We start from the raw sequence: 71,359 nt of genomic DNA, 5'->3' as shown, positions 1-71,359 counted from the left end.
CTTCTCCCTCTGCCTATGTCTCTGCATCTCTCTCTGTATCTTTTTCATGAATAAATAAAATCTTTAAAAAAAAGTAATAAGGGGAAATTCTTCATGAATGAAATTAATACCCTTATAAGGGTCATGAAAGAACTTGCACTGTCTGCTCTGTTCTGTTTTCTGTTGTGTGCGGATACAATAAAAGGCAGCAGTAAACAACCCTTAAAAGAACTTTCACTAAAATTCAACCATGCTGCCACCCTGATCCTGGATATCCAGCCTCCAGAACTGTGAAAAATAAAATTTCTGTTGTTTGTAAGCCACCCAGTTTATGGTATTTTTGTTATAGCAGCGTAATCTGACTAAAATAGAAATTAGGGCCAAGAATTGAGTTGCTGTTGTAACAAATACCTAAGCATGTGGAAGCAGCTTCGGAACTAGGTAATGGGTAGGAGCTAGAAGAGTTTTGAGGTGCATGCTAGAAAAAAAAAAAAAAACAACCATACATTGTTTAAATAGATCTTAAATGATAATTCTAAGTAGTTCAGAAAGAACTACTACTGAAGAAGATAGTTCAGAAAGAAAAGAGGAGAGCTACAGAAAGTCTCAATCGTCTTAGAGACTATCTAAGTAATCCTGAAGAGAATTTTGGTAGAAATAAAGACGGTAAATGATTATTTTCTGAGGAGGTTGTTTTCTGAGACAAAAATGAAGAACATATTGGAACCTGGAGGAAAGGTTATCCTTGTTGTAAAGTGGTAAAGAACTTGGCTGAATTGTACAGGTTAGTGTTTTGTAGAAAATGAAACTGAATATGTGGCTGGAGCTATTTTCAAGCCAAGTGTTGAAGGTGTGCCTTGGCTCCTTCTGACTGCTCATTATAAAATGCAACAGGAAGATGAAAATGACATAAAAATAAGATCTTCAATCAAAAAGAAATAGGGATTTGGAAAAATCTGAGCCTATGCATGTTGCAGGAAATGAGAACACTAAAAATATGACCAAGCAATCAGTTCCATAAGGAGACTGGCATGGATATGAACCATGGATTTAATCAGCCATTCCTACAGGAAAACTGATAGCTTAAACTAAAGAGGAAGGAGACAGGGAGATATGAAAGAAGGCTGTTGGACTTTTTGAATTTTACAAAATAGAACCATGGAGCTATTCAGCCACATTTGTGTGCTATTCTTTAAGACCAGGGAAGAAGGTCACCATGGTTATTTGGAGATCATCAAAGCTGCCTCCTCAATTTCAAAAGGCAAGACCACTGTCTTGCATTCAGTAGGCTAGATAGTCTCCACCCAAAGTCATAGGGTTGGACTGATGCCCCAGTGCATCTGGAAAACAGGACTACCATGCCAGTGGGTCCAGAAGGCAGAGCATCAAACCAAGGAGGATTATTTTCCAATCTTCATTGTCTAATGTGGTTTGCCCTGCTAAATTTTGGACTTGCTTGGGACCAATCGTGCCTCCTTTTTTTCTTATTTCTCCCTTCTGATTTGGAAATGTCCACTTTACACCTGTCCTACTATTGTATTGTGGGATCACATAACTTGTTTGGCTTCACAGATTTACAGTGGGAAAAGAATTTTCCCTCAGGATGAATCTTATCTTGAGTCTCACTCATACCTGATTCATGTAGTATTTAGATGGGACTTTGGACTTTAGACTTTAGAGAAATTGTTGGAACAAATTAAGACATTTGTGGCTGTTGTGATAGAATGAATGAATTTTGCATGTAAGAAGGACATGAACTTTGTGGGCCAGGGGTGAAATGTTATGGACAGAATGTTTTTGTCTCTCCCTAAATTTATTTGTTGAAACTCTACTTTCTAAGGTGATGGTATCTATTGTTTGTAAGCTGCCCTAGTTTACGGTATTTGTTATAGCAGTCCACGCTGACCAAGACAAAATTTATGCTTACAAATCTGATAACCTAAATCAAATGGACCAATCTTTTGAAAAACAAAACTTGTCTAAACTTACTGAAGAAGAAAAAAACAATTTGTGTAAATCTATAGTTATTAAAGAAATTTGATCAATAATGAATAACCCTGCAGAAGGAAAGCACTAGGCCCAAATGGTTGAGTGGTGAATTCTACCAAACATTTAGGGAAGAAATTATATCTACTTTCTATAATCTCTTTCAAAAGATAAATGCAGAAAAACAATTTCTAACTTATTCTATGAAGCCAGCATTACCCAGATACCAAAAGCAAAGACTTCACAGGAAAATAAAACTACAAATATCTCTCATGAATATAGATACAAAACCCTCAACAAAATATTAGCAAATCAAATCTGACAATATATTAAAAAAATTATACACCATAACTAAGTGAGATTTATCCCAGATATGCAATGCTGGTTGAACATTTGAAAATCAGTTTAAGTCATCAATCACATCCATCAACAGGCTGAAGAAGAAAAATCACATGATCAATTAACAGATGCAGAACACATTTAACAAAATTGACCAATTTAAGATAAAAATTCTCAGTAAACTAGGAATAGAGAGGAACTACTTTCTCTTGATAAAGAATATCTAAGTATAACCTACAGATAATATCAGATTTAAATGGTGAGAAGCTTGGAGTTTTTTCACTAAGAACAAGACAATTATGTACCCTCTCACCACTGGTAGTCCTAGATAATGCACTAAGAAAAAGAAATAAAATTATACAAATTGGGGAGAAAAAATAAAACTGTTTCTGTTCACAGGTGACATGTAATCTACACAAAGAAGCCAAAAGCATTAACAAAAAACTACTAAAACTAGTAAGTGACTATATAGCAAAGTTTCAGGATACAAGATTAATATATAATTATTCCTATATAATTAACCAAGTGTAATTAACCAGTGTAACTTAGAATTAAAAACATAATACCACCTATATTAGCTCCCCTCAAATATGAAATACTTTTGTATTAATCTTCAAATATCTGTACAAGGTCAATATGAGAAAAAAAAAACTATAAGACTCTAATGAATAAAATCAAAGAACTCTAAATAAATGGAGAGGGGCAGCCTGGGTGGCTCAGTGGTTTAGCACTGCCTTCAGCCCAGGGCATGATCCTGGAGACCCGGGATCAAGTCCCACATCAGACTCCCTGCAGGGAACCTGCTTCTCCCTCTGCCTGTGTCTCTGCCATTCTCTCTGTGAGTCTCTCATGAAAAATGGATAAATAAAATCTAAAAAATTTTTTAAATAAATAAATAAATGGAGAGGTATTCCATGTTCATTGACAGGAAGACACAATATTGTCAACGTGTCAGTACTTTTCAACTTGAGTTTGTAGACTCAATGTAATCCCAATCAACATCTCAGCAAGTATTTTGTGGATACTGAGAAGCTAATTCTAAAGTCTATATAAAAAAATAATAATAATAAAAATAAAAAAAATAAAGTCTATATAGAGAGACAGAAGACCCAGAAATAGGCTACATACATAAAGTCAACTGAATTTTGACAAAGAAGACAAGACAATATAAAGGAGAACAGACAGTCTGTTCAATAAATGCTGCTGGAACAACTGTAAATCCACATGAAAAGAAAAATCCACACACAAATCTTATATCTTTTAGAAAAAATAAGCTCAAAAAAAAGGTCTAAACCTAAGTGGAAAAAGTGAAATTATAAAATTCCTAGAAGATAACATAGAAAAAAACCAAGACAAATCTGGGTGTGGTGATAACTTTTTAGATATAACGTCAAAGGCATGATCCATGAAAGAAAGAATTGAAAAGCAGAATTCATTAAAGTGTAAAATATATGCTTTTTAAAATACACTGCTAGAGCATCAGTGGACAAACCACAGACTGGAAGAAAATATGATCGAAAGATATAATGGATTAAAAATTGCTATATAGAATATACTGGATCTTAAAACTCAACAATAAGAAAACAAACAATGGGAGATGGGCACTGAGGAGGGCACTTGATGGGATGAGCACTGGGTGTTATACTATATGTTGACAAATTGAATTTATTTATTTATTTTTTGTCAAATTGAATTTAAATAAACAAACGACCCAATTAAAAAATGGATAAAAAACCTGAACAGATATCTCACCAAAGAAGATATATAGATGGCAAATAAGCATATGAAAAGATGCTTCACATGGGATATTGTCAGGGAAATGCAAATTAAAGCAATGAGATACCAGCACATACCTATTAGGATGTCCAAAATCCAAAACTCTAACATTACTGACTGCTGAGCAGATGTGGAGCAACAGAACTTTCATTCATTGCTGGTGAGAGTGCAAAATGGCACAGCTACTTTGGAGGACAGCTGGCCAGTTTCTAATAAAACTAAACATATTCTTACCATATGATCCAACCATTACCCTCTTTGGTATTTGCTCAAATAGTTGGAAACTTATGTCCACACACAAAAAAGAAACTGCACATACATATTTATAGCAGTTTTATTCGTAATTGCCGAAACTTGGGAAATCATGAAGATATAATTCAGTAGGTGAACAGATAAACTGGTACATCTAGACAATGCAACATTACTTAGCACTAAAAGAGAAATCAAATAGTGAGCCATGAAAAGTCATGGAGGAAACTTAAATGCATGTTATTAAAAGAAAGAAGCCAATCTATAAAAGACTACATATTTTATGATTCCAACTAATGACATCCTAGAAACAATGAAACTATGAAGACAGTAAAAAGATTAATGGTTGCCAGGAGTTAAAGGGAAGGAAGGGATGAACAGGTGAAGGACACAGAATTTTTTAGGGTAGTGAAAAATACTCTTTATGACACTATACTGGTGGGTATATGCCATTATACTGTTGTCAAAACCCAAAGAATGTGCTTCACCCAGACTGAACCCTACTGCGAACTGTGAACTTTCAGTGACAATGGTGTGTCAATGTAGATTCATCAACTGTAACAATTATCACTCTGGTACGAAATTTGACAGTTGGGAAGCTATGCATATATGGGAGACAAGCACATATGGGAAATCTCTGTACTTTCTACTTCATTTTGCTGAAAATCTAAAATTGCTGTAAAACATAATCTATTAAAGAACTATTAAAGGATGCAGAATTTTATTTTTAGCCATGACAGTGTCATTGGTACCACACTAGCTATTCTTCCACAGTCAAAACAACTGGTACTCATACTTTCCCTCCTCTCTGACCTTCATGGAAAAAACACACCTCTCTATTTTCTTCCTGCATGAGGTTAGTGCTAGCTCTTGCTGTAATAGGAAGGAAGATAATTTTGAAAGCTCAAAAGGTTCAAAAAAGTCAGAGAAGTAAAATTGCAGGAGGAGGGAGTACCTTCAGGTGACATTATCCCTGCAGCAATTTAGGGCCCTGATTTACATCACAGAACTATGTAGTTTGGGCATTGAACTGTCTTGGAAATTCAATTGTTCTATTAAGTAAGGGTTTGGTCTTCAATTTCTTATAATATATTTCTTATGACTGGCAATGAGAGCTTCTTTGTAAGCTGCCCAAGTTACTCTGGTTCTCATACTTAGTTTTCAATTACTTGTTTTCTCCATTCAGTTCTTCATTATCAAGCCCCGTTCCTCACAACAGCTCTGGTTGTCGGATTCTCCAGCAAGCAGATACTAAGGTGAGGTCAAATTTATAAGTTTTTTGTTTCTGTTTTGTTTTGTTTTGTTTTACTTTTTGGTAGGGGTGAGGAGGTAACACCTGACAAAGACAAGGAGAAAGGCTTACAAAGAAGGAAAGCATCAGGCCATGATGTAAGGATCAAGTGTTGGCCAACCCAATGTGAAGCCCTGGAACAAAGACCCTTAGAAGAGTTTTGTGTCAGATACATATGCCTAGCTCCTTGTACAACTGTCTCACTCAGATACTGGCAAGAAGAAAATCACCTCTACTCAAAAACTAAGATGATCCCACAAGGTGCTCATAGCTAGAAGTTCACAGCTAATCATTTGTTACCTGGCAGCATCTTCTCTGAAAAAACAATCTAAACTGTGCTTTTTCATGTCTGTTGCAGACACTACTAAATAAGTAGACCAAATGGCCATTTGTAGAATAAACAGCAACCAACTATATATGGAATATTAATTAGGATAATCTGTATACTGAGTCATAAAGTCTCAATAAATTCAAAAAGATTGATATCATATAAAATAAGATTCCTGGAAAAATGGAATTCAATCATATAGGAATAACAACAAAAATCTGTAAATTTTTGAAATTAAATTTCAAAAATTCCTGGAAAAATGGAATTCAATCATATAGGAATAACAACAAAAATCTGTAAATTTTTGAAATTAAATTTCAAATTTAATTCCCCCAAATTAGAAATTTGATAACACACATCTAAATAATGTGTGAATCAACTAAGAAATCACAAGGAAATTTTGAAAATATTTTGAAAATGAAAACATATAAAAAATGGGCAGTATAGTTAGAATAGTTCCTAGAGAGATTTTGTTTATGTGCTAATATTAGAAGAGAACAAATGTCTAACAGCAATGATCCAAGTTTCTATCTTAAGAAAATAAAAGTAAAAAGAGCAATTTAAGAAGAAAAGAGTAAAGATGAGAGCAGAAATCAATGAAATAGAAAATAGACAAAAAAACCAGGGTAAAATCCATGAAACAAAAATCTGATATTTTGAAATGAAATAAACCTCTGGCCAGATTGATAAAGGAAAATAAAGGAGAGAGATAAAGGTGACACAGATTTCTAATGTCAAGTGAAAGAAGGATTATCACTTTAGATCTTATAAACATCAAAAACATAATAAAAGTACATAATGAAAAATTTAATGCCAATCAATTCACAATCCTAGATGAATTGAAAAATTGTCAAAACTGAAAAAAGGAAAAATAGGTCATCTGAAGAGTCATATTATTAAAGAAATACAATTTGCAATTTCAAAACTTCCAAAAAAAAGAAAACTCAGGAGCAATGATTTTTTTCACAAATGCATTTATCAAGTACTTTTTTAAAAAGATTTTTTATTTCTTCATGAGAGACACAGAGAGACAGAGACATAGGCAGAGGGAGAAGCAGGTTCCCTGAGGAGAGCCCCATAAAGGACTTGATCCCAGGACCCCAGGATCACAACCTGAGCCAAAGGCAGCTGTTCCACCACTGAGCCACCCAGGTAACCCTATCAAGTATTTTTTAAAAATTAATCCTACACAAATTCTTTCAAGAAAAATAAGTAGGGCCACTTCTCAACTCCTTTCATGAGGCCACTTTAATCGAAGGGAAGAAGAAACATGTGCATAAAGAGGCACTGTGGTTGATTTGTTCTTGGGACCAGTGAATCTCTTCTCCTGGTTGCTTCCAGGAGAAGCTTTTTAATTGTGAAATAAACACAATTTAACCAGCTAAGAGTGAGGAGGATTGGAAAGAGTCATGGAGGACTGCAATTTCCATATTGCAGGATTGCCTAGCAGAAATTTAGATGCATTTTTGAACTAGAGACATCAGTTTTAACACAAACCGTCAGCAAAATGATGGGCTTTTCTATATTTTGCAGCTGCTTAGGTAGTGGCATCAAGTATGTGAAGAGTTGACCTACAACAGAAAAAGAGTTTTTATGGCAAATATAGTGAACTGAGAGACACACTAGGGAATAGAGAGCATATGGAAGGGAATAATTACAATGACAGAACAGGAAAATAAACTGGATAATAAGTTAAATAGGAATTTGAGAAATGTGGAAGAAAATGAGAAGTTGGTAGGATTAATCCATAGGAGGAGGTACAGGTAGGATCCTAAAAATATTGGAGTTAAATGGATGAGGGAATGAAGTCAAAGACAGATAATTTCTAGAGAAAGAAAAGCTTGAAATTAATTCAATGCATGGAGTAGTAAAAATGGTAAGGAAATGACCAATGGTGTGCTAGTTTATATTTAACAAAGGGCTCTCCATAATATATGTGTATATATACACATGTATATGCCAATGTAATTTTGTCACAAATTTTGCTCATATAAAAGATGTGTAATACATGGTTATCAAATAATAACACAATGTATAATACTCTTCATTATGAATTCATTATATATAAGTGATTCTCATGGAACACTTTTGTTGATTTTTGCCAAACTCTTGTATACAAAGCCAAATTGTGATTACAATTGACAAATAAATGTCCTTTTTCTTCACATGAATTTCAGTTGTTATTTTTGTTTGTTAATGTGCAAGATGGAAGCGAAGTAACAGAAATGTGTGTTGGCACTTTACTTGTTAATAAGTGATGCAAGCAACCTCACAGCTGAATCAGATAAGAGTTTTTGTTTTTGTTTTTTATTATTTTTATTTATTTTTATTTATTTTTTTATTTATGATAGTCACACAGAGAGAGAGAGAGAGGCAGAGACACAGGCAGAGGGAGAAGCAGGCTCCATGCACCGGGAGCCTGATGTGGGATTCGATCCCGGGTCTCCAAGATCACGCCCTGGGCCAAAGGCAGACGCCAAACCGCTGCGCCACCCAGGGATCCCAGATAAGAGTTTTTGATTTTTTTTTTATTTATTTATGATAGTCACACAGAGAGAGAGAGAGAGAGAGGCAGAGACACAGGCAGAAGGAGAAGCAGGCTCCGCGCACCGGGAGCCCGACATGGGACTCGATCGTGGGCCCCCATGATTGCGCCCTGGGCCAAAGGCAGGCGCCAAACCGCTGCGCCACCCAGGGATCCCAGATAAGAGTTTTTGAATTATGAAAGTATTTCCTCATTTTTAGTACTATTCACAATGCAACACCTGCAGACACCTGCAGACACAACACACTTTATTTTTTTTTAATTTTTATTTATTTATGATAGGCACAGAGAAAGAGAGAGAGAGAGAGAGAGAGGCAGAGACACAGGCAGAGGGAGATGCAGGCTCCATGCACCGGGAGCCCGACGTGGGACTCGATCCCGGGTCTCCAGGATCGCGCCCTGGGCCAAAGGCAGGCGCCAAACCCGCTGCGCCACCCAGGGATCCCCACAACACACTTTAAAGTTTAAGCTACATCATTAACATTTGCTCTATTACTTTTTTATATCTAAGCAATCAGCAAAACCACAATTCAAGCCCTGATTTGTAGAGTTTTCCAATTTCCAATTTCCAATTATGTGAATACTCTATGGTCAGTGACAAGCTGACAATATGTCCTCACCAAATGCAATGCTAGGAAGAAATACTAATAAGAAATGCCTACCAATATTATGTAGTATTTTCAACATATAGGCACAATAACACAAATAACATCAAAAGCATAGTTATAGTAAAAATGATAAGACATAATGAGTTTTTATTACTTTCAACTATCTATTTCACTTGTTTTTAATGTAACCTAATTGTAAGCTTATATAATTAAAATTTTAATAATGGCTCTTTTAGTAATCAGTTTGTAAAATTCCTGAAAAGGTAACAATGAACTCTTGCAGGCTAGTTCAACCTAGCTCTACCACACAACCAACATGGCTAAAATATGACCTGGAGTGGATGCTAATTGGAGATGAGATGGTCAAGAAACCAGTAATTTGAGAAATATTGTTCCAATAGTTTGGAAACTACTGAAGCAAAGAAGAATCAAGTTCTATGCAGTTTCATAACATGAATTTCAAAGGGGCTAGAGAGATGGAGTGATGAGGAAAGAAGAGAAGCATGAGGTCAGAAGTAGCAGTGAGGAGTGAGCTTAACACCTATACTGCCTCCATCTTCCATTGTACTCAAGATATAAAGAAATGAACCATCACTTTCAGGAATTTAGGGTAAATGGTAGAATCAGAATACTATTGAGTTGCAATTAGAGCAAGAAGTTATGAGGAACTTTGGAGAGGAGGTTTAAGTTACATGGCATGGGCTAATTATTAATCATGGGTTCCAGAAAGCGTAGGAAAGAATTGGAGAGATTAGAGCACAGGGAGATTGTATCAGAGCCAAAGAGGCATGAACTTCTGGGTGATGTGGGACTGGGGGACAGGAGGAGTCAAGCCTCCTTTAAGATTTATTTTACATAAGCATGAAAGGCAGGCCAGAGTTAGTCTGGGTAGTCTCTTTAGTAGACTAATGATAGTCTCTTCTTGAGACTGGTCAGGCCCTGAAACAGGCCAAGTAGTCGTATGACTCTGAGCCTAAGTACATGGCATCCTGTCCACTAAGAAGCATCTTACCACATCTTGTACTTTCATTATCCTAGAAAGTCTATTCCTCATTGCTCTATCTAGAGTTGCCTTTTCACTAGTATGTGATAGCTGAGTGTGATTTCTTTTAGAATAATTACGAAAGCTGTAATTTATGATTTTCATGTTTACCTATTTTTATCTCTCCCAACAGAATATAAGTTCCGAGATGGCAGAAAAACTATATCTCTTTGGCTCATTAACATACTGCCAACACTGACCACAGTAGATACATAGCACATAATAGATACTCAGAGATCCATGTTTGATGAATTAGTAAACTTAAAAATGAAGATTGCCAGCAATTTTTTTGGCTTTGTGACTCTGTAAATAGCCAAGATCAGCATTACAGAAGGACAAATATGGGGGGGGACCCCAAAGCATTAGCAGGGATCTAATTAAGTTTTTTCAGTTTGTCTGATATCTAGTTTTGAAATAAGGATCTAGAATTTATGAGACAGATCTAAAAAGTAAAGTCAGATGTCAGGTTCATCAGCTTATTCAACATAGTTAAAGCTATGGGAAGAGATGAGGAAATAACAGGATATAATAATAAAGAAACAAAAAACTAGAAGACACAAAATTAGGAAATAAGTTTGTAAGGAATTATGAAAAGTAATCAAAGAAGTAAAAGTAGAACAAGAGCCAAGGAATTACATAGTTTCAAAAAGAAAGAAGAAACTGATACAGTCAGATGGGAGTAGGAGAGATCTGAAAAATGGCCATTGGATTTTACAATTTAGCCATTGTTAGTGACTTTAGAGAGTGAGTAGTTTAACGGCATTGTGGGAGTAGAAGCCTGATTTTTAGAGTCTTGCAATAAAGGGAAGGTCAGGAAATAAAGAGGGTAAATAAAACCACTCTTTCAAGATGATTGATTGTGCAATGAATAAGAAAATCAAGGCAGCAAGCAGAAAGGTACTCAAGGACAAAAAGGTGTGTTCTTTTTTTTTTTTTTTTGCTTGTTTTTAGATGCAATAGATTTGTGCATGTTTATCAGTGAAGGGAAAGAGCCACTGGCAAAGAAAACATTGAAAATATAGAGGAAATACTGGATAATTGAAAGATTACTTATCTGAGCCCTGAGAAAAGAGTTGAATAAAATATTCATGAATATATACAAACATGTAGGGGGCATGCGATATTAGGTAAGAGGCAAAGGCATCTCCTGTTTGTAGGGGACTTTCATTGGTACACAGAATTTTAAAAGAATGACAGGGGTATAAAGGAATTTATATCAGAAAGAGAGGACTTAGAATCTATAAGTAAACTCATTCCTCAAAAGCACTGAAGCCCCTCTGTGAAGTTGGAGATGATTTAGTTGTCATAGCACAAAATGGCACAGAAGTGCATACCTAAATATGTTTTTTCTCACTATTCAGTCTCCTAGGTAGAAGGTAGTACAAGAGATAAAATGATTAATCTTGGGTTGAAAGTCTATAAAGCAGATGTAGAAGAGGGATCTGAGAAGGAGGAGAGGTAAAGCATCCTGCTTTTATAAAGATGGAAAGAGGGCTAGTAATGTAATTTGATGGGATTTATTAAAAATGAAGAGTTATAGAGAAAGCCATAAAACAAGCAGATTTGAAAAGGAGAAAAAAGGCCAGTTTGGGATTTGTTAATATACTGATATGTCTATTACACATCCAAGTCCAATATATAGTTGGATACATGAATTTGACTTAAAGGAAGAAATGAGGGCTGGGGTATAAATTTGGATTCATCAGCATTAAACAGATCAGAATGATATAATTATCTAGGGTGTGAGCAAAGTTAAAGAGAGAATACCAAAGGCTGAACCCTGGAGCACCAAGGATTTGGAGAGATAAGAAAGGGTCAGAAAGCCTGACTTAGAAGGAACATGATAGATGGATTTCTAAGAAAGGCTCCAAGATTTCTACTCTGTGGTAGAAGAGAGATTATGCACCAGGCTTGCATAATCCATTCCCCTTGACTGCGATACAGTTTCACTCCCATTATTGGCTTACATTGAATGGCAAAGGTAAAGGAAGTTTGCAGATATAATTACAGTCTCTGGGCAGTCCGGGCCGCTCAGCAGTTCAGTGCTGCTTTCAGCCTAGGGTGTGATCCTGGAGACCCAGGATCGAGTCCCATGTCGGGCTCCCTGCATGGAAGCCTGCTTCTCCCTCTGCCTATGTCTGTTCCTCTCTCTCTCTCTCTCTCTCTCTCTCTCTCTCTCATGAATAAAAAAATAAAATATTAAAAGAAAATAATTATGGTCTCTGATCAGTAGACTAAAAGTTAATCAAAGGAAGATAACCCTGTGTAGGCCCGACCTCACCAAGCAAACACTTTAATATGGGGAGCTATTAAGAAAGATACTCAAAGTGTAAGAAAGTCCCCTGTGAATCTCAGGAATCCCACAGCCATGTTTTGAGACAGGTTTGTGAGAGGGCTACATACCAAGGACCAGAGAAAAACCCTAGGAATGGCAATAAACCCCAACTGGACAGCCAGAAGAGAATAGGGACCTCAATCATACATAACCACCTAAAATGAGCGGTTTGACATAAAAGAGTAAACAAGTGGGTTCTTCCCCCAGACAAACCTCCAGATGATAATGCATCCTCACCAACACTTTAGTTTTAGCCTTATGAGACTATGAGCTACATTTCTGACCTATAGAAACCATGAGATAATAAATAGATGTTATTTTAAGCCACTAATTTTCTGATAATTTGTTATGTAGCAAAGGGAAAATAATACAGGAAGCAATCAGTGAAGAGGGAAAAATTAGGAGCAGGAGTTCTTCTGGAAGCCAAATAATTAAAGATGGAAGAATAATTAATGGTGCCAAATGCTACTGAAAATGCAAGACAATGAGACCTGAATGTTTTTTTTTTAATTTTTATTTGTTTATGATAGTCACATAGAGAGAGAGAGGCAGAGACACAGGCAGAGGGAGAAGCAGGCTCCATGCACCGGGAGCCCTACGTGGGATTTGATCCGGGGTCTCCAGGATCACGCCCTGGGCCAAAGGCAGGCACCAAACCGCTGCGCCACCCAGGGATCCCGAGACCTGAATGTTGATTATTGGATTTACTAAAGAAGAAATTCTGGAATTATAGTATAATTCAAGAAAAAGGTTTGTGGACAAATCTAGAAGTGAAGCTCATGGGAAATAAAAACAAGAAGGGTTACAAAAATTAACAAATGAATAAATTAAATTTTCTAATCTGGACGAAATAGTATGGTATATGTGTATACACACATAAACATTTTTCTGGAGTGTGAGCATTTTAGGCCAAATGTAAACTCGGTACTTTGGGCTGCCTATTTATCTTTCAGAAGTTATCTCATTTTGCATTCCTATCTAAAATAAAAGAACACTTTTATCCTTGCAGCATTTCCAAAATGACATAAAAATTGTGAAGCATATGATCAATAAAATAGCCACAAATAACACTTTCAATATAGTTAATGCTTTGTGTGTTTCACAAATTTCCCACCAAACACATAACACACACACACACACACACACACCATACATACACATATATCTTTAAGTTCTTTTATCTTTATCAGCTCTAATTAACCTATATAGGAATTATAGAGTGAATAGATTTATAGTTCAGAAAATAACTTGCAGAGGGAAGAACCCTCTCTTCAAATTAAGGAGTAATGCACAATTTTTATATTCTATATCCAATTAACAGGACATTTAGCATACAGAAAGTTTTACACACACACACACACAAGAAATGTGAGCATAAGGTAAAACAGATTCATTACAAAAACAAACAATAAAACACATAAATGTAGTAAAAGAAATGTGTCATTCTGTACTCAGTAACTGGGCTGATGCTAATGCCTTTTTTCTGAAGCAAGAATAGTTTATTGTCAAGCTTGAAAAAAATTCAGAGTAAAGATAATAACTCTGTTACTATTCATTAGTTGATTTCTTTTGAAGATTGGTAAAAGTGTGGAGATATTGATTTTATCCTCCAATAATCATCCCTTAAGCAGTATTTCAGAATGTCATTACAACTGCAGGAAAAGAGAGCAAGAACAAGTTTAATGCTCTGTATACCCATTTGTGTAGCACTAGTGGTAACTATTTCTGATAATGTGCCTACATTTACAGAGCAGTCATTTGGGTTTTCAGCATTGCTGGAATCGTTTTTTAGTTACAGGAGGCCATACCAATGAGTTTCAGAATGGATATGCGTTAATGTGAATCTATACTGGAAGAGAAAACACAGCGTATCCACAGGAGTCTGGTGTTTAATCTAAAAAGAGACGCAAATGGTATCTCAATTCGCAGAATTGTTTCTCACATAAAATTGTATCCCCTAGAAAATAATGAAACTCATTTTTGGGAATCTATTCCTGTGAATCAGTAAAACACATGCTTTATCTTCTTATCATAAAAGATGTAAACAACACTTTTCTATGAGTTTCCAGGCTATTGAGAGAAGACACTGGTGGAGAGAAATTTATTCTAAAGTGAATATACTCATTCTCTTATTCAGCAATCCACTACCATAATAAGGAATTTGTGCTAGTGGCACAATAAAATACATTTCAATAGAAGTTAAATAAAATAGACTCTTTACTTTCATTTACTTATGAATGATTGTCATCTCACCTTGGAAGGTCATAATATGCTTTTCATCATGGTGTTGGCTGGTATAGACAGAAGGTGTTGGCATATGTTAACTTAGTGTCATAGTGAGTGGGAAAAATACCTTTTTTTTCCCCTTGCTTAAATCCTAAGGCCAGTACTATAAATTTTCACAATTTGTAAGATGAGAGAATAGTATCTGGGTTTTTATGCAGTAGATTACATCAGTGAAGTTTAAAAGATTTAGAGATAAAATACTCTTTGTCACTGAAGAAACATTTATAGGCCTGTTTCAGTTAGGGAACCTCCAGAGAGAAAGAAATAAAGAAAAAAAGTGGGAGATAATGAGAGGGAGATGGGGAGGACAGGAGGAAAGAAAGAAGAAAGGGAAAGAAGGAGAGAGGGATGGAGAAAGGAAGAAATCAAGGAATTGGCTTATTCAATCATGGGACTGGCAAGTCAGAATCCATAGGGCTGACTGGACACTCTGTGGCAGGAACTAACACTGCAGTCCACACCACTGGAATTTCTTCTTCCTCAGGGAAACATCAGTTTTGCTCTTAAGGCCTTTCAATTGATTGGATGAAGTGAACCCAGCTTGTCGAGGATAATTTCCTTTTCTAAAAGTCAGCTGCTGGTAGATGTTAACCACATCTATAAAATACCTTCACAGCAACAAGTGTTTGCTGGAATAGTTGAGTACTATATTCTAGCCAAAATGACACCTAAACTGACCATGATGTGCTTATGATTTGAAAGACGCTGTGCTAGCATAGGGGAATCTAGATTAAATTAACCCTCCAAAGACTTAAAATCTAATGGAGAGAACCATGTTTAGAACAGGACAGAATAAAATGTATTATAAAAATGCAGATGAGTCTGTCTTTTAAAATTAGGTTGAATGTAATTCATATTATAAAACTATCACATGCTTTGTCCAAAAATAATGCAAATAGAAGATTCTGAATGGAACCTAAATTAGGACATGAGGGAAGAAGCATCACCACCCAATCCAAAATGGATAAGATTACAGAGGAAACTGTACTGGGAAAATTGGATAGTTAGGAAAAAATTGAGTTTAGGGCACCTGGGAGGCACAGTCAGTTAGGCATTTGGCTCTTGGTTTCACCTTGGGTTGTGATCTCAGGATCATAAGATTGAGCTCTGTGGGGCTCTGCACTCCCCATGGAATCGGCTTAAGACTCTCCTTCCCTCTCCCCCTGTCCCTCTCTCTGCATGCTTAAGTAAATCGTTAAAAAAAATTGAGCTTGACTCTGTACTCCAAAATTGATTTGAGTTGTTTTAAAAAATTAAATGTGGAAATCCTGATAAAAAGGCTAGGTAAGAAAAGCATTTGATACTCTTCACCAAACCCCTGCTACAATACTAACTCACCACCACCACCACCATAGATGTTTAATAAAAGCAACAAGTAAATATAAAAATAAGTAAAGCCTTATTCAGCACTGAAAATTAGCAGGGTTCTTATGCACTCTTACAATTTTTGAAAAATTATTCCTTCAGAGAGCACATATGGGATCAGAATGAAAGAGGCAATAAGTCCAAGACAGCTACAAGCAGGAACTCCTACTCAATCCCACATAATAGGAAATCCTAACAGAAGAGTCCAGGACCTTCTGATTCAGAAAATTGGGAAAGGAATTTATAATCAGCAAATTAAAAATAACCATGGTGTTATTTGGGGCTTCCTGCTTTCCTGGGTACTTGCAGCAAAGTATGTCATACAGAGAATCTTTCATCAAGTAAAGCAAGAGGAAAAACAAACGAGTAAGAAAAGTGATAAACTGAATACAGAGATGGTATAAGGTTTAAAGCAATATTTTATGAAACTCTAAAAAATTAAGAAGTATATATAACTGAATTTTATAAGCAAAATGATTCAACAATAAACCAGTAAGTGTGAAACAAAATTTATATAGACAAAAAATATTAATTCCAGGAAATGCACCAGGTCTAGATAGTTTTAGGTACAAATATTCTTCCCAGATCTTAGAAATATAAAAAAATCAATTTTTGCATAAAAAATATTCTAAAAATAAAAACCCAAAAACATGGGCACAAAATGGAAAAATTACTTGTCGATTTCTCTTAAGAGAGCATATACAAAAAGGTTAGCAAAATATAACCAAATCTAATCCTCCAATACATTGAAATAATAATTCCCAGATAAATTCTAGTATTGTAAAAATCATCCAAAAATACAAATATTATTAATGTATTGATATACCAATTGCTTTAAAAAAAGGCATAGAATCATCTTAATAGATGCTGGAGACATTTATTATAATTCAACAAATATTCCTAATTATTAAGTGATGTACACCAAAATTGAAATACAATACAAAGACACAACCATGCCATGACACAAAATGTTTTCTTAAGAAATCATGAGCAGAGAGGAGGGGCACGATGGCGGAAGAGCAGGGTCCCCAAATCACCTGTCCCCACCAAATTACCTACATAACCTTCAAATCATCCTGAAAATCTACGAATTCGGCCTGAGGTTTAAAGAGAGACCAGCTGGAATGCTACAGTGAGAAGAGTCCGCGCTTCTATCAAGGTAGGAAGACGGGGAAAAAGAAATAAAGGAACAAAAGGCCTCCAGGGGGAGGGGCCCCGCGAGGAGCCTGGCTGAGGCCGGGGCGAGTGTCCCCAGGACAGGAGAGCCCCGTCCCGGAGGAGCAGGAGCTGCACCAACCTTCCCGGGCGGAAAGGGGCTCGCAGGGAGTTGGAGCAGGACCCAGGAGGGCGGGGATGCCCTCGGGCTCCCGGGGACACTAACAGACACCTGCGCCCCGGGAGAGTGCGCCGAGCTCCCTAAGGGCTGCAGCGCGCACGGCGGGGCCGGAGCAGCTCGGAGGGGCTCGGGAGCGGCTCCGCGGAGGGGGCTGCGGGGCGGGAGCGCAAATCCCACAGCGCAGGCCCCGGAGCACAGGGCGCCGGGACACAGCCCAGGATCCGGCCTCCCCCGGGACAGGCAGAGGCCGGGAGGGCCCAGGACAGCGAGGACGCTCCTGCCCCGAGCTGAGCAGATCAGCGGCCCCGCCCCGGAGCCTCCAGGCCCTGCGGACGGAGAGCCGAGAGCCCCGAGCCCCGTAGTTCCTGCGGAGGCTGAATCCAGGCTTCCAGAGCTGCCATAGCAACTGCGGCTGTTCCTCCTGGGGCCCACGGGGTAAACAACCCCCGCTGAGCCCTGCAGCAGGCAGGGGCAGAGCAGCTCCCCCAAGTGCTAACACCTGAAAATCAGCACAGCAGGCCCCTCCCCCAGAAGACCAGCTGGACGGACCAGTTCCAGGGGAAGTCAAGGGACTTACAGTCTACAGAAGATACTCCCCCGTGGTTTTTTTTTTTTTTCTTTTTGATTTCTGATTGCTTCCCCCACCCCCACCCCCTTTTTTTCACCCTTCTTTTTCTTTCTCTTTTTCTTTTTTCTTTTTTTTTCTTTTTTCTTTTTCTCTTTTGTTTCCTTCTCTCTCTTTTTCTCCTTTTCCCAATACAACTTGTTTTTGGCCACTCTGCACTGAGCAAAATGACTAGAAGGAAAACCTCACCTCAAAAAAAGAATCAGAAACAGCCCTCTCTCCCACAGAGTTACAAAATCTGGATTACACTTCAATGTCAGAAAGCCAATTCAGAAGCACTATTCTACAGCTACTGGTGGCTCTAGAAAAAAGCATTAAGGACTCACGAGACTTCATGACTGCAGAATTTAGATCCAATCAGGCAGAAATTAAAAATCAATTGAATGAGATGCAATCCAAACTAGAAGTCCTAACGACGAGGGTTAACGAGGTGGAAGAACGAGTGAGTGACATAGAAGACAAGTTAATGGCAAAGAGGGAAACTGAGGAAAAAAGAGACAGACAATTAAAAGACCATGAAGACAGATTAAGGGAAATAAATGACAGCCTGAGGAAGAAAAACCTACGTTTAATTGGGGTTCCCGAGGGCGCCGAAAGGGACAGAGGGCCAGAATATGTATTTGAACAAATCCTAGCTGAAAACTTTCCCAATCTGGGAAGGGAAACAGGCATTCAGATCCAGGAAATAGAGAGATCCCCCCCTAAAATCAATAAAAACCGTTCAACACCTCGACATCTAATAGTGAAGCTTGCAAATTCCAAAGATAAAGAGAAGATCCTTAAAGCAGCAAGAGACAAGAAGTCCCTGACTTTCATGGGGAGAGGAATATTAGGGTAACAGCAGACCTCTCCACAGAGACCTGGCAGGCCAGAATGGGCTGGCAGGATATATTCAGGGTCCTAAATGAGAAGAACATGCAACCAAGAATACTTTATCCAGCAAGGCTCTCATTCAAAATGGAAGGAGAGATAAAGAGCTTCCAAGACAGGCAGGAACTGAAAGAATATGTGACCTCCAAACCAGCTCTGCAAGAAATTTTAAGGGGGACTCTTAAAATTCCCCTTTAAGAAGAAGTTCAGTGGAACAATCCACAAAAACAAGGACTAAATAGATATCATGATGACACTAAACTTATATCTGTCAATAGTAACTCTGAACGTGAACGGGCTTAATGACCCCATCAAAAGGCGCAGGGTTTCAGACTGGATAAAAAAGCAGGACCCATCTATTTGCTGTCTACAAGAGACTCATTTTAGACAGAAGGACACCTACAACCTGAAAATAAAAGGTTGGAGAACCATTTACCATTCAAATGGTTCTCAAAATATACCCTAAAAACTATAGAACACTTCTGAAAGAAATTGAGGAAGACACAAAGAGATGGAAAAATATTCCATGCTCATGGATTGGCAGAATTAATATTGTGAAAATGTCAATGTTACCCAGGGCAATTTACACGTATAATGCAATCCCTATCAAAATACCATGGACTTTCTTCAGAGACTTAGAACAAATTATTTTAAGATTTGTGTGGAATCAGAAAAGACCCCAAACAGCCAGGGGAATTTTAAAAAAAGAAAACCATATCTGGGGGCATCACAATGCCAGATTTCAGGTTGTACTACAAAGCTGTGGTCATCAAGACAGTGTGGTACTGGCACAAAAACAGACACATAGATCAATGGAACAGAATAGAGAACCCAGAAGTGGACCCTGAACTTTATGGTCAACTAATATACGATAAAGGAGGAAAGACGATCCACTGGAAGAAAGACAGTCTCTTCAATAAATGGTGCTGGGAAAATTGGACATCCACATGCAGAAGAATGAAACTGGACCACTCTCTTGCACCATACACAAAGATAAACTCAAAATGGATGAAAGATCTAAATGTGAGACAAGATTCCATCAAAATCCTAGAGGAGAACTCAGGCAACACCCTTTTTGAACTCGGCCACAGTAACTTCTTGCAAGATACATCCACGAAAGCAAAAGAAACAAAAGCAAAAATGAACTATTGGGACTTCATCAAGATAAGAAGCTTTTGCACAGCAAAGGATACAGTCAACAAAACTCAAAGACAACCTACAGAATGGGAGAAGATATTTGCAAATAACATATCAGATAAAGGGCTAGTTTCCAAAATCTATAAAGAACTTATTAAACTCAACACCAAAGAAACAAACAATCCAATCATGAAATGGGCAAAAGACATAAAGAGAAATCTCACAGAGGAAGACATAGACATGGCCAACATGCACATGAGAAAATGCTCTGCATCACTTGCCATCAGGGAAATACAGATCAAAACCACAATGAGATGCCACCTCACACCAGTGAGAATGGGGAAAATTAACAAGGCAGGAAACAACAAATGTTGGAGAGGATGTGGAGAAAAGGGAACCCTCTTACACTGTTGGTGGGAATGTGAACTGGTGCAGCCACTCTGGAAAACTGTGTGGAGGTTCCTCAAAGAGTTAAAAATAGACCTGCCCTACGACCCAGCAATTGCACTGTTAGGGATTTACCCCAAAGATTCAGATGCAATGAAACGCTGGGACACCTGCACCCCGATGTTTCTAGCAGCCATGTCCACAATAGCCAAACTGTGGAGGGAGCCTCGGTGTCCATCGAAGGATGAATGGATAAAGAAGATGTGGTTTATGTATACAATGGAATATTCCTCAGCCATTAGAAACGACAAATACCCACCATTTGCTTCAACGTGGATGGAACTGGAGGGTATTATGCTGAGTGAAGTAAGTCAATCGGAGAAGGACAAACAGTGTATGTTCTCATTCATTTGGGGAATATGAATAATAGTGAAAGGGAATATAAGGGATGGGAGAAGAAATGTGTGAGAAATATCAGAAAGGGAGACAGAACATAAAGACTCCTAACTCTGGGAAACGAACTAGGGGTGGTGGAGGGGGAGGAAGGCGGGGGGTGGGGGTGAATGGGTGACGGGCACTGAAGGGGACACTTGACGGGATGAGCACTGGGTGTTATTCTGTATGTTGGTAAATTGAACACCAATAAAAATTAATTAAATAAAAAAGAAATCATGAGCAAAGCCTTACTGAAGAGGCATATTTTCAGGGACAATTTTTCTATTATTCTATTATTAAAATATCTATTTAACACTGCCTGGATTTTCTAGATTAGTCAATAAGATAGATAGACAATTTTTTTTGTTCTTTCATATCAACCACTTTATTTGAAAATCCAATTAGTGATTTAACATTAACAAATAAAAACATTATTTTTTTCTCTCATTGCAGGCCTTGAGTTGCCACTATGCTCACTAAGGCAATCCAGAAACCATTGTTTTAAATTCCATTAATTTCAGAAGCAAAAGTGAATATTGTTCTTATCTATAAATGTATTTTTTTAACTAAAAAGCAAGAGAATCAAATGAAAATAAAAGTCATATGAATAAGAGTTTCCACTCTGGGAAAGGAAGAAAAGGCCATGTTACTCTCCTTTAAAGCATAGCCTGAAGCTTCATAGCATAATTTCATCCAGATCTCATCGGTTATAGTTTAGTTTCATGGACATATCTAACTACATAGAGGCTAAGAGATATGCTTTAGTTGCAGTGGGTCCAAAAGCCTATTATTGGAGAATAGGGTTCAGTGGATATTGAGAGAAAACTTGTAATTTACAAGTATCTTAGACTGGGTGTCTTATCATCAACAGAAATATATTTCTCACAGTTCAGGAGGCTGAAAATCTGAGATTAGGGTGCCAGCATGTGTAGGTCTTGGTGAGAACCTTCATCAGGATTGTGGCCAACTTCCCATCTTTACATAGGGGAAAGAGAACAAACTAGCTCTCTGGCTTCCTTTCATGAGGGCACTAATCCGATAAAGCCCTCATGACCTAATAACTCCCCAAAGATCCTACCTCCAAATACTATCATGTGAGGATTAGTTTCAACATATAAGTTTTAGGGGGACAAAACATTCAAAAATAAAAATATACATATTTCTATCAAATTAAAAATATTCTAAAAAATTATCAGACCTGCTATCATCATGATTTCAGTGAGATGTGCATTCCTATAAACTGTGGGGAAGAGTATAAACTGAAATCAACCTTAGAAAAACAAGTTAGTCCTGTATCTCTAGAATATTAGCATATACTGTTTTTGTTGCAGTACTTCCATTTCTAGAAATTTACCTTAAGGTAACAATAATAAATGAGGTAAAAGGTTTGCATAAGAGAATGCTCTCTGCAATTTTATTTACAATAGCAAAAATTTTAAAATCCAAATGTCCAACAAGAGAAACAATATAAATAATTATGAAAGAGACAGATATTGGAACAGTAATCATTTAATTGATTGTAACTCCATTATGAAGAAGTTGGATTCAAGATGACAGCATAGGAAGATGCTGAACTCACTCCTTCCTATGGATACAACAATTATACAACTACTTTAAGAAATACTTTCTTCATAAAGAAACAAAAATATTGGATGAAAGGGCCTCCACAAAAAGGTCAGAAAGGACAGCACTGAGACATGTAGGAGAGATAGAAAGACCATCTCACCAAAAAACAAAACAAAGTGAAACCCATCCCAGACACAGCAATTTACAAACAGGAGGGATAACATAAATATGAAACATTTCCTTGAGAAGTAAGGGATCTGTGTCACATTAGGCACTCCAGCAGTTAGATCCTGCATGAGAAAGAGAAGCCCCTTAAATACTTGGCTTTGAGAACTAATGGAGATTATGTACAGGAACATTACAGAACTGTAGGGAACAAAGAACCCACTTTTATAGGTCTTGCATGCACACTCATTCTGCCTGAGACCCAGCAAAAAAAACACCAATTTGAAAAGTACCCAGACAAGATGTAAAGGAAATCCATTTACTAATTTCAAAATGGCTGCTGGATGTATAGGAAACTATTGGGACTTTTTTCCACAGATGAAGACACTGGTGGGTGCCATTTCTATGACCTTGTCAAATCTTGCTAATGTCAGCCCCAGCACCATTTTGGAACTATCCCTCTACATGCTAGAGGTAGTCAGCATACTCAGGTGAGAACTCAGCCACCACCACAGTATAACTATGTGACACAGCTAGTTCAGGGACTAGCCCTGTCAACCTCCATACTACATATATGGCCCTGTCATGTTAGACAAGAACGCAGCTCACATAGGGTATGCCCCTTGAGCTCCTACCTCTGGTGGTCAGAGGTGACTCTACTTCTGGGCTCGATATGACATCTCCTATACAAAACCACTCCTTAAAGACTAGGAGAGGTTGTTCCTTGCTTAATAAATAGAAATAAACACAGAGAGTCAGACAAAGTGGGGAGACAAAGGAATATATTCCAAAGAATAGAACAAGACAAAATACAGAAAAAAGACATTAATGACATGGAGATAAGCACTCTGTTTGAAAAAGTGTTCAAAGTGATGAGGTTGTAAAGATGCTCACTAAACTTGGGAGAAGACTAGATGAATACATTGAGATTCTCAACAAAGAGAAAAAATTAAAGTTGAAAACAGAAGTTACAGAGCTGAAAAATACAACTGAACTGTAAAAATACACTAGGGGGTTTCAAAGGCAGACTGGATGGAGCCAAAGACTGGATCGGTGAGCTGGAAGATAAAGCAATATAACTCTTCCAGACAGAGCAAGGGAAAAAAAAACAGATTTTTTAAAAATGAAGATAAATTAAGGGACCTTTGAGACAACATCAACCAGAATAAAATTCACATTATACGGATCCTAGAAAGAGAAGAAATAGAGAAAAGGCCAGAAAACTTAGGTGAAGAGGTAATGGGTGAAAACTTACCTAATCTGGAGAAGAAAACAGACATAGAGGTCCAGGAACCCCAGAGAATTCCAAATAAGATGAACCCAAATAGATGCAAACCATGACACATAATTAAAATAATAAAAGTTAAAGAGAAATTCTTAAAAGCAGCAAGAGAAAAACAACTTATTCCATACTAGGGAAACCTCATAAGGCTGTCAGCGGATTTCTCAGTAGAAACTTTGAATACCAGGAGAGTGTCATGACATTTTCAAAGTGCTGAAAGAAAAATACTTTCATCCAAGAATTCTCTATCCAGCTAGGTTATCATTCACAACTGAAAAAAAGATAAAGAGTGTGCCAAACAAGCAAGTGCTAATGGATTTCATCACCACAAAATTGGCCCTATAAGAAATGTTAAAGGGATATTTCCAAACTAAAAAGAAATGACACTAATTAACAACAAGAAAACATAAGGAAGTAAAAATTTCCCTGGAAAGGGTAAATATAAAGTAGTAGACTAATCACTTATAAAGCAAGTATGAGGGATCCCTGGGTGACGCAGCAGTTTGGCGCCTGCCTTTGGCCCAGGGCACGATCCTGGAGACCCAGGATCGAATCCCACGTCGGGCTCCCGGTGCATGGAGCCTGCTTCTCCCTCTGCCTGTGTCTCTGCCTCTCTCTCTCATTCTGTGTGACTATCATAAATAAATAAAAAAAATTTAATAAAGCAAGTATGAAGGTTAAAAGACAAAAATAGCAAAAATTTTTTTTATAAATTAATTTTTATTGGTGTTCAATTTACCAACATACAGAATAAAACCCAGTGCTCATCCCGTCAAGTGTACCCCTCAGTGCCCGTCACCCATTCACCCCCACCCCCACCCTCCTCCCCCTCCACCACCCCTAGTTCATTTCCCAGAGTTAGAAGTCTTTAGTTCTGTCTCCCTTTCTGATATTTCTCACACATTTCTTCTCCCTTCCCTTATATTCCCTTTCACTATTATTCATATTCCCCAAATGAATGAGAACATACACTGTTTGTCCTTCTCCGGTTACTGTGGCCAATTTCAAAAAGGGTGTTGCCTGAGTTCTCCTCTGGGATTTTGATGGAATCTTGTCTCACATTTAGATCTTTCATCTATTTTGAGTTTATCTTTGTGTTGGTGCAAGAGAGTGGTCCAGTTTCATTCTTCTGCATGTGGATGTCCAATTTTCCCAGCACCATTTATTGAAGAGACTGTCTTTCTTCCAGTGGATCGTCTTTCCTCCTTTATCGTATATTAGTTGACCATAAAGTTCAGGGTCCACTTCTGGGTTCTCTGTTCTGTTCCATTGATCTATATGTCTGTTTTTGTGCCAGTACCACACTGTCTTGATGACCACAGCTTTGTAGTACAACCTGAAATCTGGCATTGTGATGCCCCCAGATATGGTTTTCTTTTTTTAAAATTCCCCTGGCTGTTTGGGGTCTTTTCTGATTCCACACAAATCTTAAAATAATTTGTTTTAAGTCTCTGAAGAAAGTCCATGGTATTTTGATAGGGATTGCATTATACGTGTAAATTGTCCTGGGTAACATTGACATTTTCACAATATTAATTCTGCCAATCCATGAGCATGAAATATTTTTCCATCTCTTTGTGTCTTCCTCAATTTCTTTCAGAAGTGTTCTGTAGTTTTTAGGGTATATTTTGAGAACCATTTGAATGGTAAATGGTTCTCCAACCTTTTATTTTCAGGTTGTAGGTGTCCTTCTGTCTAAAATGAGTCTCTTGTAGACAGCAAATAGATGGGTCCTGTTTTTTTATCCAGTCTGAAACCCTGCGCCTTTTGATGGGGTCATTAAGCCCATTCACGTTCAGAGTTACTATTGACAGATATGGGTTTAGTGTCATCATGATATCTATTTAGTCCTTGTTTTTGTGGATTGTTCCACTGAACTTCTTCTTAAAGGGGAGTTTTAAGAGTCCCCCTTAAAATTTCTTGCAGAGCTGGTTTGGAGGTCACATATTCTTTCAGTTCCTGCCTGTCTTGGAAGCTCTTTATCTCTCCTTCCATTTTGAATGAGAGCCTTGCTGGATAAAGTATTCTTGGTTGCATGTTCTTCTCATTTAGGACCCTGAATATATCCTGTCAGCCCTTTCTGGCTTGCCAGGTCTCTGTGGAGAGGTCTGCTGTTACCCTAATATTCCTCCCCATGAAAGTCAGGGACTTCTTGTCTCTTGCTGCTTTAAGGATCTTCTCTTTATCTTTGGAATTTGCAAGCTTCACTATTAAATGTCGAGGTGTTGAACGGTTTTTATTGATTTTAGGGGGGGATCTCTCTATTTCCTGGATCTGAATGCCTGTTTCCCTTCCCAGATTGGGAAAGTTTTCAGCTAGGATTTGTTCAAATACATATTCTGGCCCTCTGTCCCTTTCCGCGCCCTCGGGAACCCCAATTAAACGTAGGTTTTTCTTCCTCAGACTGTCATTTATTTCCCTTAATCTGTCTTCATGGTCCCTTAATTGATTGTCTCTTTTTTCCTCAGTTTCCCTCTTTGCCATCAACTTGTCTTCTATGTCACTCACTCGTTCTTCCACCTCGTTAACCCTCGTGGTTAGGACTTCTAGTTTGGATTGCATCTCATTCAATTGATTTTTAATTTCTGCCTGATTGGATCTAAATTCTGCAGTCATGAAGTCTCGTGAGTCCTTAATGCTTTTTTCTAGAGCCACCAGTAGCTGTAGAATAGTGCTTCTGAATTGGCTTTCTGACATTGAAGTGTAATCCAGATTTTGTAACTCTGTGGGAGAGAGGGCTGTTTCTGATTCTTTCTTTTGAGGTGAGGTTTTCCTTCTAGTCATTTTGCTCAGTGCAGAGTGGCCAAAAACAAGTTGTATTGGAACACGGGGGAGTATCACTGGTCCGTCCGGCTGGTCTTCTGGGGGGGGGGCCTGCTGTGCTGATTTTCAGGTGTTAGCACTTGGGGGAGCTGCTCTGCCCCTGCCTGCTGCAGGGCTCAGTGGGGGTTGTTTAACCCGGGGGGCCCCAGGAGGAACAGCAGCAGTTGCTATGGCAACTCTGGAAGCCTGGATTCAGCCTCCGCAGGAACTACGGGGCTCGGGGCTCTCGGTTCTCCGTCCGCAGGGCCTGGAGGCTCCGGGGCGGGGCCGCTGATCTGCTCAGCTCGGGGCAGGAGCGTCCTCGCTGTCCTGGGCCCTCCCGGCCTCTGCCTGTCCCGGGGGAGGCCGGATCCTGGGCTGTGTCCTGGCGCCCTGTGCTCCGGGGCCTGCGCTGTTGTATTCGCGCTCCCGCCCTGCAGCTCCCTCCCTGGAGCCGCTCCCGAGCCCCTCCGAGCTGCTCCGGTCGGTCCCTCCGTGCGCGCTGCAGCCCTTAGGGAGCTCGGAGCACTCTCCTGCGCTCGCAGGTGTCTGTTAGTGTCCCAGGGAGCCCGAGGGCATCCCCGCCCTCCTGGGTCCTGCTCTAACTCCCTGCGAGCCCCCTTTCCGCCCGCCCGGGAAGGTTGGTGCAGCTCCTGCTTCTCCGGGACGGGGCTCTCCTGTCCTGGGGACACTCGCCCCAGTCCTAGCCCGGCTCCTCGCGGGGCCCCTCCCCCTCGGAGGCCTTTTGTTTCTTTATTTCTTTTTCCCCGTCTTCCTACCTTGATAGAAGCGCGGACTCTTCTCACTGTAGCATTCCAGCTGGTCTCTCTTTACATCTCAGGCCGAATTCGTAAATTTTCAGGATGGTTTGAAGGTTATCTAGGTAATTTGGTGGGGACAGGTGATTTGGGGACCCTGCTCTTCCGCCATCTTGCCCCTCTATCCAAAAATAGCAAAATTAACTAAAACTCCAATAATTAGCTAAAGGATATATGAAATAGAAGGGATATAAAATGTGACATCAAAAATACAAAACCTAAGTCAGGGGAGAAAATGTAAAGGTTTGGAATATGTTCAAAATCAGGTTGATATCAATTCAGACTATTATATGCACAGAAATTTATATGCAAACCTCACAGTAACCACAATGTAATGCACAAATTTGCACTATATATACAAAAGAAAATGAGAAAAGAATTTAAACATAACACTGAAGAAAGTCATCAAACCAAAAGGGAAAAGAGAGAGGAAAAAAATCAGAGAACTATAAAAATAGCCAGAAAACAATCAACAAAATGGCAATAAGTACATACCTAATCTTGGTTTAAATGTAAATGGACTATGTCCTCCAATCAAAAGACACAGAGTGGCTTAAAGTCTAAAACAACAAGACACATCTATATGCTGTTTACAAGAGACTCACTTCAGAGGTAAGGACATTCACAGACAGAGAATGAAGGGATGGAAAAACATATCCCATGCAAATGGAAACAAAAAGAAAACTGGTATGGCTAAAATCATAGCAGACAACATAAACACTAAAACAAAGACTATAATAATAGACATAGAAGGGAATTATGTAATGATAAAGGGGTCGTTCCAAACACAGAGACAGAAAATTTATAAATTCATATGCACTAAAATAACATAGAAGCATCAAAATATATAAAACAAGTATTAATGGATTTAAGGGAAGAAACTGACTTTAGCACCTTATTCCATCAATGGATAAATCATCCAAACAAAATTAATAAGAAAACACCCTTAAATGACAAATTAGACCAGATGGACTTACTAGATATATACCAAACATTCCATCCCAAAACAACAGAAAACACATTCCTCTCCAGTGCACATGGCACAAATCCAGGATAGATCACGTTAGATCACAAAACAAGTCTCAATAAATCAAAGACTGAAATTATATAAAGCATCTTCTCAACCCACAGTATAAAACTAGAAATCAATTACAAGAATAAAACTGGAAAAAAAACCCACAAAAATGGGGAGAATAGATGACATGCTACTGAAAAAACAATGAGTACCAAGATTATCAAAGGAGAAAAAAATACCTAGAGACAAATGAAAACAGAAATATGACACAGCAAAATTATTGGGATGTAGCAAAAGCTATTCTAAGAAGGAATATCATAGCAAAACAGGCTTACCTATGAAACAAGAAAAATCTAAAACAATCTAATTTTACATCTAAGGATCTAGAAAAAAAGAACAAACAAAGCTGAAAGCTAGTAGAAGGAAGGAAATAAATATCAGAATGGAAATAAATGAGAATATTAAAAAGACAATAGAACAGATCAATGAAACTAAGAGCTAGTTCTTTGAAAGAAAAAGAAATTTAACAAAATTTTAGCTAAACTAAGAAAAAAAGAGAAAGGGTTCTAGTAAAATCAGAAATGAAAGTGTGTTACAACTAACATCACCGAAATACAAAGGATTATAAATAACAACTATGAAGAATTATATACCAACATATTGGACAATCTAGCAGAAATGGAGAGATTCCTAGAAACAATTTTCCAAGGCATACATGAAGAAATGGAAAATACAAATAGATTACTAGTAAGGAGGTTGAATCTGTAATCAAAAACCTTCTAACAAACAAAAGTCTAGGACCAGAAGTTTTCACTGGTAAAGTCTACCAAACATTGGAACCTCGCCTTCTGAAACCCTTCCAAAAAATTGAAGAGGAGAAAGTGTTTCCAAATTCACTTTATGAGTCCAGAATTACCCTGACATCAAAACCACACAGACACCACTATCTGGTGGTGGTAAAAAAGTTAATTACAGGCCATTATCATTGATAAACATTGATGCAAAAATCCTCAACAAAATATTGGTAAACCATATTACATTCAAAGGATTATATAACCATGATTAAGTGGGAATTAGTCCAGAATATAAGGGTGCTTCAACATCTGCAAATTAATCAATGTGAAATACCACACTAACAAATAAAGGATAAAAATCATATGATCCTCTTAATAGATCTAGAAAAGCATTTGACAAAATTCAACATCCATTTACGATAAAAAAAAAATCTTAATAAAATAGAGAGGGAATGTACCTAAAACATATTAAAGGCCATATTATAAAACCTATAGCTAAAATCATACCCAGGGGGGAGGGCAAGCTGGTGGAGGAGCAGGGTCCTCACCTCCCCCGACCCCACCAACTGACCCGGATAACTTTCAAACCATCCTGAACACCTGCGAAGTCAACCTGAGATTTAAAGGTTCTAGAACAGACAGAACATGAGAGACTCCTAACTCTGGGAAACGAACTAGGGGTGGTGGAAGGGGAGGAGGGCTGGGGGTGGGGGTGAATGGGTGACGGGCACGGAGGGGGGCACCTGACGGGATGAGCACTGGGTGTTATTCTATATGTTGGCAAATTGAACACCAATAAAAATTAATTTATTTAAAAAAAAAAAGGGGAGAACGGCCAGAAAGCTGCAGAGAGAAGGGTTTGCCCTTCTCACAAGGTAGGAAGGCCGAAAATAACTAAATAACTAAATAACTAAATAACTAAATAACAAAGAACCCGGGGGGAGGGGCCCACGAGGAGCCAGGCTAAGGGGGCAGCGAGGGCCTCCCACGGGAAAGCCCTACCCCCCGCCCCCCCCCCCGGCCCCAGAAGCGGGGACTCTAGGAATCCGCCCCGGACCCTTCCCGGGGGAAGTGCTCGCAGGGACCCGTGCAGGACCGCGGGGGCGGGGGCCTCCAGCCCCGGGGTCACTCACAGAGGAGGGGCGCCCGGGGAGAGGAGAGCGCCGCACCCCGCGGCCCAGCAGGTAAAGGGCTGGAGCGCCCTGGGGGGCCTCGGGAGGAGCCGGGGGTCGGGGGGCTCCGCGGAGGGGGCTGCACCTGCTGCCTTCGGGGCCGCGGCCGGGAGCGCGATGCCAGCCCAGCCGGGCGGGTGGAGCCTGGGGCGTTGGGGGACACGGCCCCATCCTGCGCTCCCCCGGGACAGGCGGGGCGGGGAGGGCCCGGGACAGCGAGGACGCTCCTGCTTGGGGCGCCCCCAGCTGTGCAGGTCAGCGCCCCGCCCCGGAGCATCCAGGCCCCCGGACTGGGAGCTGCGGTAGTTACTGGGGAGCTGACTTCAGGGCTGGGGAGCTGGCCGCTGCCAGTGGGGTTGTCCCTCCTGGTGTCACCCTGTGACTGAGATGGAGCGGGGCCACCAGGGGACAGAGGCCTCACGGGGTCAACAGCTCCCACTGAGCCCGGCACCGGGCAGGGGGCGGGGCATCCCCCCAGGTGCACAGGTGCACACACCTGAGGATCAGCACAGCAGGCCCCTCCCCCAGAAGACCAGCTGGAAGGACAGGGGGAGACCAAGTTCTTGACCCAGCAGCGCTGGAAAGCTCCAAAGGAAGTCGAGGGATTTACAGTATACAGAACCGGAGGGTACCCCTCCTTTTTTTTCTTCCTTTTCCCAGTACAACTCATTTTTACATCACACTATAAATTTCCAATTTTTTTTTCGCTTTTCCCACCTTAATTAACTACAATATTTTACCACCTCTTCACTGTTAAGATTCTTCCTTTTTGACTTTCATACTTCTACAATTCAGGTCCTAGATATATTTTCCACTTATAGCTTCCCTTCAACATACTCAATTTTGGGAGATATACAATATACGGTTTTTTGTTTTGTTTTGCGTTTTTTCTTTTCTCTGCCTCATTTTGTTCTACAATGGCAGAAGTTAATACCTTCTAAAACATGACCCACATCACCCAGAACCAAGTGGTATATCATGCTGGTTCATTCTGTGAGATTCCTCATTCCCATTCTCCCCCCCTCTTTTATCTCATTTATGGTTGGTGGTTAATGTTGGGGCTTTCTATAAGTATTTCTGGTTTATATAAATTTGGGACTGAGCATCTCCTAACATACAGAACTGAATATACTCAGCAACAAGAGGTTCACTCTCTAGAACCCCTCAGGTAGACTACATTCTCCCTCCACTACAACTTTGTCACCACCACCATCTCCCATTCCCTTCCTTTTTTTTTTCTTTTTTTCTGTTTCTTTTCTTTTTTTCTCTCTCTTATACTTTAGTAATCCTAGCATTTATTTTTTACTACCTTATTTTAAAATTTCTTTTTCACTTTAGTGGTTTTATTTTGTTCTGATCTTTGTTTTCAAATTCTGGTCTCTGACCTCTGCAGAATCATCTAAGGTGAAATTTGCTTAGGTAAGTGGTTGATATTCTTGATGCAGCCTGCTCATAGAGCAACTCTGCACTGAGAAAAATGACTAGAAGGACCGTATACATAAGGCTTTATTTCTGGTTCTGTTATACTTTACTGGTCTGTGTAGATCTACCTTTATACCAGGGCCATGCTATTTTGACTTCTTGAGCTTGGCAATGTATCGAAATGAGGACATGTGAATTCTCCAAGGAAACAATCCACAAAAACAGGGACGGAATAGGTATCATGATGACACTAAATTCCTATTGTTCAATAGTAACTCTGAACATGAATGGGCTTAATGACCCCATCAAAGGGCGCAGGGTTTCAGACTGGACAAAAAAGCAAGACCCATCTATTTGCTGTCTCCAAGAGACTCATTTTAGATATAAGGACACCTACAGCCTGAAAATAAAAGGTTGGAGAACCATGTACCATTCAAATGGTCCTCAAAAGAAAACAGGGGTAGCCATCCTTATATCAGATAAACTAAAGTTTATCCCGAAGACAGCAGTGAGAGATGAAGAGGGACACTATATCATACTTAAAGGATCCATCCAGCAAGAAGACCTAATAATCATGAATATTTATGCCCCAAATGTGGGAGCCACCAAGTATATCAATCAATTAATAACCAAAGTTAAGACACACTTAGATAATAATACACTTATACTTGGTGACTTCGTGTAGCGCTTTCTGCAATCGACAGGTCTTTTAAGCACAACATCTCCAAAGAAACAGGAGCTTTAAATGATACACTGGACCAGATGGATTTCACAGATATTTACAGAACTTTACATCCAAACGCAACTGAATACACATTCTTCTCAAGTGCACATGGAACTTTCTCCAGAAGAGACCACATACTGGTTCACAAATCAGGTCTTAACTGATACCAAAAGATTGGGATCATCCCCTGTGTATTTTCAGACCATAATGCTTTGAAACTAAACTAAATCACAAGAAGAAGTTTGGAAGGATTTCAAACACATGGGGGTTAAGGAACATCCTGCAAAAAGATGAAAGTGTCAACCACAAAATTAGAGAAGAATTAAAAAGATTCATGGAAACTAATGAGAATGAAGACACAACCAACCGTTCAAACTCTTTGGGATACAGCAAAAGCAGTCCTGAGGCGTAAATACATCACAATACAAGCATCCATCCAAAAACTGGAAAGAACTCAAATACAAAAGCTAACCTTGCACCTAAAGGAGCTGGAGACAAAACAGCAAATAGATCCTACACCCAGCAGAAGAAGAGAGTTAAAAAAGACTTGAGCAGAACTCACTGAAATAGAGACCAGAAGAATGGTGGAACAGATCAACAAAACCAGGAGTTGGTTCTTTGAAAGAATTAATAAGATAGATAAACCATTAGCCAGCCTTATTAAAAAGAAGACAGAAAAGACTCAAATTAATAAAAACATGAATGAGAAAGGGGAGATCACTACCAACACCAAGGAAATACAAACGATTTTAAAAACATATTATGAGCAGCGATACACCAATAAATTAGACAATCTAGAAGAAATGGACACATTTCTGGAAAACCACAAACTACCACAACTGGAACAGGAAGAAATAGAAAACCTGAACAGGCCGATAACCAGGGAGGAAATTGAAGCAGTCATCAAAAACCTCCCAAGACACAGAAGTCCAGAGCCAAATGGCTTCCCTGGGGAATTCTAGCAAACGTTTGAAAGAAGAAACCATACCTATTCTACCAAAGTGGTTCAGAAAGATAGACAGAGATGGAATACTTCCAAACTCGTTCTATGAGGCCAGCATCACTTTAATTCCAAAACCAGACAAAGACCCCACCAAAAAGGAGAATTATAGACCAATATCCCTGATGAACACAGATGCAAAAAATCACAACAAGATATTAGCCAATAGGATCTAACAGTCCTTTAAGAGGATTATTCACCATGACCAAGTGGGATTTATCCCCAGGATACAAGGCTGCTTCTTGTAAAGCAATCAATGTGATTGATCAGATCAGCAGACAAAAAACAAGAACCATATGATCCTCTCAATAGATGCAGAGAAAGCATTTGACAAAATACAGCATCCATTCCTGATCAAAACTCTTGAGAGTGTAGAGACAGAGGAAACATTCCTCAGCATCTTAAAAGCCATCTATGAAAAGCCCACAGCAAATATCATTCTCAATGGGGAAGCACTGGGAGCCTTTCCCCTAAGGTCAGAAAGAAGACAGGGATGTCCACTCTCACCACTGCTATTTAACATAGTACTAGAAGTCCTAGCCTGAGCAATCAGGCAACAAAAAGAAATAAAAGGCATTCAAATTGGCAAAGAAGAAGTCAAACTCTCCCTCTTTGCCGATGACATGATACTCTTCATAGAAAACCCAAAAGCCTCCACCCCAAGATTGCTAGAACTCATACAGCAATTTGGCAGTGTGGCAGGATACAAAATCAATGCCCAGAAATCAGTGGCATTTCTGTACACTAACAATGAGACTGAAGAAAGAGAAATTAAGGAGTCAATCCCATTTACAATTGCACCCAAAAGCATGAGATACCTAGGAATCAACCTAACCAAAGAGGTAAAGGATCTATACCCGAAAAACTACAGAACACTTCTGAAAGAAATTGAGCAAGACACAAAGAGATGGAAAAATATTCCATGCTCACGGATTGGAAGAATTAATATTGTGAAAATGTCCATATTCCCCAGGTCAATTTACACGTTCAATGCAATCCCTATCAAAATACCATGGACTATCTTCAGAGAGTTGGAACAAGTCATCTTAAGATTTGTGTGGAATCAGAAAAGACCCCGAATAGCTAGGGGAATATTGAAAAAGAAAACCTTAGAGCTGGGGGCATCACAATGCCAGATTTCAGGTTGTACTACAAAGCTGTGGTCATCAAGACAGTGTGGTACTGGCACAAACCAGACACGTAGATCAATGGAACAGAATAGAGAATCCAGAAGTGGACCCTCAACTCTATGGTCAACTAATATTTGACAAAGGAGGAAAGACTATCCACTGGAAGAAAGACAGTCTCTTCAATAAATGGTGCTGGGAAAATTGGACATCCACATGCAGAAGAAGGAAACTGGACCATTCTCTTACACCATACACAAAGATAAACTCAAAGTGGATGAAAGATCTAAATGTGAGACCACAGTCCATCAAAATCCTAGAGGAGAACACAGGCACCACCCTTTTTGAACTTGGCCACAGTAACTTCTTGAAAGATACATGTATGAAGGCAAGGGAAACAAACGCAAAAATGAAATACCGGGACTTCATCAAGATGAAATGCTTCTGCACAGCAAAGGAAACCATCAACAAAACTAGAAGGCAACCTAGGGAATGGGAGAAGATGTTTGCAAATGACCTATCAGATAAAGGGCTCTTATCCAAAATCTACAAAGAACTTATCAAACTCAACACCCAAAAACCAAATAATCCATTTAAGAAATGGGCCGCATCGAAAGATGAATGGATAAAGAAGATGTGGTTTATGTATACAATGGAATATTCCTCAGCCATTAGAAACAACAAATACCCACCATTTGCTTCAACGTGGATGGAACTGGAGGATATTATGCTGAGTGAAGTAAGTCAATCGGAGAAGGACAAACAGTGTATGTTCTCACTCATTTGGGGAATATGAATAATAGTGAAGGGGAATATAAGGGAAGGGAGAAGAAATGTGTGGGAGATATCAGAAAGGGACACAGAACATAAAGACTTCTAACTCTGGGAAATGAACTAGGGGTGGTGGAAGGGGAGGAGGGCGGGGGGTGGGGGTGAATGGGTGACGGGCACGGAGGGGGGACACTTGACGGGATGAGCACTGGGTGTTATTCTGTATGTCGGTAAATTGAACACCAATAAAAATTAATTTATAATAAAAAAAAAAAAAGAAATGGGCCGATGACAGAATAGACATTCTTCCCAAGAAGACCTACAAATGGCCAACAGGCACATGGGATTACTCAACATCACACATCATCAGGGAAATACAAACCAAAATCATGATGCAATCCATTCTCACACCTGTCAGAATGTCTAAAATTAACTCAGAAAACAACAGATGTTGGCAAGGTTACAGACAAAGGGGAAACCTCTCATATTCTGGGGGGAATGCAAACCTGTGAAACACTCTGGAAAACACTATGGAGGTTCCTCAAGAAGTCAAAAATAAAACTACCCTATGTGTGATCCAGCAACAGCACTAGTAAGTATTTACCCAGAGGAAACAAGAATATTCTCTGAAGGGGCACAGACACCCTAATATTTACAGCAGCATTATCAACATTAGAAAAACTATGAAAAGAGCCCAAATGTCCATGGACTGATGAACAGGCAAAGAAAATGTCATGCATAGACAGATAGACAGACAGACAGACAATGGAATACTAGTCATCAAAGGATGATATTCTCTTTTGCAATAATATGGAAGGACTTAGAGTGTATTCTATATTTTTAGCAAAGTCAGTCATTCAGAGAAAGTACCAGATGATTTCACTCATATGTGGAATCAAAAAAAAAAAAAAAAAACAAACGAACATAGAGGAAGGAAGGAAAAGAGTGGGACGATTACAATAAGAGATTATTTAGTACAAAGAACAAACAGGTTGCAGGAGGGAACGTGGGCATGGGATTGGTGTGGTGATTGGCATTGAGGAGGGCACTTGTGATGAGCACTGGGTGTTATAGGTAAGTGATGAATCACTAAATACTAGTCTTGAACCAATATTACAGTATATGTTAACTAACTAGAATTTAAGTAAAAACTTGAAAAAAAATAAGGAAAGAACACTCATGGAATGGTAAAGCTTGCAGGGACCACGGTAGTCCAGTAGCAAGCACCTTGTGCATTAAAAGATGAGGAAGGGGTGCCTGGATGGCACAGTCAGTTATGTGACCAACTGTTGGTTTCAGCTTGGATCCTGATCTCAGGGTCATGAGGTCGAGTCCCACATCGGGCTCCGTGCTCCATCTGGAGTGTGTTCTCCCTCTCTCTCTAATTCCCACTTGTGCTCTCTCTCCTCTCTCTGATTTATACATATATATCTTAAAAAAAATAAGATGAGAAAAATAAATCACATTTTCAGACACAGTGCAGACCCTGGAGCTACAAAGCCTCACCTATACCACACACTACCCTGCTTGCCTCATCTTTCCTCAATCTCCCTTTTCTGCTCTCCCCTCCTCCCTTTCCTTTTCTAGACACCATATGCTTAGTGAGGCCAGCAGGACCAAGAGCTAAAAATGTCCTGGGTGTGGCCCTTCCTAAAGGCTTTCATCAAAGGCACTTACCTTGAAGTTGAAGCCATGATGAGCCAGGAACAGAGACTTGTCTATATGTGCATAGTCAAAGAACCTGTAAGACAGCAAAAGTCGATTTTTAAAAATTGCATGCTAGGCAGCCTGGTTGGCTCAGTGGTTTGGTGACTGCCTTCGGCCCAGGGTGTGATCCTGGAGACCCAGGATCGAGTCCCACGTCAGGCTTCTGCGTGGAGCCTGCTTCTCGTCTGCCTGTGTCTGTGCCTCTCTCTCCCTTCTGTGTCGCTCTCATGAATAAATAAAGAAAATCTTAAAAAAATAAAAAAATAAAATAAAATATATATTCTTTCATTGTAAAGGGCCTTAGCTATCTATTTCACTTTAAAAAAATTGTATGTTAATTAGCAAGGAATAGGACCTTCTCACCATTTAAGTGAAACAAAACAAAACAAAACACATATTTAGCTCAAAGTTCACCAGCAGTAAGCAGAGGATGGATTGAAAACACACACAGCAGAGTGGGTCTAGTCAACTGGCCAATCAGAGGGAAAAACAACAAGCCCTCCACCTCCTGCTGAAACATGTTATAGGTCAAAGGTTTTCACCGTCAAAACTACTGGCATGTGGGCCTGGGCCGGATGAACCTTTGTTGGGGGGCTGTCCTGTGAATTACGGGACTTTAACAGCAACAGCTTTCCGGAACTCTACCCAGTAGATGCCAATAAAACACGGATCCCCTACCTGTGAAATCAAACATGTTTTCAGACATTGCCATCCATCCCATGGGGGACAAAATTGCAGCTGGTTGACAACTATTATTCTATATCAAGCCTACCAATAGATCCTACTGTAAAAAGGAAATACTGTCTACTAGTGCTGCCCAATATGGTATGTGGTCATTAGATATCTGATATATATGGCGAGTGTGATTGAGAAAGTGAGTTTTTAATTTTATATAATTTTAATTAATTTCAATGTCAATTTCACATGTGCCTGGCCAGTGACCACCGTATTAGTGAAGTCCCAGATGTATAAAGAACCAATTATGAAACAACGTTCTCTTAACAACCAATAGGTTAAAGAAGAAAAATTTCTTTCATAGAATAACTTAAGGGGGAAATTAAAAAGCATCTTGAGGCCATCTGGGTGGCTCAGTTGGTTAAGCCTTCGACTCCTGATTTGGCTCAGATCATGATCTCAGGATCTTGAGATCGAGCCCTGTGCCGGGATCTGCAGTGAGTGTGGAGCCTGCTTAAGATTCTCCCTCTCCTTTCCCCCTGCCCCAACCCGCTCCCGGGTCCTCTTTCTTACATAAATACATAGTATCTCGAAACAAATGAAACAAGGAAACCCAATATACCAAAATATTTAGGCTGCAGCAAAAGATATCTAGGAGAGCTTAATGCTATAAACACATACAGAAAAATATATATATATATATAAATATCTGAAGGCACTCTAGAAAGAAAAGATGAGTGGATAAAGAAGACGTGGTACGAATGCGATGGAGTACTATTCAGTTATAAAAAGAATGAAATCTCGTCATTTGGAATGACGTACATGGAGCTAAAGAGTAATACTAAGTGAAATAAGTGAGTCAGAGAAACACAAATACCATATGATTTCATTCCTAAGTGTAATTTAAGAAACAAAAAAAGAATGTGCAAAGGGGGGCACCTAGGTGGTTCAGACGGTAAAAGCATCTGCCTTTGTGTGTTGTTTATTTTTTTCACTTCACGAGACTTAATACTCTTTCATGAAAAGAACTCTTACTAAACTAGGAGTAAAAGTAAACCAACTAAACATAATAAAGACCAAATATGAAAAAAAAAACATCCCAACTAATGTACAAAATAGCAAAAGACTCAACCTTTTCCTCTAAAAGTAGGATCAAAATAAAGTTCTTTACTCTGGCTTTTCCATCAAATACAGTACTAGAAAACTTAGCCAGAGCAATTAGGCAAGTAAAAGAAACAAAAAACATCCAAACTGGAAAGGAAGAAGAACAATCATATTTGAATATAACATAATCTTATACGTAGAAATCATAAGGATTAAAAAATTAGAAGCAGTAAACAAATTCAACAAGGTTGTAGAAATGAAAACCAACACACCAAGAAGCAGTTGCATCTCTATCTGTCATCAATGAACAGTTTGAAGTGGAACTCAAGAAAACAACTCCATTTACCACAACACCGAAAAAAGTAAGATATTCCGGAGTAAGACTAATGAAAGAAGTGAAAGAATCATACACTGAACATGAGAAAACATATTTAAGAGTAAGGTTAAAAAAAAAACCCAAAATAGATATCTTGCGTACATAAGTTGATAGACTTAATATTTTTTAAAAGGTTTTATTTATTTATTTATTTATTTATTTATTTATGAGAGATACACGGAGAGAGAGCCAGAGACTCAGGCAGAGAGAGAAGCAGGCCCCGTGCAGGGAGCCTGATGCGGGACTCGATCCGGGGACTCCAGGATCATGCCCTGAACCAAAGGCAGACGCTTAACCACAGAGCCACCCGGGCTTCCCGATGATAGACTTAATATTGCTAAAATGTCAATGCTGCCCAAAGTACTTCACAGGTTCAGGGCAATCTCTATCAAAATCCCGATACCATTTTTTTTTCCAGAAATCGAAAAATCCGTCCTAAAATTATTTGGAATCAAGGGAAGCCAAAAGGCCGGATAACTTTGGGAAAAAAGAACAAAGTTGGAGAATTCACATGTCCTCATTTCGATACATTGCCCAGCTAAAGAAGTCAAAATAGCATGGCCCTGGTAGAAAGGTAGATCTACACAGACCAGTGAAGTGTAACAGAACCAGAAAGAAAGCCTCATGTATATGGTCAGGTAATCTTCAAAAAGGACGTCAAAACTACCCAATAGGGAAAGGAGAGTCTCTCTAACAAATGCTGTTGAAAACACTGAGTATCTACATGCAAAACAATAAAGTGGGCTCTTGCCTGACATCATGCACAAAGACTTAACTCAAAATGTATCAAAGAACTAAACGTAAAAGTTAAAATTATAAAACGGTTGCAAGGAAACATAGGGAAAAGAGTCCCAATATCAGATCTGCCAATGATTTCTCTCTTTTTTTAAACAGGCTCCATACCCAGGGTGGAGCCCCATATTAGGCTCCAACTCACAACCCTGAGATCAAGACCTGAGCTGACATGGAGTCCTATGCTTACTGACTGAGCCACCCAGGATCCCCGGACCTGGCAATGATTTCCTGACTACGAAACCAAAGCACCAGCAAACAAGTAAACATACACAAATGGGGTCTATAAAACGTCAAATGCATCAAAGGATACAATCTAGAGAGTGAAGAGACAACGAATAGAATGGGAAAAATATGTGCAAATCATGTATTTGACAATAAGTGAATATACAAAAAACTCCTACGAACTTCGTCACAAGGCAACAAGTAGCCCAATGGAAGAAAGGACGAAGAGCTTGTACAGACATTCCTTGAAAGATGTATAAATGGCCAATGAACCTATGAAATGCTGCTCCACATCACTAACCATTAAAAAAGGCAAATCACAACCACGATGAGGGTCACCTCACACCCATTAGGATGACCACTATTAAAAAATAAAATGATGGCAAGGATATGGAGAAATCGGGACACTTGTGCGTTGCGGATAGGAATGTAAAATGGTGCAACCACTATGTAAACAGTATGAGAGTTCCTCAAAAAAAATTAAAAATACAACTACCATATAACCCAGCAATCCTACTTCTGGGCTACGTGCAGTCAAAAGGATTGAAAGCGGGGTCTCCAAGAGACCTCCATCTTCAGAGAAGCATTCTGTGTCATAGCCACGGGGTGGGAGCAACTCACATGTCCATCAAAGGTAAATGGATAAAGAAAACGTGGTATATACTGATGTTTATTTATTTATGAGAGACACACGGAGAGAGAGGCAGAGACACAGGCAGAGGGAGAAGCAGGCTCCATGCAGGGAGCCCGAGGGGGGACTCGATCTCAGGTCCCCAGGATCAGGCCCTGGGCCAAGGCGGCGCTAAACCGCTGAGCCACCCGGGCTGCCCTCTCTTTCTTAGTAAAGAGAAATTTTACCACATTACAAGCACAGTAGGACACAATCACTTGTACATTTTCAATAGCTTAGTCTACACCCCCAGGTGACTCGGGCTGAGCGTCCACCTTCGGCCCAAGGCCTGATCCTGGGATCCGGGATCGAGTCCCCCATCAGGCTTCCTGCATGGAGCCGGCTTCTCCCTCGGCCTATGTCTCTGCCTCTCTCACTCTCTGTCACTCTCATGAATAAAGAAATAAAAATCTTTAAATAAAAAAAAAAAATAAAACAAAATAATTCGCTTAGGCCTTTGCTGGAAGGTGCTGCTTGTTGCTCAACTTAGGTTCCGTGGAATCCGTGAGGCACGATCATCCTTACATTCAAGGCTTGCCGTTTCTTGTGTCACCAATGTGCTCCTTCCTCTTTAACCCTTCCTCCAGAGGTGGGTCAGGGAGGGGGTCCCAGGAAGTGAGGTCACTCCCGTGACACAGAGCCCAACAGAACTTGGAGCCCCCGTAACCAGGCAACCTCATCCAGTGCAGCCCCAACTCAGGCTCACTTGGCTGGAGACATCCGCTCCTGGAAGATGTTTTCTTGCTGCCGGCCCACCTCTGGGGGCTCTGGCTCCCAGGTACCCCAGGGGTGCCGCTTGTTCCAATGCTGTAGGCTTTGGCTCCAGCATAAAAACCAACGCCTCAGGGAGTTTATCAGGAGGCGCCGTCAGGTAACACAGAGCAGGCCAGGCCAGGCCCCCTGTGCCAGCCATCCTGGGTGGCCCCATCCCCTCCTCTCCAGCTTCAGGGACACAGGGATGTGTGGGCAGGTCGCTTCCAGGCTGGGGGACGTTGCAGGGCGGCAGGTTCCCCGGTGATCCCTTCAGGGTCACCGTGAGGTCAAGGTGGACAGGGTGGAAACAGGGTTCCTGAGGTCCTCTTACCCGCCCCAGAGTCACCCCGAGGCCCAGCCGGACGGAGCTGCTGGAGCAGGAATTCCAACAACTGCTGCCCGCCTTGCTGCGCAGGGATGTCATCTCGGTATTCATCTTTTTAGATGAATGTCATGGATTTGCCACCACCGAGGAGGTGCAGGATCTGCTGTTTACGAAGTGAGCACCTGCCCCTCCGCGGCCCAGGGGTGGGCCACCTGCTGGTGGGGAGGCTGGGGAAGGGTTCTGAGCTTCCGGGGCCTCGGGCTGCTCCCCCGACTGGAGCAGAGTCACCCAGGGCACAGTGGGGTCCTGGAGGGCAGCCCCGGGGCCTGGCCTGTGGCAGGTCGGCCAGAGGGGCTGTGCCTGTGCCCAGCAGCCGTCCTCACCCCATGACGGGGCCTGTGCCTCCTCCCCACCATCACCAGGGTCTTGAGCTGGCCTCTTTTCCCGTTGAAAGGGATGTTTGAGAGTCCACCGGGGGTCTGTGTCCTGGGGCAACCAGACAGGGGGACCACGGGGACCCCGGGGCGCCCAGGCCCACTCGGATATCGGCCATGGGCCTGGCCGGAGCCCTTATCATGCTCAAGCACTCAGGAGGCCCCAGCAGGTGCGGGCGCTTCTCCGGGAGCTGCCCGTGGCCCCACGCAAGGAGCTGACGGCCCCCAGGGCTCCGGCGTCGTCGGGGGTCAGAGGGTGACAGCCCCCATGGTGAGAGGTCGCGGCCACAGGACGATTCATGGGATGCCCCCCGCCCTCCTCTAGATATGGGTGCATCGCAGGTGCGTGTGGTGGCAACGACGCGGTCCTGCAGCCCTGGAAACTGTGAGTGACTCCGGCTGCTGCAGGCGGGCCTTCCCTCTCCAGGAGGGCAGCGAGGGGGCTGTGGGTCGGGGGGTGCTGGACACTCACCCCACACACCTGCAATTCCTGTGACAGGGTAAAGGTCTAAGGGCCCTTAAGGAAAAGAGGAAAGGAGAGCTGTGAATAGGGTGTGGGCTTGGTGGGAGAGCACTGGGACCCCGAAGGGAGACTTTCTCCATGCCCGCCCCTCCACCCCTCTGTCTGCCCCAGACCTGGGACCCAGAGCAGAGGGGGTGGGGAGCATTGCACTCCCCAATATGGTGGCACCTGGACCGAGGTGCACAGCAGGTTGCCAGGAGGGCCATTGAGGGATCACGGACAAGGTGGCCATCGCCCTGTGGGAGACGGGAGATTGGAGTCAGTGGAAGGACATCCCCTGGGGCCCCTCATGAGGGAGGCAGCGCAGAGCCACAGGAGGGAAAGTGGAGGTCCCGGGTGGCTCCTGGCAAGGCCTGGCAGGACACAGAGCCCGAACCCTCCTGGCTTGGACCTTCCCAGAGTGACAGTGTGTGCAGTGAGGGCAATGACAAGCCAGACGCCCCCCCCACCTCGTCCCCGGACGCCTGCCGGTGGATTCAAGGGGCAAGTGGGCAGGGACCCAGGCTGAGGAGGGAGCCCCGCTTCCCCAGCAAAGACAGCGATGGTCACACTGCTGGGCGTGGGCTCCCCCGCACAGAGGCTTCGTGCCAGCCCCTCCTCGGTGAGCAGGCCTGTGGCAGGCAGGACCGCCAGGTGGCAGGTGGACAAGGAGCAGGACTGGCCTCCGACAGGCCCGCGTGGGAGGCCGAGACCCCGGGTCCTGCAGGGCTTCCCCGGGACACCTCGGCGTGAGGGAGCCATGTCTTCTGACGCCTGTGCCCACCTGTCCCTCCCCAGGGCCATGTGCTGCATCCTGGAAATATGGATGGATTATTATCGGCAGGACTTGTGTCAGCTCCGAGAATTTGCCTCCCTGAAGAAGATTCTGGAATTCCTAAGGCAGCGCATGCTAGGCACAGATGTGGAGCTCCGTGCCCGACGTCACCTCCAACAACTCAGACGCCTTCATGCAGTGGAGCCAGAGGCTGGGGGTGAGGAGTCCTAGGGGTGGCCGAGCTGGGCACAGGGTGGGCCCCACGGATCCAGCTACCTGTGCAGCTGGGCAGGGAGCAGGGTTTAGGCTCACACCCCATCCGCACGAGCTGCTAGGCTGGGGACACCTACCAGGGCTCTGCCCCCCCACCCCACACAAACACTGAGCGGTGGGAGAGTGTCCTTGATTTGGGAGGGACGTGGAAAGTCCGTCCTGGTGGTGATACTTTGTCTTCTTGGAGCTACAGCTTTGGCCCGAGCAAAAGACCCTGAGCCACTTCAGCAGCCCGCCCCAGCTCCAACTCCGGGGCCTGCTGCCTCGGTAGGGCCTGAAGTGATCGAGGCCATCCTGACAGCTGGGGCTGAGGGCTCGGCCCCAGCTGAGGTGCCAGCTGGGGAGGCGAAGCCCCTGCAGATAGTCGTCACTGCTCTAGTTCCCGCTGCACCCTGGACGAGCCACCTGCACCCGCGGCCACCCGGGAGGAGGAGCAGGCCCCGGCACCTTCAAGCGGGGTCCCCAGAATGCCAGAGCCGCCACTTGCCTCTGGAACAACTGGCTTCCATCCCTGAGCAGCCCCCTGACCACCTGGGGAGCCCACCCCAGCTCCCACCGCGGGCTCGTGATGGCTGCAGCCCAACGGAGGCTTGCCCTCCCCTGTCACTTGATTCTTTCTATATTTTGAGTTTTTCTTTAACCTGTATAATGCCTTATGAGTTTTATCGTAATAAATTATAAGTTAACTTCAAACAAAATTCACTCTGATGCTTTTAAACTATACATCGTGGACCTACACTTTAGGTCCATTCACAGTGTCACAGGCCCCAGAGCCCAGGGCACCGGGGGACACAGCCCAGGATCGGGTGCACCCCCGGGTCAGGCAGAGGCCGGGAGGACACAGGACAGCCAGGGGGCTCCTGCCCCCGGGCGGCCCGAGCTGTACAGATCGGCGGGCCCGCCCCTGGAGCATCCAGGGCCCTGTGCACTGGGAGCTGCGGTAGTCACTGCGGGAGCTGACTCCAGGGCTGCACAGCTGGCCGCCCCCACTGTTGTTGTCCCTCCTGGTGTCACCCTGTACCTGGGACTGAGCAGGGGCCTCACAGATAAACAACTCCCACTGAGCCATACACGTGGCAGGGGCCTGGGTAGCTCCCCAGGTGCACACACCTGAGAATCAGCACAGCAGGCCCCTCCCCCAGAAGACCAGCTAGAAGGTCAGGGGAAAAGCAAGGTATTGACCAGGCAGCACTGGAAAGTTCCAGGGGAAGTCGAGGGATTTACAGTATATAGAATCAGAGGATACTCCCCCTTGTTTTTTTCTTTTCTGTTTGTTTCTGCTGTTTCCCCACCCCCTTTTTTATTCTTTTTATTTCTTCTTTTATCTCTCTCTCTCTCTCTCTCTCTCTCTCTCTCTCTCTCTCTCTCTCTTTCTCATTATTCCAGTACAACTTGTCTTTGGCCACTCCGCACTGAGTAAAATGGCTAGAAGGAAAAACTCACCTCAAAAGAAAGAAATCAGAAACCGTCCTCTCTCCCACAGAGTTACAACATTTGGATTACAATTCAATGTCAGAGAGCCAATTCAGAAGCACAGTTATAAAGCTACTGGTGGCTCTAGAAAAAAGCATAAAGGACTCAAGAGACTTCATGACTGCAGAATTTAGATGTAATCAGGCCAAAATTAAAAATCAGTTAAATGAGATGCAATCTAAACTGGAGGTCCTAACAACCAGGATTAACGAGGTAGAAGAACGAGTGAGTGACACAGAACACAAGTTGATGGCAAGGGCAGAAACTGAGGGAAGAAAAGAAAGACAATCAAGAGACCATGAGGATAGGTTAAGGGAAATAAATGACAGCCTCAGAAGGAAAAATCTACGTTTAATTGGGGTTCCCGAGGGCGCCAAAAGGGACAGAGGTCCAGATTATGTATTTGAACAAGTCATAGCTGAGAAATTCCCTAACTTGGGAAGGGAAACAGGCATTTAGATCCAGGAGACAGAGAGATCCCCCCCCCCCCGCCAAAAATCCATAAAGACCGCTCAACATTTAACATTGAATTTAATACTGAAACTTGCAAATTCCAAAGATAAAGAGAAGATCCTTAAAGCAGCAAGAGACAAGAAATCACTAACTTTTTGGGGAGAAGCATTAGGACAACAGCAGACCTCTCTCAACAGAGACCTGGGAGGCAAGAAAGGGCCGGCAGGATATAGTCAGGGTCCTAAATGAGAGGAACCTGCAGCCAAGAATACTTTATCCAGCAAGGCTCTCATTCAGAATAGAAGGAGACATAAAGAGCTTCCAAGATAGGCAGAAACTGAAAGGATATGTGACCACCAAGCCGGCTCTGCCAGAAATATTAAGGGGGACCCTGTAAAAGAAAGAGGAAGTCCAAGGAAACAATCCACAAACACAGGGACTGAATAGGTATCATATTCAGGTATCATAAATCCATATCTTTCAATAGTAACTCTGAACGTGAACGGGCTTAATGACCCCATCCAAAGGCGCAGGGTTTCAGACTGGATAAAAAAAGCAAGGCCCATCTATTTGCTGTCTCCAAGAGACTCATTTTAGACATCAGGACACCTACAGTCTGAAAACAAAAGGTTGGAGAACTGTGTACCATTCAAATGGTCCTCAAAAAAAGCAGGGGTAGCCATCCTTATATCAGATAAATTAAAGTTTATCCCAAAGACTGTAGTGAGAGGTGAAGAGGGACACTATATCATACTTAAAGGATCTATCCAACAAGAGGACCTAACAATCATGAATATTTATGGCCCGGATGCGTGAGCCGCCAAGCAGATCAATCAATTAATAACCAAAGTTAAGACATACTTAGATAATAATACACTTCTACTTGGGGACTTCAATGTAGCGCTTTCTGCAATCGACAGGTCTTTCAAGCACAACATCTCCAAAGAAACAGGAGCTTTAAATGATACCCTGGACCAGATGGATTTCACAGATATTTACAGAACTTTACATCCAAACGCAACTGAATACACATTCTTCTCAAGTGCACATGGGGCTTTCTCCAGAAGAGACCACAAACTGGGTCACACATCAGGTCCTAACTGATACCAAAAGATTGGGATCGTCCCCTGTGTATTTTCAGACCATAATGCTTTGAAACTAGAACTAAATCACAAGAAGAAGTTTGGAAGGATTTCAAACACGTGGAGGTTAAGGACCATCCTGCTAAAAGGTGAAAGGGTCAACCACGAAATTAGAGAAGAATTAAAAAGATTCATGGAAACTAATGAGACTGAAGACACCACCATTCAAAATCTTTGGGATACAGCAAAAGCAGGCCTGAGGGGGAAATGCATCACAATACAAGCATCCATCCAAAAACTGGAAAGAACTCAAATACAAAAGCTAACCTTGCACCTAAGGGAGCTGGAGAAAAGACAGCAAATAGATCCTACACCCAGCAGAAGAAAAGGGTTAAAAAAGACTCGAGCAGAACTCAATGAAATAGAGACCAGAAGAACTGTGGAACAGATCAACAAAACCAGGGTTTGGTTCTTTGAAAGAATTAATAAGATAGATAAACCACTAGCCAGCCTTATTTAAAAGAAGACAGAAAACACTCAAATTAAAAAAATCATGAAAGAGAAAGGAGAGATCACTACTAACACCAAAGAAAGGACCTAGAGTGTATTCTATACGTTGAGCAAAGTCAGTCATTCAGACAAAGTACCGGATGATTTCACTCATATGTGGAATTAAAACAACAACAACAACAACACACGAATATAGGGGAAGGAAGGAAAAGAGTGGGAGGTATACTATAAGAGATTCTTTAGTACAGAGAACAAGAGGCTTGCTGGAGGGAAGCAGGGCATGGGATTGGCGTGGTGATTGGCATTGAGGAGGGCACTTGTTATGTGTTATACATAAGTGATGAATCACTAAATACTAGTCTTGAACCAATATTACAGTGTATGTTAACTAACTAGAATTTAAGTAAAAACTTGAAAAAAAATAAGGAAAGAACACTCATGGAATGGTAAAGCTTGCAGGGACCACGGTAGTCCAGTAGCAAGCACCTTGTGCATTAAAAGATGAGGAAGGGGCGCCTGGATGGCACAGTCAGTTATGTGACCAACTGTTGGTTTCAGCTTGGATCCTGATCTCAGGGTCATGAGGTCGAGTCCCACATCGGGCTCCGTGCTCCATCTGGAGCGTGTTTCCCGCTCTCTCTAACTCCCACTTGTGCTCTCTCTCCCTCTCTCTGATATATATATCTTAAAAAAATTAAGATGAGAAAAATAAATCACATTTTCAGACACAGTGCAGACCCTGGAGCTACAAAGCCTCACCTATACCACACACTACCCTGCTTGCCTCATCTTTCCTCAAGCTCCCTTTTCTGCTCTCTCTTCCTCCTTTTTCTTTCCTAGACACCATATGCTTAGTGAGGCCAGCAGGACCAAGAGCTAAAAATGTCCTGGGTGTGGCCCTTCATAAAGGCTTTCATCAAAGGCACTTACCTTGAAGTTGAAGCCATGATGAGCCAGGAACAGAGACTTGTCTATATGTGCAGAGTCAAAGAACCTGTAAGACAGCAAAAGTCGACTTTTAAAAATTGTATGCCGGGCAGCCCGGGTGGCTCAGTGGTTCGGCGAGTGCCTTCGGCCCAGGGTGTGATCCTGGACACCCAGGATCGAGTCCCACGTCAGGCTTCTGCGTGGAGCCTGCTTCTCCCTCTGCCTGTGTCTGTGCCTCTCTCTCCCTTCTGTGTCGCTCTCATGAATAAATAAAGAAAATCTTTAAAAAATAAAAAAATAAAATAAAATATGTATTCTTTCATTGTAAAGGTCCTTAACTATCAATTTCACTTGAAAAAAAATGTATGTTAATTAGCAAGGAATAGGACCTTCTCACCATTTAAGTGAAAACAAAACAAAACAAAACACATGTTTAGCTTAAAGTTCACCAGCAGTAAGCAGAGGATGGATTGAAAACACACACAGCAGAGGGGGTCTAGTCAACTGGCCAATCAGAGGGAAAAACAACGAGCTCTCCACCTCCTGCTGAAACATATTATAGGTCAAAGGTTTTCACCGTCAAAACTACTGGCATGTGAGCCGGATGAACCTTTGTTGGGGGGCTGTCCTGTGAATTACGGGATTTTAACAGCTTTCCGGAACTCTACCCACTAGATGCCAGTAAAACACGGATCCCCTACCTGTGAAATCAAACATGTTTCCAGACATTGCCATACGTCCCATGGGGGACAAAATTGCAGCTGGTTGACAACTATTATTCTATATCAAGACTACCAATAGATCCTACTGTAAAGAGGAAATACTGTCTACTAGTGCTGCCCAATATGGTATGTGGTTATTAGATATCTGATATATATGGCGAGTGTGATTGAGAAAGTGAATTTTTAATTTTATATAATTTTAATTAATTTTAATGTCAATTATCACATGTGCCTGGCCAGTGACCACCGTATTAGTGAAGTCCCAGATGGATAAAGAACCAATTATGAAACAACGTTCTCTTAACAACCAACAGGTCAAAGAAGAAAAAATTCTTTCATAGAATCACTTAAGGGGGAAATTAAAAAGCATCTTGAGGCCATCTGGGTGGCTCAGTTGGTTAAGCCTTCGACTCCTGCTTTGGCTCAGATCATGATCTCAGGATCTTGAGATGGAGCCCTGTGCCGGGATCTGCAGTGAGTGTGGAGCCTGCTTAAGATTCTCCCTCTCCGGATGCGGAGAAAAGGGAACACTCTTACACTGTTGGTGGGAATGTGAACTGGTGCAGCCACTCTGGAAAACTGTGTGGAGGTTCCTCAAAGAGTTAAAAATAGACCTGCCCTATGACCCAGCAATTGCACTGTTAGGGATTTACCCCAAAGATTCAGATGCAATGAAACGCCGGGACACCTGCACCCCGATGTTTCTAGCAGCCATGTCCACAATAGCCAAACTGTGGAAGGAGCCTCGGTGCCCATCGAAAGATGAATGGATAAAGAAGATTCGGTTTATGCATACAATGGAATATTACTCAGCCATTAGAAACGCCAAATACCCACCATTTGCTTCAACGTGGATGGAACTGGAGGGTATTATGCGGAGTGAAGTAAGTCAGTCGGAGAAGGACAAACAGTGTATGTTCTCATTCATTTGGGGAATATGAATAATAGTGAAAGGGAATATAAGGGAAGGGAGAAGAAATGTGTGGGAAATATCAGAAAGGGACACAGAACATAAAGACTCCTAACTCTGGGAAACGAACTAGGGGTGGTGTAGGGGGAGGAGGGCGGGGGGTGGGGGTGAATGGGTGACGGGCACTGCGGGGGACACTTGACGGGATGAGCACTGGGTGTTATTCTGTATGTTGGTAAATTGAACACCAATAAAAATTAATTAAAAAAAAAAGATTCTCCCTCTGCTTTCCCCCTGCCCCAACCCACTCCTGGGTTCTCTCTCTTACATAAATACATAGTATCTTGAAACAAATGAAACAAGGAAAGCCAATATACCAAAACATTTAGGCTGCAGCAAAAGATTTCTAGGAGAGCTTAATGCTATAAACACATACAGAGAAAAATATATACATAAATATCTCAAGGAACTCTAGAAAGAATAGATGAATGGATAAAGAAGACGTGGTACATATGCGATGGAGTATTATTCAGTTATAAAAAGAATGAAATCTCGTCATTTGGAATGACGTACATGGAGCTAAAGAGTAATACTAAGCGAAATAAGTGAGTCAGAGAAACACAAATATCATATGATTTCATTCCTAAGTGTAATTTAAGAAAAAAAAAAAAAAGAATGTGCAAAGGGGGCCACCTAGGTGGTTCAGACGGTAAAAGCATCTGCCTTTGTGTGTTGTTTATTTTTTTCACTTCACGAGACTTAATACTCTTTCATGAAAAGAACTCTTACTAAACTAGGAGTAAAAGTAAACCAACTAAACATAATAAAGACCAAATATGAAAAAAAAAAAAACATCCCAACTAATGTACAAAATAGCAAAAGACTCAAACTTTTCCTCTAAAAATAGGATCAAAATAAAGTTCTTTACTCTGGCCTTTCCATCAAATCTAGTACTAGAAAACTTAGCCAGAGCAATTAGGCAAGTAAAAGAAAGAAAAAACATCAAAACTGGAAAGGAAGAAGAATAATCTTATTTGCATATAACATAATCTTATACGTAGAAATCGTAAGGGTTAAAAAAATTAGAAGCAGTAAACAAATTCAACAAGGTTGCAGAAATGAAATCCAACACACCAAGAAGCAGTTGCGTCTCTATCTGTTAACAATGAACAGTTTGAAGTGGAACTCAAGAACACAACTCCATTTACCACAACACCGAAAAAAAGTAAGATATTCAGGAGTAAGACTAATGAAAGAAGTGAAAGAATCATACACTGAACATGAGAAAACATATGTAAGAGTAATGTTTAAAAAAAAAAAACCCAAAATAGATATCTTGCATTCATAAGTTGATAGACTTGATATTTTTTTAAAAGATTTTACTTATTTATTCATGAGAGACACACGGAGAGAGAGGCAGAGACACAGGCAGAGAGGGAAGCAGGCCCCGTGCAGGGAGCCTGATGCGGGACTCGATCCGGGGACTCCAGGATCATGCCCTGAACCAAAGGCAGACGCTTAACCACAGAGCCACCCGGGCTTCCCGATGATAGACTTAATATTGCTAAAATGTCAATGCTGCCCAAAGTACTTCACAGGTTCAGGGCAATCTCTATCAAAATCCCGATACCATTTTTTTTTCCAGAAATCGAAAAATCCGTCCTAAAATTATTTGGAATCAAGGGAAGCCAAATAGCCAGGATAACTTTGGGAAAAAAGAACAAAGTTGGAGAATTCACATGTCCTCATTTCGATACATTGTCCAGCTAAAGAAGTCAAAATAGCATGGCCCTGGTAGAAAGGTAGATCTACACAGACCAGTGAAGTGTAACAGAACCAGAAAGAAAGCCTCATGTATATGGTCAGGTAATCTTCAAAAAGGACGTCAAAACTACCCAATAGGGAAAGGAGAGTCTCTCTAACAAATGCTGTTGAAAACACTGAGTATCTACATGCAAAACAATAAAGTGGGCTCTTGCCTGACATCATGCACAAAGACTTAACTCAAAATGTATCAAAGAACTAAACGTAAAAGTTAAAATTATAAAACGCTTGCAAGGAAACATAGGGAAAAGAGTCCCAATATCAGATCTGCCAATGATTTCTCTCTTTTTTTAAACAGGCTCCATACCCAGGGTGGAGCCCCATATTAGGCTCCAACTCACAACCCTGAGATCAAGACCTGAGCTGACATGGAGTCCTATGCTTACTGACTGAGCCACCCAGGATCCCCGGACCTGGCAATGATTTCCTGACTACGAAACCAAAGCACCAGCAAACAAGTAAACATACACAAATGGGGTCTATAAAACGTCAAATGCATCAAAGGATACAATCTAGAGAGTGAAGAGACAACGAATAGAATGGGGAAAATATGTGCAAATCATGTATTTGACAATAAGTGAATATACAAAAAACTCCTACGAACTTCGTCACAAGGCAACAAGTAGCCCAATGGAAGAAAGGACGAAGAGCTTGTACAGACATTCCTTGAAAGATGTATAAATGGCCAATGAACCTATGAAATGCTGCTCCACATCACTAACCATTAAAAAAGGCAAATCACAACCACGATGAGGGTCACCTCACACCCATTAGGATGACCACTATTAAAAAATAAAATGTTGGCAAGGATATGGAGAAATCGGGACACTTGTGCGTTGCGGATAGGAATGTAAAATGGTGCAACCACTATGTAAACAGTATGAGAGTTCCTCAAAAAAAAAAATTAAAAATACAACTACCATATAACCCAGCAATCCTACTTCTGGGCTACGTGTAGTCAAAAGGATTGAAAGCGGGGTCTCCAAGAGACCTCCATCTTCAGAGAAGCATTCTGTGTCATAGCCACGGGGTGGGAGCAACTCACATGTCCATCAAAGGTAAATGGATAAAGAAAACGTGGTATATACTGATGTTTATTTATTTATGAGAGACACACGGAGAGAGAGGCAGAGACACAGGCAGAGGGAGAAGCAGGCTCCATGCAGGGAGCCCGAGGGGGGACTCGATCTCAGGTCCCCAGGATCAGGCCCTGGGCCAAGGCGGTGCTAAACCGCTGAGCCACCCGGGCTGCCCTCTCTTTCTTAGTAAAGAGAAATTTTACCACATTGCAAGCACAGTATGACACAATCACTTGTACATTTTCAATAGCTTAGTCTACACCCCCAGGTGACTCGGGCTGAGCGTCCACCTTCGGCCCAAGGCCTGATCCTGGGATCCGGGATCGAGTCCCCCATCAGGCTTCCTGCATGGAGCCGGCTTCTCCCTCGGCCTATGTCTCTGCCTCTCTCACTCTCTGTCACTCTCATGAATAAAGAAATAAAAATCTTTAAATAAAAAAAAAAATAAAACAAAATAATTCGCTTAGGCGTTTGCTGGAAGGTGCTGCTTGTTGCTCAACTTAGGGTCCGTGGAATCCGTGAGGCACGATCATCCTTACATTCAAGGCTTGCCGTTTCTTGTGTCACCAATGTGCTCCTTCCTCTTTAACCCTTCCTCCAGAGGTGGGTCAGGGAGGGGGTCCCAGGAAGTGAGGTCACTCCCGTGACACAGAGCCCAACAGAACTTGGAGCCCCCGTAACCAGGCAACCTCATCCAGTGCAGCCCCAACTCAGGCTCACTTGGCTGGAGACATCCGCTCCTCGAAGATGTTTTCTTGCTGCCGGCCCACCTCTGGGGGCTCTGGCTCCCAGGTACCCCAGGGGTGCCGCTTGTTCCAATGCTGTAGACTTTGGCTCCAGCATAAAAACCAACGCCTCAGGGCGTTTATCAGGAGGCGCCATCAGGTAACACAGAGCAGGCCAGGCCAGGCCCCCTGACCAGCCATCCTGGGTGGCCCCATCCCCTCCTCTCCAGCTTCAGGGACACAGGGATGTGTGGGCAGGTCGCTTCCAGGCTGGGGGACGTTGCAGGGCGGCAGGTTCCCCGGTGATCCCTTCAGGGTCACCGTGAGGTCAAGGTGGACAGGGTGGAAACAGGGTTCCGGAGGTCCTCTTACCCGCCCCAGAGTCACCCCGAGGCCCTGCAGCCGCACCCCTTTGCTCTCCTTGGGGGAGGTGGGTGCCGCATGCGCTGTGGTGTGTCTGGATGGGGGCAGCTGGGGGTGCGGCCCAACCGAGGCGGCCGGACCGGGCGCTGAGGCCTCCTGCCTGGCTGCCGGGCGCTGTCTCCACAGAGCTGCACCCGGGCCATGGGGCGCCAGCGGGAGGAAGGGGTCGCCTGCCCCACCGCCTCCAGGAACTGGGAAGTGCCCTGCGCAGCTAAAGGAGGCCAGCGCGGGCTCAAGGTGAGTGCAGGGGCTGGGGCACCCCCGACACCCGGGGCCCCGATGCGGCACGAAGGGCCCCGGGTCCCAGAAGCCAGCCTGCTACTCCCCTGGCCTGGCCCCTACACTCATGCTCCCACACGAGTCTGCATTCCCCTCCTCCCCACACTTGCCCCAGGGCCCTGCCCCTGCCTGGGCCAGATGCAGAGTCCCTGTGCACAGATGTGTAGGAATGTCAGACTAGAGCCTCCAGGGGAAGCCTGGTCGCCCAGTGGTTTAGCGCCTGCCTTCCGCCCAGGTCCTGACCCCGCAGGCCTGGGATCGAGTCCCGCCTCGGGCTCTCTGCACCAGGGCTGCTTCTCCCTCTGTCTGTGTGTCTGCCTCTCTCGGTCTCTGTCTCTCTGTGTCTCTTGAGGTCCTTGTAGTGATCCAACCTTTTTTGAACATTTATCCTCTGAGATTGTTTCTTTATTGGATAGTTCGTCTTGTTTGTGTAAGAGACAGGCAGAGAGCAGGGAGGGGGAGAGGGAGACCCAGGCTCCTCAAGCACACTGGGCCCCAAGCCCGGGGCCTGCCAGGGCGGGATCCCAGGGGGCTGCGGCCACGACCTGAGCCACAGCCGAGAGTCAGATGCTAAGTGCCTGAGCCACAAGCATCAAGGCCCGGGTTCCTGCCATGGGCGCTCCTGCTGCCCGCAGCCCCCGAGAGCTCGGGCTGCGGTCTGCGCTCCCAGCCCAGGCCTCCGGGCGGCTCCATGCAGGCTGCACTTCCCCTCTGTCCCACCTCAGGGTGCAAGGGCCTCGGCCGGGAAGGGGCCTCCCATCTGCCCGACGAAGCCCAGCCGGACGGAGCTGCTGGAGCAGGAATTCCAACAACTGCTGCCCGCCTTGCTGCGCAGGGATGTCATCTCGGTATTCATGTTTTTAGATGAATGTCATGGATTTGCCACCACCGAGGAGGTGCTGGATCTGCTGTTTACGAAGTGAGCACCTGCCCCTCCATGGCCCAGGGGAGCGCCACCTGCTGGTGGGGAGGCTGGGGAAGGGTTCTGAGCTTCCCGGGCCTCGGGCTGCTCCCCCGACTGGAGCAGAGTCACCCAGGGCACAGTGGGGTCCTGGAGGGCAGCCCCGGGGCCTGGCCTGTGACAGGTCGGCCAGAGGGGCTGTGCCTGTGCTCAGCAGCCGTCCTCACCCCATGACGGGGCCTGTGCCTCCTCCCCACCGTCACCAGGGTCTTGAGCTGGCCTCTTTTCCCGTTGAAAGGGAGGTTTGAGAGTCCACCGGGGGTCTGTGTCCTGGGGCAACCAGACAGGGGGACCACGGGGACCCCGGGGCGCCCAGGCCCACTCTGATATCGGCCATGGGCCTGGCCGGAGCCCTTTCATGCTCAAGCACTCAGGAGGCCCCAGCAGGTGCGGGCGCTTCTCCGGGAGCTGCGCGTGGCCCCACGCACAGAGCTGACGGCACCCAGGGCTCCGGCGTCGTCGGGGGTCAGAGGGTGACAGCCCCCATGGTGAGAGGTCGCGGCCACAGGACGATTCATGGGATGCCCCCCGCCCTCCTCTAGATATGGGTGCATCGCAGGTGCGTGTGGTGGCAACGACGCGGTCCTGCAGCCCTGGAAACTGTGAGTGACTCCGGCTGCTGCAGGCGGGCCTTCCCTCTCCAGGAGGGCAGCGAGGGGGCTGTGGGTCGGGGGGTGCTGGACACTCACCCCACACATCTGCAATTCCCGTGACAGGGTAAAGGTCTAAGGGCCCTTCAGGAAAAGAGGAAAGGAGAGCTGTGAATAGGGTGTGGGCTTGGTGGGAGAGCACTGGGACCCCGAAGGGAGACTTTCTCCATGCCCGCCCCTCCACCCCTCTGTCTGCCCCACACCTGGGACCCAGAGCAGAGGGGGTGGGGAGCATTGCACTCCCCAATATGGTGGCACCTGGACCCAGGTGCACAGCAGGTTGCCAGGAGGGCCATTGAGGGCTCACGGACCAGGTGGCCATCGCCCTGTGGGAGACGGGAGATTGGAGTCAGTGGAAGGACATCCCCTGGGGCCCCTCATGAGGGAGGCAGCGCAGAGCCACAGGAGGGAAAGTGGAGGTCCTGGGTGGCTCCTGGCAAGGCCTGGCAGGACACAGAGCCCGAACCCTCCTGGCTTGGACCTTCCCAGAGTGACAGTGTGTGCAGTGAGGGCAATGACAAGCCAGACGCCCCCCCCACCTCGTCCCCGGACGTCTGCCGGTGGATTCAAGGGGCAAGTGGGCAGGGACCCAGGCTGAGGAGGGAGCCCCGCTTCCCCAGCAAAGACAGCGATGGTCACACCGCTGGGCGTGGGCTCCCCCGCACAGAGGCTTCGTGCCAGCCCCTCCTCGGTGAGCAGGCCTGTGGCAGGCAGGACCGCCAGGTGGCAGTTGGACAAGGAGCAGGACTGGCCTCCGACAGCCCCGTGTGGGAGGCCGAGACCCCGGGTCCTGCAGGGCTTCCCCGGGACACCTCGGCATGAGGGAACCCTGTCTTCTAACGCCTGTGCCCACCTGTCCCTCCCCAGCGCCATCTGCTGCATCCTGGAAATATGGATGGATTATTATCGGCAGGACTTGTGTCAGCTCCGAGAATTTGCCTCCCTGAAGAAGATTCTGGAATTCCTAAGGCAGCGCATGCCAGGCACAAACGTGGAACTCCGTGCCCGACGTTACCTCCAACAACTCAGACGCCTTCATGCAGTGGAGCCAGAGGCTGGGGGTGAGGAGTCCTGGGGATGGCCGAGCTGGGCACAAGGTGGGCCCCATGGATCCAGTGTCCGTGCAGCTGGGCCGGGAGCAGGGTTTAGGCTCACACCCCATCCGCACGAGCTGCAGGCTGGGGACACCTCCTAGGGCTCTTGCCCCCCCCCCACACACACATTGAGCAGTGGGAAGAGTGTCCTTGATTTGGGAGGGACGTGGAAATTCCGTCCTGATGGTGATACTTTGTCTTCTTGGAGCTACAGCTTTGGCACGAGCAAAAGACCCTAAGCCACTTCAGCAGCCCGCCCCAGCTCCAACTCCGGGGCCTACTGCCTCGGTAGGGCCTGAAGTGATCGAGGACATCCTGGCAGCTGGGGCTGAGGGCTTGGCCCCAGCTGAGGTGCCAGCTGGGGAGGCGAAGCCCCTGCAGATAGTCGTCACTGCTCTAGTTCCCTGCTGCACCCTGGACGAGCCACCTGCACCCGCGGCCACCCGGGAGGAGGAGCAGGCCCCGGCACCTACAAGCGGGGTCCCCAGAATGCCAGAGCCGCCACTTGCCTCTGGAACAACTGGCTTCCATCCCTGAGCAGCCCCCTGACCACCTGGGGAGCCCACCCCAGCTCCCACCGCGGGGCTCGTGATGGCTGCAGCCCAACGGAGTCTTGCCCTCCCCTGTCATTTGACTCTTTCTATATTTTGAGTTTTTCTTTAACCTGTATAATGGCTTATGAGTTTTATCATAATAAAGTATAAGTTAACTTCAAACAAAATTCACTCTGATGCTTTTAAATTATACATCGTGGACCTACACTTTAGGTCCATTCACAGTGTCACAGGCCACAGAGCCCAGGGCACCGGGGGACACAGCCCAGGATCGGGTGCTCCCCCGGGCCATGCAGAGGCCGGGAGGACACAGGACAGCCAGGTGGCTCCTGCCGTCGGGCGGCCCGAGCTGTACAGATCGGCGGGCCCGCCCCTGGAGCATCCAGGCCCCTGTGCACTAGGAGCTGTGGTAGTCACTGCGGGAGCTGACTCCAGGGCTGCACAGCTTCCGCCCCCACTGTTGTTGTCCCTCCTGGTGTCACCCTGTACCTGGGACTGAGCAGGGGCCTCACAGATAAACAACTCCCACTGAGCCATACACCTGGCAGGGGCCTGGGCAGCTCCCCAGGTACACACACCTGGGAATCAGCACAGCAGGCCCCTCCCCCAGAAGACCAGCTAGAAGGTCAGGGGAAATGCAAGGTTTTGACCAGGCAGCACTGGAAAGTTCCAGGGGAAGTCGAAGGATTTACAGTATATAGAATCAGAGGATACTCCCCCTTGTTTTTTTCTTCTCTGTTTGTTTCTGTTGTTTCCCCACCCCCTTTTTTATTCTTTTTTATTTCTTCTTTTAATTCTCTCTCTCTCTCTCTCTCTCTCTCTCTCTCTCTTTCTCATTATTCCAGTACAACATGTCTTTGGCCACTCCGCACTGAGTAAAATGGCTAGAAGGAAAAACTGACCTCAAAAGAAAGAAATCAGAAACAGTCCTCTGTCCCACAGAGTTACAACATTTAGATTACAATTCAATGTCAGAGAGCCAATTCAGAAGAACAATTATAAAGCAACTGGTGGCTCTAGAAAAAAGCATAAAGGACTCAAGAGACCTCATGACTGCAGAATTTAGATCTAATCAGGCCAAAATTAAAAATCAGTTAAATGGGATGCAATCCAAACTGGAGGTCCTATTGACCAGGATTAACGAGGTAGAAGAACGAGTGAGTGACGCAGAAGACAAGTTGATGGCAAGGGCGGAAACTGAGGGAAGAAAAGAAAGACAATTAAGAGACCATGAGGATAGGTTAAGGGAAATAAATGACAGCCTCACAAGGAAAAATCTACGTTTAATTGGGGTTCCCGAGGGCGCCAAAAGGGACAAGGTCCAGATTATGTATTTGAACAAGTCATAGCTGAAAACTTTCCTAACTTGGGAAGGGAAACAGGCATTTAGATCCAGGAGACAGAGAGATCCCTCCCCTTCCCCCCCCCCACCTAAAATCCATAAAGACCGCTCAACATTTAACATTGAATTTAATACTGAAACTTGCAAATTCCAAAGATAAAGAGAAGATCCTTAAAGCAGCAGGAGACAAGAAATCACTAACTTTTTGGGGAGAAGCATTAGGACAACAGCAGAACTCTCTCAACAGAGACCTGGGAGGTGAGAAAGGGCCGGCAGGATATAGTCAGGGTCCTAAATAAGAGGAACCTGCAGCCAAGAATACTTTATCCAGCAAGGCTCTCATTCAGAATAGAAGGAGACATAAAGAGCTTCCAAGATAGGCAGAAACTGAAAGGATATGTGACCACCAAGCCGGCTCTGCCAGAAATGTTAAGGGGGACCCTGTAAAAGAAAGAGGAAGTCCAAGGAGACAATCCACAAACACAGGGACTGAATAGGTATCATATTCAGGTATCATAAATCCATATCTTTCAATAGTAACTCTGAACGTGAACGGGCTTAATGACCCCATCCAAAGGCGCAGGGTTTCAGACTGGATAAAAAAAGCAAGGCCCATCTATTTGCTGTCTCCAAGAGACTCACTTTAGACCTCAGGACACCTACAGCCTGAAAATAAAAGGTTGCAGAACTGTGTACCATTCAAATGGTCCTCAAAAAAAGCAGGGGCAGCCATCCTTATATCAGATAAATTAAAGTTTGTCCCAAAGACTGTAGTGAGAGGTGAAGAGGGACACTATATCATACTTAAAGGATCTATCCAACAAGAGGACCTAACAATCATGAATATTTATGGCCCGGATGCGTGAGCCACCAAGCAGATCAATCAATTAATGACCAAAGTTAAGACACACTTAGATAATAATACACTTCTACTTGGTGACTTCAATGTAGCGCTTTCTGCAATCGACAGGCCTTTCAAGCACAACATCTCCAAAGAAACAGGAGCTTTAAATGATACCCTGGACCAGATGGATTTCACAGATATTTACAGAACTTTACATCCAAACGCAACTGAATACACATTCTTCTCAAGTGCACATGGGGCTTTCTCCAGAAGAGACCACAAACTGGGTCACAAATCGGGTCTGAACAGATACCAAAAGATTGGGATCGTCCCCTTCATATTCTCAGACCATAACGTCTTGAAATTAGAACTAAATCACAACAAGGAGTTTGGAAGGACATCAAACACGTGGAGGTTAAGGACCATCCTGCCAAAAGGTGAAAGGATTAACTATGAAATTAGAGAAGAATTAAAAAGATTCATGGAAACTAATGAGACTGAAGACACCACCATTCAAAATCTTTGGGATACAGCAAAAGCAGGCCTGAGGGGGAAATTCATCGCAATACAAGCATCCATCCAGAAACTGGAAAGAACTCAAATACAAAAGCTAACCTTGCACCTAAGGGAGCTGAAGAAAAAATAGCAAATAGATCCTACACCCAGCAGAAGAAGAGGGTTAAAAAAGACTCCAGAAGAACTCAATGGAATAGAGACCAGAAGAACTGTGGAACACATCCACAAAACCAGGGTTTGGTTCTTTGAAAGAATTAATAAGATAGATAAACCACTAGCCAGCCTTATTTAAAAGAACACAGAAAACACTCAAATTAATAAAATGATGAATGAAAAAGGACAGATCACTACTAACACCAAAGACAGGACCTAGAGTGTATTCTATATGTTGAGCAAAGTCAGTCATTGAAAGTACCAGATGATTTCACTCATGTGTGGAATTAAAACAACAACAACAACAACATCAACAACAAGAAACGAATATAGGGCAAGGAAGGAAAAGAGTGGGAGGTATACTATAAGAGATTCTTTAGTACAGAGAACAACAGGCTTGCTGGAGGGAAGCAGGGCATGGGATTGGCGTGGTGATTGGCACTGAGGAGGGCACTTGTTGTGATGAGCACTGGGTGTTATAGGTAAGTGATGAATCAGTAAATACTAGTCTTGAACCAATATTACAGTGTATGTTAACTAACTAGAATTTAAGTAAAAACTTGAAAAACATAAGGAAAGAACACTCATGGAATGGTAAAGCTTGCAGGGACCACGGTAGTCCAGTAGCAAGCACCTTGTGCATTAAAAGATGAGGAAGGGGCGCCTGGATGGCACAGTCAGTTATGTGACCAACTGTTGGTTTCAGCTTGGATCCTGATCTCAGGGTCATGAGGTCGAGTCCCACATCGGGCTCCGTGCTCCATCTGGAGCGTGTTCTCCCTCTCTCTCTAATTCCCACTTGTGCTCTCTCTCCCTCTCTCTGATTTATATGTATATGAATCTTAAAAAAAAATAAGATGAGAAAAATAAATCACATTTTCAGACACAGTGCAGACCCTGGAGCTACAAAGCCTCACCTATACCACACACACTACCCTGCCTGCCTCATCTTTCCTCAATCTCCCTTTTCTGCTCTCTCTTCCTCCCTTTTCTTTCCTAGACACCATATGCTTAGTGAGGCCAGCAGGACCAAGAGCTAAAAATGTCCTGGGTGTGGCCCTTCCTTAAGGCTTTCATCAAAGGCACTTACCTTGAAGTTGAAGCCATAATGAGCCAGGAACAGAGACTTGTCTATATGTTCAGAGTCAAAGAACCTGTAAGACAGCAAAAGTCGATTTTTAAAAATTGCATGCTAGGCAGCCCGGTTGGCTCAGTGGTTTGGTGACTGCCTTCGGCCCAGGGTGTGATCCTGGAGACCCAGATAGGGATAGAGGGAACATTCCTCAGCATCTTAAAAGCCATCTATGAAAAGCCCACAGCAAATATCATTCTCAATGGGGAAACACTGGGATCCTTTCCCCTAAGATCAGGAACAAGACAGGGATGTCCACTCTCACCACTGCTATTCAACATATTACTAGAAGTCCTAGCCTCAGCAATCAGGCAACAAAAAGAATTAAAATGCATTCAAATTGGCAAAAAAGAAGTCAAACTCTTCCTCTTTGTAGATGACATGGTACTGTACAGAGAAAACCCAAAAGACTCCACCCCAAGATTGCTAGAACTCATACAGCAATTTTGCAGTGTGGCAGGATACAATAATCAATGCCTAGAAGTAGTGGCATTTCTGTACACTAACGACGAGACTGAAGAAAGAGAAATCAAGGAGTCAATCCCATTTACAATTGCACCCAAAAGCATAAGATACCTAGGAATCAACCTAACCAAAGAGGTAAGGGATCTATACCCGAAAAACTACAGAACACTTCTGAAAGAAATTGAGCAAGACACAAAGAGATGGAAAAATATTCCATGTTCATGGATTGGAAGAATTAATATTGTGAAAATGTCCATGTTCCCCAGGTCAAGTTACACGTTCAATGCAATCCCTATCAAAATACTATGGACTATCTTCAGAGAGTTGGAACAAATCATCTTAAGATTTGTGTGGAATCAGAAAAGACCCCGAATAGCCAGGGGAATATTGAAAAAGAAAACCTTAGCTGGCGGCATCACAATGCCAGATTTCAGGTTGTACTACAAATCCGTGGTTATCAAGACAGTGTTGTACTGGCACAAACCAGATACGTAGATCAATGGAACAGAATAGAGAATTCAAAAGTGGACCCTCAACTCTATGGTCAACTAAATTTCGACAAAGCAAGAAACACTATCCAGTGGAAAATGGACAGTCTCTTCAATAAATGGTGCTGGGAAAATTGGACAGCCTCGTGCAGGAGAATTGAACTAGACCATTCTCTAACACCATACACAAAGATAAACTCAAAATGGATGAAGGATCTAAATGTGAGACAAGATTCCATCAAAATCCTAGAGGAGACACAGGTAATACCCTTTTTGAACTTGGCCACAGCAACTTCTTGCAAGATACATCTATGATCCCAAGGGAAACAAAAGCAAAAATGAACTATTGGGACTTAATCCAGATAAAAGGCTTCCGCACAGCAAAAGAAACAGTCAACAAAACTAAAAGACAACCTACAGAATGGGAGAAGATATTTGCAAATGACATATCAGATCAAGGGTAGTATCCAAGATCTATGAAGAACTTATTAAACTCAACAGCATGGAAACAAACAATCCAATCATTAAATGGGCAAAAGTCTTGAACAGAAATTTCACCAAAAAAGACATACACATGGCCAACAAGCACATGAGAAAATGCTCTGCATCACTTGCCATAAGGGAAATACAAATCAAAACCACAAATGAGATACCACCTCACACCAGTGAGAATGGGGAAAATTAACAAGACAGGAAACCACAAATGTTGGAGAGGATGCGGAGAAAGGGGAACCCTCTTGCACTGTTGGTGGGAATGGGAATTGGTGTAGCCACTCTGGAGAACTGTGTGGAGGTTCCTCAAAGAGTTAAAATTAGAACTACCCCACCACCCAGCATTGCACTGCTGTGGATTTACCCCAAAGATACAGATGCAGTGAAACAGCAGGGCACCTGCACCCCAATGTTTATAGCAGCAATATCCACAATAGCCAAACTGTGGAAGGAGCCTCGGTGCCCATCGAAAGATGAATGGATAAAGAAGCTGTGGTCTATGTATACAATGGAATATTACTCAGCCATCAGAAATGACAAATACCTACTATTTGCTTCAACGTGGATGGAACTGGAGGGTATTATGCTGAGTGAAGTAAGTCAATTGGAGAAGGACAATCATTATATGTTCTCATTCATTTGGGGAATATAAATAATAGTGAAAGGGATTAAAGGGGAAAGGAGAGAAAATGAGTGGGAAATAGAGAGGGAGACAGAACATGAGAGACTCCTCTACCTCTGGGAAATGAACAAGGGGTGGTGGAAAGGGAGGTGGGTGGTGGGTTGGGATGAGTGGGTGACAGGCACTGGGGGGGGCATTTGACGGGATGAGCACTGGGTGTTATGCTACATATTGGCAAATTGAACTCCAATAAAAAATATACATACATACATACATACATACATACATACATACAATCATACTCAATGAAAAGCTGTAAAATTTTCTTCTAAGATTAGGAACAAGATAAAGATGTTCAGTCTCACATTTATTCAATATGGTAATCAAGTCCTAGACAGAGTCATCAGGTAAGAAAAAAAAACGGAAAGCATTAAAATTAGAAAACAAGTAAAACTGTCACTATTTTCAGATGACATGATACTATACACAGAAAACCCTACAGTCTTTAAAAAACTTTTAGAATGAATAAATAAAATCAATTTATTAAAAACTTATTAGAACTATTTTAAGAACTTTAGATCTAATACATGAATTCAATAAAGTAGAAGGTTACAAAATCATACAGAAATCCACTATGTTTCAATACTCTAGGAACAATGTAACAGAGAAATCAAGAAAGCAATCTCACTTACAATTGCATCAAAAAGAAGAAAATATCTCATAATAAGTTTAACCAAGGAGATGAAATTTATAAGAAACCAATGAAAGAAACCAAAGAACAAATAAATGAAAAGATATTCAATGCTCATGTAATGAAAGAATTAATATTTTTTAAAAGCTCATTCTACCTACCTAAAGCAATCTACTGCTTTAATGCAATCCCCATCAAAATGCCAGTGGTACTTTTCAGAGAACTAAGACAAAGAAACCAAAATTTGTATGGAACATCAGAAAACTGAATAGCTAAAGTGACCTTGAAACAGAAGAACAAAGCTGGAGGTATCATGCTCCCTGATTTCAAACTATACTACCAAACTATAACAATCAAAATAGTATCGTATTGGCTTAAAAACAGAGCAATGGAACTGGGCTGAGACCCCAGAATTAAACCCACATTTATGACAAAAGAGCCAGTAATGTACAATAAAGAAAGGATAGTCTCTTTGACAAATGGTACTGTAAACTGGACAGTCACCTGCAAAAGAATGAAACAACCACTTTCTTACACCATCAACAAAAATTAAGACAAAATGGATTAAAACTGTGAATGTAAGACTCAAAATTATAAAATTGCTAGAAGAAAACATTTGGTAAGCATTTGATATTAGTCTTAGGGATCTTTTGTGGATCTAACTCTAAAGGCAAAGGGACAAAAGAAAGAATAAACAGAACTATGGCAAAAAAAAAAAAATTCTGCACAGCAAAGGAAACCATCATCAGAACAAAGGCCAAGCAACTGGATGGGAGATAGTTTTTGCAATTCACATATCTGACAAAAAATTAATATTCAAACTATATCAGGAACTCATACAACTCTGCAACAAGAAAAAGTAATCCAATTTAAAAATGAGCTGAGGATCTGAATAGACATTTATCTAAAAAAGACATACAGATTTCCAATAGGCACATGAAAATATTCTAAACATCACTAATGATCAGGGAAATGTAAGTCAAAAATACAGCAAGATATCACTTCACACTCGTTTGAAAGGCTAGTGTCAAAAAGACAAGAAATAAGTGTTGGAGAAGATGTAGAGAAAAAGGAACACTTGACGCTATTGGTGGGAATGTAAACTGGTGCAATTCTGTGGAAAACAGTATGGAGCTTTCTTAATAATTAAGAGTAGAACTATTGTATAATCCAAAGAGGGGAATGGGGGGCACTTGATGGGATGAGCACTGGGTGTTATTCTGTATGTTGGCAAATTGAACACCAATAAAAAATAAATTTATTATTTAAAAAAATCCAAAGAGGTTATTTATCCAAAGAAGACAAAATGCTGATAGAAAAAGGTATATGCACTTCTATGCTCACTGCAGCATTATTTACAATAGCCAAGGTATGGAAACAAACTAAATGTCCATTAAATAGATGAATGGATAAATATATATTATATATGTTATACATATATATGATGAAATACTACTTGGCCATAAAAAAGAAAGAAAGCTTTCTATTTGTGACAACATGGATGGAATTTGTAAGTATTATGCTAAATGAAATAAGCATAATGGAGAAGCATCTTTCAGATGGAAAAAGACAAATCCCATACATATGATCTAACTCATATCTGGAATCTAAAAAACAACAAAATAAATGAAGAAACAGAATAAAAACAAACTCATAGATACAGAGAATAGACTGGTGGTTACCAGAAGGAAAGGAGGCAGGGTGGGGGTGTGAATGGAACGGGAAGAGGGTCAATTATATGGTGATTGGTAGCAATTAAGCTTTCATAACTTTGTAGTGCATACAAATGTTAAATTATATTGTTGTATACCTGAAACATATTACATACCAATTTTATATCAATAAAAATAATAATGCAATATTTATTTGAAAGCTATTCATTAAAAATAATTTCTACCAAAAAAGTAGACATAGACACCAGATCCTTAGAAAGTTAACTCTTAAAAAGAAGATACTATTTCCTGGAAGTATGCCATTTCCAGGATAGATTTTATTCATTTATTTTTAAAGATATATTTATTTATTTTGGAGAGAAAGAGAACAGGAGCATGCAGGATCATGCAGCTGGCATGGGGAGTAGAGAGGATCTCAAGCATGGAGCCCCACTTGGGGTTCAATCCCATGACCCTGAGATCATGACCTGAGCCAAAATCAAGAGTTGGATGCTTAACCAATTGAGCCATCCAGGCCCTCTGAGGATAGACCTTAATATCTACTATTCTACCTTTTGAGCATATGTTCAATTAATTCTAACTGTATTGAATTAAAATTATATTTATAAGTGACATATCAAAAATAGTATTCAAAAAATTAATATTTATATAGAAAATTTGACAAACTTCTGTAGAGAGTCTAAATAAAAACAAAACTAGGCTATGACATTCTTTTGTAACAGTGGGATCCAATTTGTGAGTGGGTATTAAATTTCACATGAAAACATGTTTTCACATAAAAATATTTTAAAATATTACCAGTATATATGCCGCATTGATAAAACTATAAAGTAAAATCATATTTTTTCTTTATAATGTTTTTACATTTCTACATTTTCTACACTGTACATAATTTACCAAAAAAAATTAAAAACCAATAATACATTCAAAATCGTGAAGACTAAGATGACTATTGTCCTCCAAACTCAAAACTTTAAAACTCAGCAGATGGTCAGAAAATAATTAGTCTTCATTTTCTCAGCTCAGAGCTGATCCCCAGTAGCTGTTTGCTAATATTTTTTCTCACTTCTCTTTTTACTTGACAAACTTTTTCATTCAATGTCTTCATAAATATTTGAAAAATAAGTTTCATATTAAAGAAATGCCCTTATTCATCCTAAGCTTCAAATTTGGTTTATACTACTATTTCCCCCCAGTACAAAACCTTACCCACCTGCATAGTGGATAAGTAACCAGAAATTCATTTTTATGTTTATGATTATTTTTCATAATAAATGAGTCACTAGCTTCAAACTTTGTTTTTATGAACTGAAATTCTGAGTAAGAAAATTAAAGGTGAAAAGGTTGTTTTAATGGATATGAAAGTATATATATATATATATTTTTTTTTTGAAAAGTATATTTTAAGTAATTACAGGATCACACAGTTTTGCATTGCTCATTGTGCCAGTCCTTGTCCATTGCTCAGTAGTCACAGTCTACTGAATCCTCAGTCAACCCTCTGATACTGATACTATTTGTCCCCTACCTGCACATTTGGCCAAGTCACAATGCTATCTCATCACATCAAGAGCATCAACAGAATAACCTGTAAGTTTCAATAGCTCAGCCTTTGCTAAAAGAAAGTTGTGTCCTCTTCCATTAGAGCTAAACAAAACAAATTGCTTGTATGTTGATACCATCAGAGAGTCTCTAGTTTTAACTTTTAGTGGATCTGCTGTGGTACATTATATAACTTTGCCAGTATCCAATAATTGGAATGACAGAGGGAATATCAGATTCAGAAGTGAATAGTTGGTCAGTGTCAAGAACAATAATAAAACATTTTATCACCTTGAGTATTAAGTACTATATAACATCAAAACATGCATTCATAACAGTGTATGCACACACACACGTGTGTGTGACGTTGTGTATCTGTCCTTCAAAGTATCTTCCCCAATTCATCACCCAACTTCACACTCAGTCCTGCAAAAATGCTTTAGGCAAAGGGTGTCCTTTCAATTGATCTGTTTGTTTCTGTAGTAACAGCACATCTTCCGTGCATAGCCCAATATTTTGGAATTAAGAGAGTAGTACCAAAAAAAGATACAATCAGTTAAATGTCTATAAAATCATTGATCTGCACCACAAGCAGCTTTCAGGATTCTCAAAAAAAATAACATCAGATTCACTAAGCAATAAAACAATTGCACTTACTTTACTGACATTTATTGAGGTGAGATAAATGTTCCCTCAGACACACAAAGCAATAGATCTAAAGTAGCAGGTCAGAGAAAAGCTGTGTGTGTGTGTGCACCTGCCATGAGTTGGTCTAATAATAATAATTTTAATAATTAAATTTTAATAATTTTTAAATAATTAAACACAGCTATTGTGCTATGTGATAGTCTGGCCTAATCAATGCATATACACATTTCTGATAACACTGACTAGTAATCCTGTGCATATGCCCTATGACTTCTCTTTAATTGCAAGGAACTGGAAATAAAGCTATTTCTCAAGGTTTTAGTGTCTTGAGGCCATTTCTTCAAGGGATTAGGCTCTCAGAAGTCTTGATATGTCCTTTATATTCAATTTCTGAATTGAATTTGACTGAAATCTAATTATATTTTATATGAAAATGAATAAAGAATGCTAAAGTGGTTTGAAAAGATATCAGCAAATACCTTAGACCATATTCCAGAGATATTTTAATCCTCCAAGATGATTTTACCAATAGACCCTCTTGGTTCTATGTGGCATCAGTTTCACAGTGGCTGAAAAAAAAATCACATAAGATTTAGAAAAAATTTTTTTCTGAAATATGAAAATAACTAAAACTTTACATTTTAAATTATATAATTTCCACAAACATAGTATTATATCATTCTGTAAGCTGCAATTCAATTATTAGTTAAATATTGATTCTATTTAATTTGTGATATGGATATATTTTAATGAGTGAGATATAATAAGCAAGTTGTCCTCAAAAATTGAAGGAAACTGTGGTGCCTGGGTGGCTAAGTCGTTTAAGTGTCTGCCTTCAGCTCAAGTCATGAACTCAGGATCCTGGGATCCAGCCCTGGTTTGGGCTCCCTGTTTAGTGGAGCGTATAGTTCTCCTTCTCCCTCTGCCCCCTCCCCTGCTCATGTTCTCCCAAATAAATAGATAAAATCTTTTTTAAAAATTGAAGGAGTCTGGTTGCATAAGCCCTACTTTTATTAATGGTAGGGTTGTCACTATTCTTTATGTGGCTCTCCAGTTGTGAAAGTTTGTGAGTTAATCATTTAACATACATGATGTAAATCATCAAGGCCTATTGAAGAGATGACTAGTTTGGGTTAAAATTAACTTCTAAACCCAGCCCCGACCTCCAATTGAACAAGGACATTTAGAATCAAACAGTTATGGAAGTTCTACAAAAAACTAAAACATTTTTTGGGGCACCTGGGTGGCTCAGTGCTTGAATGTCTGCTTTGGGTTCAGGTCGTGATCCCAGGGTCCTGGGATTGAGTCCCACATAGGGCTCCCTGCAAGGAGCCTGCTTCTCCCTCTGCCTATGTCTCTGCCTTTCTCTGTCTAGCTCTCATGAATAAATAAATAATATCTTTTTTTAAAAAAAGAAAATCCTTTAAAAAACTAAAAGGGATCCCTGGGTGGCGCAGCGGTTTGGCGCTTGCCTTTGGCCCAGGGCGCGATCCTGGAGACCCGGGATCGAATCCCACGTCGGGCTCCCGGTGCGTGGAGCCTGCTTCTCCCTCTGCCTATGTCTCTGCCTCTCTCTCTCTCACTGTGTGACTATCATAAATAAATAAAAATTAAAAAAAAATTAAAAAAAAAAAACTAAAACATTTTTTAAGATGCTGAATCTTATGCAATATTCATGCAAATAAGCATGAATATCTGCCCCTGCACTGATGCCTCTTTTTTATAACAATCCTCACTTCTGTTGAACCCATGGTTCTCAATCTAGACTACACATCAGAATCACACATAGGAATTTTTTTAAAACTACACATATCCAATTCTCACCCAACACTCCTAAATAAGAATGTCAGAGGTAGGCTCAGGCATTTATTTGTATCATATTAAAAAATATTACAGGTAATTCTGATGTATTACCATTGTGGAAAACAGATAGTCTAAAAAGTTGAAATCATCACATTACACTGATGCCTTCTCATCAAAATGAACTTCCACGTGGTGGAGAGTTGTTAACCATACACTGCGTCAAATTTGATCATGTTTAAAGTGCCAATTCTGGTTATGTTGCGGCCTTGTTTTAAATGGACAGTTATTCCTGTACCTTCACATGTCAACAGTATTTTCTGTGAGTACATGAGAAATATCAATTTCCTGAGGAGACCATACCACCACCCAACAGAGTGAAAAGCCACTATTTACTTCTTTAATGCTGACAAAGCATGAAGAGAGAGACCATTTATCTTTCTTGATGTTTCAGGATAGGAGAGACAAATACATTGTCTTCTTACTGTACTATCGAAACCAAACAAACAAAAAATTAACTCCCTTAATTTTTAAAATAATGGAACATTTCACGAGAAATCTTTGATATAATAGAATAAAAATATTAGCTGTTAAAATTATTCTGTACTCTATAAGATCATCTATATTCTGCATCAGAATCTGTTAAAGTGCTTACCAACATGCCAAAATAAACCTTTCCTAAATTCTAGAATCAAAATATGATGTATTTAAAGAAAAGGAAGTGCAGCATGGGTGGCTCAGCGGTTTAGTGCTGCCTTCAGTGCAGGGCCTGATCCTGGAGACTGGGGATCGAGTCCCACATTGAGCTCCCTGCATGGAGCCTGTGTCTCCCTCTGCCTGTATCTCTGTCTCTGTCTCTCTCTCTCTCTGTGTGTGTGTCTCTCATGAATAAATAAAATTTAAAAAAAAAAGGAAGATGGTAACCTGAGTGCATATTATTGCACTAATAATCTATTTTAAAATAACATAAAGTTAAAAAAAAAACCACAAATCCTTCTATATTAGGTTCTCGAGTTGCTAAAACAAAGTACCACAAACAGGGTGACTTAAAACAACAGAAATTTAATCTTTCTGGAAGCCAGAAATCCAAATCAAGG

The 71,359-nt window shown here is 42.0% G+C and overlaps 1 protein-coding gene across 5 annotated transcripts; it reads right to left on the bottom strand.

Annotated features, from left to right (window-relative positions):
- Positions 1–37,252: 37,252 nt before the first annotated feature.
- On the bottom strand, positions 37,253–61,870 carry LOC129515914 (uncharacterized). 5 transcript variants are annotated; one of them, XR_008665677.1, is made up of 3 exons: positions 61,800–61,870; positions 48,637–48,700; positions 37,253–37,318 (listed from the first exon to the last, which is right to left on the bottom strand). XR_008665677.1 is itself a non-coding variant. In XM_055335118.1 (2 exons), exon 1 carries the CDS (start codon positions 56,526–56,528, stop codon positions 55,707–55,709), a length of 822 nt encoding a protein of 273 aa, XP_055191093.1. In that variant the 5' UTR covers positions 56,529–56,661; the 3' UTR covers positions 48,637–48,700; positions 55,316–55,706. The 5 variants fall into 5 exon arrangements, 1 of the variants encoding a protein (XP_055191093.1); XR_008665679.1 differs by lacking the exon at positions 37,253–37,318 and adding an exon at positions 42,249–43,155; XR_008665678.1 differs by lacking the exon at positions 37,253–37,318 and adding an exon at positions 45,502–45,631.
- Positions 61,871–71,359: the final 9,489 nt, after the last annotated feature.

The sequence above is a fragment of the Nyctereutes procyonoides genome, unplaced genomic scaffold (assembly GCF_905146905.1).
Source record: "Nyctereutes procyonoides isolate TBG_1078 unplaced genomic scaffold, NYPRO_anot_genome, whole genome shotgun sequence".
NCBI lineage: Eukaryota > Metazoa > Chordata > Mammalia > Carnivora > Canidae > Nyctereutes > Nyctereutes procyonoides.
This window is presented reverse-complemented; position numbering and strand designations above follow the sequence as displayed.

Coding starts and splice junctions, on each gene's coding strand:
- LOC129515914 (XM_055335118.1), bottom strand. CDS start 56,528: ATGGCCACCTGGTCCGTGAGCCCTCAATGGCCCTCCTGGCAACCTGCT.